Source organism: Neovison vison, chromosome 1, assembly GCF_020171115.1.
Source record: "Neovison vison isolate M4711 chromosome 1, ASM_NN_V1, whole genome shotgun sequence".
Taxonomy (NCBI): domain Eukaryota; kingdom Metazoa; phylum Chordata; class Mammalia; order Carnivora; family Mustelidae; genus Neogale; species Neogale vison.
This window is the reverse complement of record NC_058091.1, coordinates 295,175,180-295,247,268: the sequence shown is the minus strand read 5'-3', so window position 1 is coordinate 295,247,268 and position 72,089 is coordinate 295,175,180.

The following is a 72,089-nucleotide window of genomic DNA, read 5'->3' as shown; positions in this document are numbered from 1 at the left end:
AGGTGAACCATGAGAGACTATGGACTCTGAAAAACAATCTGAGGAGTTTAAAGAGGTGGGGGGTGGGAGGTTGGGGGAACCAGGTGGTGGGTATTAGAGAGGGCACAGATTGCATGGAGCACTGTGGTACAAAAACAATGAATACTGTTATGCTGAAAATAAATAAATTAAAAATATATATATACCAGTTAGAGTGATGCCTGGGTGGCTCAATCAATTAAGCATCTGCCTTTGGTGATCCATCCCTGCGATCCTGGCATCAACCCCTGCATCTGGCTCCCTGCTCAGCAGGGAGCCAGCTTCTCCCTCTTTCTGCCCTTCCCAGCTTGTGCTTTCACTTTCTCTCCCTCTGACCAATAAACAAAATCTTTTTAAAAAATAAAATAAAATATTAAGGAAGTAAAAGAAAACCTAAACTATGAGAGAAGATTCTTACTTATATATCTGACAAGGAACTTGTACCCAGAATATATTAAAACTCTTACAACTCAATAGTAAAAAATATAAATGGCATAATTTTTTTTTAATGGGTAAAGGATTTGAGAGACATTTCTTCATGGAAAATAATAGGCAAGTTAGAAGTCCAATAAGACATGTAAAAAAGCTCAACATAGTCACCAGGGGAAGGCAAATCAAAGCCATATTGAGATATCACTTCATATCCAATAGGTAGTCATAAGCAAAAATATAGAAAATAATCATTAGAGAAGATATGAACAATTTAGAACTCTCAAGTATTACTCGTGGAATTGAAAAACAATGCATTTATTTTGGAAAATAGTTTGGCTGTACCTCGCAATGTTACACAAAGACTTACCATGTTACCCATTTATTCTACCACTAGGTATACACTCAAAATTCAAAACATGCACATGTACAAATATACAAACACACAAAAATACAAGAATATTTATAGCATCATCATTCATTGCAGTAAAAAAGTTTAAACAACCCAAAATGCCTATTGATGAAAAAAAAAGTGGCGTATACTTACAATGCAAGACTATTCAGCCATAAAAAGGAATGAAGTACTAATACATGCTATAATATGAATGAATCTTGAAAACATCAGCTTTAATGTTCTTATTGCTTGTTTTTATTTATTTATTTTACTTTTTACTTTTCTTATATCTTTTATTATTTTAGTACTTTTTTGGACCTCTTCATAGGTTTATGGTTGTAATGAAACTAAAACAGTGTTCATGAACTCCAAGTGTTAAGAATCCGAAGTATCACACACCTAGGTGGCTCAGTCGGTTATGCATCTGTCTTTGGCTCTCCGTCCTCTATTGTGTTCCTTGTTCAGTGGGAAGCCTGTCTTTCCTTCTGTCTGCCACTCCCATACTTATGCTCTCTAGTTCTCTATCTGACAGATAAACAAATAAAAATCTTTAAATTAAAAAAAGAGAAAAAAATCATCCAATGTATCACTAAGATATTATTTAGTCAAATCCATTTCACTTTGAAGGAAACTAAACCAGTTCAACTTACTACAGAGATAAACCATTTTTTTTGGTATCTGAATTCTAGATCTAAATACTTATTTTAAAGGCTATAATGAATGCCTGGATCAGAAGGAGAAAAGAACTCTTCTAAGAGAAGGCTAAAAGACCCCAACTTTATCCCATCAGCAATTCAATGGGGGAATAAGAATTTGAGAGGGCAATATAATTTTATATGAATGATCCAGTTTAGGAGTTATTAAACAAATACATAATATGTATGCATGTGATATCTATCTATCTATCTATCTATCTATAGATAGATACCTATCTATCTATCACATGCATACATATTATATATATTTACATTATATATAACTATATATTATATACATTATATAAATCTATCACATGCATACATATAATATATATATATTTACATTATATATAAATATATATTATATACATTATATATATATATAAGATAATAACTTTGGTTACTATGTGACAGATTTGTGGCAGATTAAGAAATATGGCAAAGAAGGGAATTTTTTAATCACATGTCCTGCTTGACCTCTTTCCAGTATATTTTATTCAACTACAAGGTGCTCAGTGTGGCAAATTTGCTTATCTTTGGTAAGATTTTATGCTAGATATCAACATGTCTTTAGTGAGAGAAGAATATGTAAATGTAATAGGGAATGAACTTCCTAAAATCATATTTGATCATGTCAATCCCAGTACTAAAAGGATAAAATTTAAACTATTGCAATGTACAAGTTCTTCAAAATCTTATCCCAATCTTTCCAGTAATCATATATATGTTCATATAAATAACATACACATATACATCACACATATAATTATACTCACACATATAATGATTTAAAAACATAATTTGGGGGCACCTGGTTGGCTCAGTGGGTTAAGCCTCTGCCTTCAGCTCGGGTCATGATCCCAGGGTACTGGGATTGAGCCCCACATTGGGCTCTCTGCTCAGCGGGGAGCCTGTTTCCTCCACTCTCTGCCTGCCTGTCTGCCTACTTGTGATCTCTGTCAAACAAATAAATAAAGTATTTTTAAAAAAAACATAATTTGTATCATTTTCAGAAAACATTATATATTTTCTTATATCATTTCATTTGATTGGTCAATTGTTATTATCATCACTTTTGGTCAGTTTACAAGCAGTCACTTCCCTTAAAATCCATTAAAATCTGTGACCTACAATAATTTACATTTTAATTATTAGTAGTATTTCTTTTATAGCACATACTATATCTTTAGGAAAAGTAGGATGTTTCTAATATTTATCCTATAGCACCAAGAGATAATAAACTGCTCATTTACTTCTATCTTCCTTGAATGACTAACTGATTGAATTATTCATTGGTATGTGCATTCTAACTATATTTATTGAATTATTTAATTTCTCTCTCTCTGTTTTAAAGATACAGATGTAGTGAAAAGAAGGGGCACATGCACCCCAATGTCCATAGCAGTAATGTCCACAATAGCCAAATTGTGGAAGGAGCCAAGATGTCCTTCAACAGATGACTGGATAAAGAAGATGTGGCTCAAATATACAATGGAATATTATGCAGATGAATACCTACCACTTACATTGACATGGATTGAACAGGAGGGGATTATGCTAAGTGAAATAAGTCAAGCAGGGAAAGACAATTTTCATAGGGTTTCATTCATATGTATAATATAAGGAACAGTTTGGAGGAACACTAGGGAAGGTAGGGGAAACTGAATGGAAAGATATCAGAGAGGGAGAAAAACCATGAGAGACTCTGGACTCTGGGAACCAAACTGAGGGTTACAGAAGGGAGGAGGGTTGAGGTTGGGATAACTGGGTGATGGGTATTAAGGAGGGCATGTGTTGTGATGAACACTGGGTGATACATGCAACTAATGAATCGTTGAACACCACATCAAAAACTAATGATGTACTATATGTGGTTAACTGAACATAATTTAAAAAAATAAAAATAAAGATTTTATTTATTTATTTGAGAGAGAGGGTGAGAGAGAGAGTACAAGCAGGGAGAGGGGAAGGAGAGAGAGCGAGAGGGAGAAACAGGCTCCCCACTGAGCAGGAAGCCCAAAAAGGGGCTCGATCCCAGGACCCCAAGATCATGACCTGAGCTGAAGGTGGCCCCCTAACTTACTGAGCCACCCAGGCGCTCCTTAATTTCTCTTTTCTGATGTGTGACATACTGATGGATCAAAAAGGAAAAACTGACATTTAAATAGATTGATACTAAAAAAAGGAAAAATTAATTGAATCTTCTTTTTTATTAGCTTAATTTTTAGGTTTCCATGAGTCAATTTTCTTATTTCTATTTCAATTCTGTTTGGCATTTTGTTAGATAAAGTATTTTACACTTTTAGTCTATATATTGTAGAAAATAGAAAGGTACTCGCTGCAACAAATTTTGTCTTGTCAACTTAATCCCCAGAAACATTCTGGTCCATGTTTGGTTCCTCTGATACTTTTAATAGCTTCTTATAACTCCTGAATTTAATTTTAACGGCTTTTCTGTTGTATAGTAGTTCTCTTAACTAGCTGTAATTTATTACTTGAAATTTGCTTCAGTAATTGCTCTTTATCTTTGCCATCTTATTTTTAACTGTAACATATAGTTTTTGAGGTGTGTAGAATCCAAACAATAAGCAAAATTTTATATTTGCCCCTTTATTCAGAATACCTTCAGTTTGGAAGTTAGTTGGCTCCCCTCAGTTTTAAATTTGTTACACTTTGGACACAAACAAAGGCATATAGTTAGGCTCGTCTGAACCTGCTTCTTTCAGAAAATATATTGTGAATAGTAGCAGATGAATAATGTGATATGACATTTTAAAGATAACTGAAAAGGAAAAATCAAGTTTTGGTTGCTTTATTCCAATGTTGAAAACCTCGTATTTGAGTTCCATGCCAAATATGTGTGGACTTTCCAGGTGCTTTAGAGTGGACCGTATATTTTCAGGGTTATTTAAGTAAAAATAATTGTTAGCTTAAAAATCAGTCCCTTTGATAAATACTAAAAATTCTTTTTTGCTTTTAAAACTATGGATGTTTATAATAAACTATCACCAATTTTATCAAGTATTTTTAAATATTTTGGAGAAGTACTCTAATCAAACATGAATAACTTATTTTTCCCCTTTGGCCAATGCCTATGGCATATTTATCTACTTTACATTTCATTTTGTTTTTCAGTTTGCCCTTTCCACTGTCTGAAGCTCACTTAGGATGAATTGACATCTTTATAAATAATCTGTAGAAAACTTGCAAGTGCAAGGAAAGCCAAAATAAAATCTAATAAACAATCAAAGCCCAGCTGTACTTCACTTCTAAACTGCTTTACATCACTCAACACGCTTTCGTGCCATTCTGATGGAATCCTTCGTCACCCTCATCAATTTTACTCACTTTTTTCCCCAGATCACAGATATAGATTAGATAGAAGTTTGTTGGAAGCCAAATGAGTAAAATATGCCTGGCTGTGGTTGGTTCATTTCCTTTCTTCTCATATCTTTTACAATTCATGAAGTGCCTTTTGAATTTTGTAAAGCAGTTCTCCGATCAGTTGGAAGTCAGCAAAAATTTAGCATTAATGAGTTCATTTCCACAAAAATTGGCTTATTACCATGCAGACTTCCAGTGTTATATGGTGGTTTTATAGTTTTTTTTTATTCTTTTATAAAGATATTCTTTTACCTGCTACATGTGGAAATAACACGACTGGTAAGATTCTCTTTCTACAAGTAATTGAAAGCAATAAAGACATCATTTCAATAACTTTTGGTAAATTCACTAAATAAAATAAAATTTTTATACAAAGAAATTACTACATATAATAGCTGAGAAATTTTATTAACCCTATTGTTCTTTAAAATAAATATCATATAATGATTTGTTAATAATTAAATCTCAAATAATAAGGATTTTTAAATAAAGGGAGCTCTAGATAATTATGAATATAAAGTCCTTCAGATAGTATTATACAAGACTGTTATGTACTCAACAGATTTAAAAATACTTAAAACCGGCATCTGAACACAAACTCAGGTACATAAATGATTTACAATAGCAACTGATCAATATTATTTAATTTACATTTTTATTTTCTGGTATAAATGTTTGTAATAATTTATTAAAGTGAATACTAACTAATAAATGTTCTTTCCTTTCTTTCACCCTAGCTCATTATCTCTCCTTGACAGATTTAAAAGCAATGTAAAATAAATAAATAAAAGTCCTATAGACTCATAACTTTTTAATTGGTGTTTAATTTTTTCTTATGTAAGAATCGAAGTAAAAATTTATATACTCACCCATGCTTAATATTATTTTGTCTACTGTCTGAGAGAGTAGTCAATAAAACACACTGTGCACAATATAATTTTTATATGAATTTAGACTTAAATTCGGTGACTCTAACTGTATTTAATCTAAAAAATAGTTATTCTTGAATTCCATTAAAATACAGACATGGAATACTCACTTTTTACATTTTATTTTACTTTTTATAAACTCATAATATTTGTTATACTGTAATTTATCACTCCAAGTGAGTAATAGTTAAGAAAAATTGATTTTTCTTAAACAATAGTCAACTATGTTCTTTAGTTGAATCTATATGTTTTTCAAAGCTAGGTTAAACATTTATATAGATGATTTTTGAGTGTTTTTATAAAACTGTATGCAAGTATCAATGGTCTTTTAAGGAGGATATTCCATGCTTAATGAGTTTTACTTCTTTAATTTTTGCATATTTATTTTTGAATACTGAATCCTTTTTGTGTAGAATCAAAGGATTATATATAGTGATTGGTAGGGTTTTTTTCCTTGACCTTATGAAAATATATGTAGTATATAAGTATATGTGTAGCAGTTTGTGAGTTTTTTTTCCCTTTATACCAAATGATACCAATCTTCACATATTTTATTATTTTTTTAAAGATGTATTTATTTAGAGAGAAAGTGTGTCGGGGGGGGGGAGGTGAGAGGCAGAGTTAGAGGGAGGGAGAGAATGTCTTAAGCAGACTGCCTGCTGAGTGAGGAACCTGATAGAGGGTTCGATCAAATGACCTTGAAATCATGACCTGAACTGAAAACAAAAGTTGGATACTTAACTGACTGAGCCACTTATGAGCCCCTATATGTTTTTTTAACTTTTTTTTTTTTTAATCTTTTGGTTATCAGTTGCAAATTATTTTGGTTTGTCATTGTTACCCTGTTGAGATGTAAGCTCAGTTTCCCATATTGCTCCTTTTAGTATAGTCTGGGCCTGGCAAATGATTAGTAAGACTGGAAAACTGTATTTTCTCTAGAGGATAAATGAAGCTCTTAATTGAGGTATGCATGATCAACTTTATAGAAGGAAGAGCTGGACAAGTATTCCATTATGTATGTACATTTAAGCTTTAATAATTGCAATATTTTTAAAAATCTGCATATTTAAGTACAACATAAACTTTAGGCTCCTTTCATATTAAAATGATTAGCTAAGTCGATAACTGTGATAATTTAGTCAAACTTCTAAAGATCCATTTGTCCCTTTATAATCCCTAGCCTTCTTTGCATATAAATTGAAGTCTTGTGATTGGGTTAATGGCCAGCTGGATGAGTGGGAATGCTGGAAGACACTTCCAGAATAGGTCATTAAAAGTATTTTGTGGGGGACGCCTGAGTGGCTCAGTTGGTTGGGCAACTGCCTTCGGCTCAGGTCATGATCCCAGAGTCTCAGGATCGAGTCCTACATTGGGTTCCCAGCTCCCTGGGGAGTCTACTTCTCCCTCTGACCTTCTCCCCTCTCATGCTCTCTCACTCTCTCTCTCAAATAAATAAAGAAAAACTTAAAAAAAAAAAAGTATTTTGTGGGATACTTACCCTGATTCAGCAACTTTGGAAGCTACATACTTCTAATAAAAACAGTGCTTTCTAAACTTAATGTTCATATAGACATCCAGGGTTCTGGTTGAAAGGCAAATTCTGATAGAGTATGTTTGTGGTGGAGTGTGAGATTGTACGTTTCTAACCAGCTCTCAGATACTATTGCTGCTGGCTCATAGAGTCCACTTTGAGTAGCAAGATTGTATTTTGCATAACTACAAGATAGACTGGGGGTCACCTAAACTGTATTTTTTTTTGAATGAGTGAGCAGTAAAACTTCATTCTTTCAAGTCAATGACATACTGAAATTTTATTGTTATAGCTCATTACTTTCATTAAAAAGCTCAATTTTTGTTTGTGTATTTGGTTTTTACTAAATCAACAGAGTAGAGAGTTTGGGTTTGTATAAATTAATGTGTCTGTGCTTACATAATCTGAGGTATAGCTGAGTACACCCTTAAAGCTATGCCTTGTCATCTCTGGACAAAATGGGCTAATGGGGGCGAGATTCATCCCACCATTTTAAACAATTACTAAATAGACAAAATAGCTAAGACCATGCTATTCAAGACACTGAACATCAGGCATTTAATCGCCATGATCATTTAGAGATGGAAAGCAAGTAAAGTGATCCCTACTTTTGCCCAAGTTTACTGCCTTGAGAGAACCTCCAAGCCTTGGGCAGGGAGGGGAAGCTCAGATAGAGTTCTGGGGAACTCACAGAGTTGAGAATTGAGCTGAAAGTTCAGGGATGGCCAAGGGAGAATAAGGCCCACAATGTATGAGAATAAGGCCTAAAATTTGATGAGAACTATAAATTCAGATTAAAATGTTCAATGAATCTAACACACAAGCAACATCAAAATTACTCCTAGTCACATAACAGTCAAATTGCTCAATACCAGTAATAAAAAAATTCTTAAATGTAGTACAAAAGGAAAAAAAAAAGATACTTATTAGGAGATTTCTCATCAGAAATAATTCTGGAAGATAGTAGAAAAACATTTTTAAAAGTGTTAAAAAACAAAAAAGTATGTTCACCAAGAATTCTATACCACTGAATGTGAAGACCTTTTTAGACAAATTAAACAAGTAATAATTCATCATTAGCAAAATACATAATCAATACATTGGTAATAAGATTTTATATCTATCTATCTATCTATATCTTTATAAAATTATATTGTATATAAAGAATAATATATCATGACCAAGTGGGTATTATTCTGTGTATGTAAAATTAATCAAGACAGTTCACCATATTAGCACACTAAAAAAAGGAAAACTGTGTGATCATTTCAAAAAACACAGAAAACGCATTGACGAACTCCAACATTCCTTCCTGATGAAAATGCTTAGCAAAATAGAAATAGAAGGAAACTTTCTTTATCTTTCTTTTCTTTCTTTTTTTGACCTGATAAATTACATCTATGAAAAATCCATAGCTGACTTCAGACAATTTGGGAAGACTGAATGCTTCTCCCTAAGATCTGGAAGAGCATAACAATGTCACTTATTCAACACTGAGTTGCAGGTTCTATCCATGGTAATCAGGTAAGAAATGAAGTAAAAGGCATACAGGTGGAAAAATAAGAAGTAAAAATATTTTTATATGTAGAAGACCTGTTAGTCTATACAGAAAATGTGATGGGATTAAAGAACTAGCAGAACTGAAGTATTTTGCAAAGTATTTTGGGATGCAGGATTAACACAAAAATCAAATGTATTACTATATAATTAAAATTAATAATCAGAAAGTGAGATTTATAAAATAATACTAAATAAAATGCCACTTAAAAACATGAAATAACTTGGGATAAATCTAACAAAGGTTGTGAAAGATCTACACCTTGAAAATAATACTTCTGATAAAAACTGAAGATCTCATATATAAATGGAGACCTCTACCAGGTGTATCGGTCAGAAGCTTGATATCATCAAGATATCAATTCTCCCTAAACTAATCTATAATTCAAAATTATCTCAATCAAAATCCCATCATTCTATTTTCAGAAAGTTGGAAAACTTATTCAAAACTCATATGGAAATGGAAAAGATCTAAGACTTTTAAAAGAACAAAGTCAGAAGACTAACAATATCTTTATTACAAAATGTAGTATACCCAATTTGGGTGTTTTTGTCATAAAAGGATATTGTATTTTGTCAAATTTTTATGGATTTATTAAGATATCATGTGATTTTTACCTTTTATTTGTTTGTGTATGTTGAAACATCCTTGCATCCCAAGGATAAATCTCACTTGATCAAAGTATATGATCCTTTTTCTATTAAGATACATTTAATTATTTGAGGGAGAGAGAGAGCAAGTATGGGGGGTGTTGCGCAGAAGAAGGAAAGTGAGAGTCCTAAGCAGGCTCTGAGTTGAGCACGTAACCAGATATGGGGCTTGATCTCAAGACCCTGAGATCACAACCTGAGCTAGAATCAGACGTTTAACTGACGGCACCACCCAGGCCCCCGTACATAATCCTTTCTAATATGTTGTTGAATTTGTTTTTTTAACATCTTTTTGTGATAATGATCTTCAACAAATTTTATATAGGAAAAAAATGTCTCAATATAATAAAGGTTATATATGATAAAACCATAGCTAATATCATACTTAATAGTCAAATACCGAAAGCTTTTCCTCTAAGATCAGGAACAAGAAAAAAGTGTCTATTGTCAACATTCATTCATCATAGTATAAGAAGTCCTAATCAGAACAATCAGATAAGAAAAAAAAAATACATCAAATCAGAAAGGAAAAAAATAAAATTGTCCATTTGCAGATGATATTATTTTGTTTTGATTGAAGTATAATTAACCTACAATGTTGTATTGGTTTCAGATGTACAACATATTAATTCAGCAAAGCTATACATTACGAAGTGCTCACCATAACTGTAGTAATTATCTGTCACCATTACAATTTTATTGACTGTATTCCTTATGCTGTACTTTTCATCTCCTTTACTTATTATTTTGTCACTAGAAGTTTGTACCTCTTAATTCCCTTGATCTTTTTTCCTCATCTTCCACCTAACTCCGCTTTTGCTTTTATATAGAAAACCATAAAGACTCAACCAAAAATATTTTTGGAGCTAATCAACAGATTCGATAGAGCTGTAGGACATTCAATCAGCATCCAGAAATCAGGTGCAGTTTTATACACTAACAACAAAATAGATTAAAAAAAAAAGAAAAAAAAAAAAAAAGCACAGTCTGTCAGTGCCTTGCTGACACAATATGTTAAGCCTCTGACTCTTGGTTTTGGCACAGGTTGTGATCTCAAGATCATGAGATCAAGCCCTGCTTTAGGCTCCAAGCTTGAGCCTGTTCTCTGTCATGGTGATATATTTGAGAGGGGGTCCGAGTTATTAGGATTGTTCTTCCTTCTTCTGAAAAGAAGGCCCATCAAACTTTCTCAAACTATTAAAACTTATCAAACATTTTTGGATCCATTGGTCATTAATTTTTGTTCAAATTTAAAGACATAAATATTAGCTAAGTTGCTCACCCTAACAGTGTGTTCTTATCTAGGGAGATCTTTGGTTTTTACTCTGAGTAAGACACTTCATAATTTCCGATTTGGAAACAGGCAGAAAAACTTGCTATCTGACAAAAGAAAGACAAAGAAGACATAAGCAGAGTCAGTGGGGTGTCATACATTTGGAATTCATAAATCTAAATTCTTCACATTGGGGTGTAGACACAGTGAAGGAATAAATGATAATAGGAATTTGGGGCCTCACACAAAACCTGACAGTAGGTCAACTGCGGAGCATCATTCCACAGGCTTTGAAGTCATGGGCCAACTTACAGATCTTGGATGAGTTCCTCAACTCTGAACCTCATGTGTCTCATTTGGGAAGTATGGAATACCATTATGTTAAGGGTTATCATAAACTTCATCTGGGAAAACTGTTACACAATCCATGGCATAGAAAAACTACTAAATAAATGTTAATTAATGTTAAAATCAAGTGCACCCTATGTTGGATATTTTAAAAGAAATATTATAAAATTATTAATTTATTTTTATACTTATTAGGTAAAATATACATTTTAAAAATGTCATAGTGGTATACCTCATGCATTTAATTTGTACTTTCAACAAATAATTGATTTTGATGGAAATAAACCCATTTCAGTGAGAAATAAGGACTTAAATATTTAATATATTTATAACCAGTATGAAAGTTCTAATTTGTCTAATGCTAATTTCATTAAAATAATATGACCCAATTTATTTGAGTCATAAATGTTAGTTTTAAATGAAACCTACACCTGTAACTTATAAAAGTTGAGTTTCTGTGTTCTGATAAAGGTTAAGTGCAAACTGTTTTGGAAGGAAAATGTCTCATAGTATATTTCACTAAACATAAAATAGCCAACTTTTTTGAAAAGTATTTGTTACTTTGATATTTTGTAACTTCATAATAATTATGAAATTATTTTGTCAGCATTATGCTAGATTACAGTGAATTGTTTAGATAATATATTAAGATTTAATGTCCACATGTTATTTCAGATGGTTGTTATTTGATGGGCCTGGAGGAGATTATCATCAAAGCTCTACTCACTTGTTTGATAATCGTCTGTTTTGCTTATATACCCCTCTTATGTTGCAAAATATTTTATGGTAGCAGCAGGCCAACTTGCTGTGTTTTCCAGGGATTATGTATGGCAATTCAGACAAGATCCTTCAGAGCTATTTACTGAAGAGAATTTGCTTAAAAATACATCTTCAATAGCCAGTTCTTGTTTCTGAGTGAATTCATCCGGGTTCCAGCATATCACAACAGAAAACAGAAGAAAAATAGATTCTCCTAATTATTTTCTAGGAAACTATTTCCACATTTTATTGTAATTTCAGGTATAAAATCAATCAATAAAAAATTTTTAAAATCATGTTTCCTATTCTCCACATAAATTCTCATAAATAATCCATTTTTTATGTTTCATCTTTTAGCACATATTTAATAACATCTTTTTCCGTGAAAATACTTAACCTGTTTTTCTCCACTTGTTTATTTTTTCATTATTTTTAAAAATTTTTAAATTAAGGCATATTTTGCAGGAAAAAAAACACATTTTAATATCTCATTAGATTAGCTTGGACAATGTATACATGTATGTAACAGCCACACTAATAAAAATAGAGTACAAAGCTGTACCCTTGAGTGCATTATTTTGTAGTCAAAGCAGCATTCAGCACCACTGATCTGCTTTCTGTCATTATCCACATACTGTCACCTGTCTTAGGACTTCAAATAAATAAAATCACATTATATCTGTTCTCTTATGCATTACTTTTTTACTCAGTATAGTATTTCAAAGATTTATTCTTTTGTTTACATATTTTGATTGTTTTTTTAACCACTAAGTGTTCTTCAAATGGGCAAATGTATGAAAGGATGTTTAGCCAGTTACCTGTTAATGGACTTGGGTTTTTACGTTTTTGACTATTACGATTAACACTGCTATCCTGTACAAGTATTTACTGTGAATATATGCTTTCATTTATCTTCCAATAATACTCTGAGTGGAATAGTTGGTAATATGATGTGTGTGTTTAACTTTATAAGAAAGTGCCGAGCTGTTCTACAAAGTAGTTATAGCATTTACACTCCCAACAGCAAAATGAGAGTCCAAATTGATTCCTATGCCTGAAATTCGACATTGTTATTCCATTTAAGTTAGCCATTCCAGCAGATGTTTATTAGGAGTTCGTTGTGCTTTTACTTTCCATTTCCTTGATAAATAATGATAATAAACTTTTTATGCACATAATAGCCATATATCATATTTTATGAAATACTTGCTTAAATCATTTGTCCATTTGTAGTGGGCTATCTTCTTTACATAAATTTTTGTTAAATATTTTGGATCAAGTCATATATAAGAAAGATGTATGGCAAATGTTTTCTTCCAAAGGGTGGTATGTGATATTATATTTAAATGACACAAATACATTTATAAATAAATTTGATGATATAATATGAAAACATTTTACTTTTTTTTTTTTCCAATTTATTTATTTTCAGAAAAACAGTATTCATTATTTTTTCACCACACCCAGTGCTCCATGCAAGCTGTGCCCTCTATAATACCCACCACCTGGTACCCCAACCTCCCACGCCCCCGCCACTTCAAACCCCTCAGATTGTTTTTCAGAGTCCATAGTCTCTCATGGTTCATCTCCCCTTCCAATTTACCCAAAAGCACATACCCTCCCCAATGTCCATAACCCTACCCCCCTTCTCCCAACCCCCCTCCCCCCAGCAACCCACAGTTTGTTTCGTGAGATTAAGAGTCACTTATGGTTTGTCTCCCTCCCTATCCCATCTTGTTTCATGGATTCTTCTCCTACCCACTTAAGCCCCCATGTTGCATCACCACTCCCTCATATCAGGGAGATCATATGATAGTTGTCTTTCTCCGCTTGACTTATTTCGCTAAGCATGATACGCTCTAGTTCCATCCATGTTGTCGCAAATGGCAAGATTTCGTTTCTTTTGATGGCTGCATAGTATTCCATTGTGTATATATACCACATCTTCTTGATCCATTCATCTGTTGATGGACATCTAGGTTCTTTCCATAGTTTGGCTATTGTGGACATTGCTGCTATAAACATTCGGGTGCATGTGCCCCTTTGGATCACTATGTTTGTATCTTTAGGGTAAATTCCCAGTAGTGCAATTGCTGGGTCATAGGGCAGTTCTATTTTCAACATTTTGAGGAACCTCCATGCTGTTTTCCAGAGCGGTTGCACCAGCTTGCATTCCCACCAACAGTGTAGGAGGGTTCCCCTTTCTCCGCATCCTCGCCAGCATCTGTCATTTCCTGACTTGTTGATTTTAGCCATTCTGACTGGTATGAGGTGATATCTCATTGTGGTTTTGATTTGTATTTCCCTGATACCGAGTGATATGGAGCACTTTTTCATGTGTCTGTTGGCCATCTGGATGTCTTCTTTGCAGAAACGTCTGTTCATGTCCTCTGCCCATTTCTTGATTGGATTATTTGTTCTTTGGGTGTTGAGTTTGTTAAGTTCTTTATAGATTTTGGACACTAGTCCTTTATCTGATATGTCGTTTGTAAATATCTTCTCCCATTCTGTCAGTTGTCTTTTGGTTTTGTTAACTGTTTCCTTTGCTGTGCAAAAGCTTTTGATTTTGATGAAATCCCAAAAGTTCATTTTTGCCCTTGCTTCCCTTGCCTTTGGCGATGTTCCTAGGAAGATGTTGCTGCGGCTGAGGTCGAAGAGGTTGCTGCCTGTGTTCTCCTCAAGGATTTTGACACATCAATAAAAGAAAGAACAAGAACCATATGATACTCTCAATAGATGCTGAAAAAGCATTTGACAAAGTACAGCATCCCTTCCTGATCAAAACCCTTCAAAGTGTAGGGATAGAGGGCACATACCTCAATATCATCAAAGCCATCTATGAAAAACCCACTGCAAATATCATTCTCAATGGAGAAAAACTGAAAGCTTTTCCACTAAGGTCAGGAACACGGCAGGGATGTCCATTATCACCACTGCTATTCAACATAGTACTAGAAGTCCTAGCCTCAGCAATCAGAAAACAAAAGGAAATTAAAGGCATCCAAATCGGCAAAGAAGAAGTCAAATTATCACTCTTCGCAGATGATATGATACTCTATGTGGAAAACCCAAAAGACTCCACTCCAAAACTGCTAAAACTTGTACAGGAATTCAGTAAAGTGTCAGGATATAAGATCAATGCACAGAAATCAGTTGCATTTCTCTACACCAACAACAAGACAGAAGAAAGAGAAATTAAGGAGTCAATCCCATTTACAATTGCACCCCAAACCATAAGATACCTAGGAACAAACCTAACCAAAGAGGCTAAGAATCTATACTCAGAAAACTATAAAGTACTCATGAAAGAAATTGAGGAAGACACAAAGAAATGGAAAAATGTTCCATGCTCCTGGATTGGAAGAATAAATATTGTGAAAATGTCTATGCTACCTAAAGCAATCTACACATTTAATGCAATTCCTATCAAAGTACCATCCATCTTCTTCAAAGAAATGGAACAAATAATTTTAAAATTTATATGGAACCAGAAAAGACCTCGAATAGCCAAAGGGATATTGAAAAACAAAGCCAAAGTTGGTGGCATCACAATTCCGGACTTCAAGCTTTATTACAAAGCTGTCATCATCAAGACAGCATGGTACTGGCACAAAAACAGACACATAGACCAATGGAACAGAATAGAGAGCCCAGAAATAGACCCTCAACTCTATGGTCAACTAATCTTCGACAAAGCAGGAAAGAATGTCCAATGGAAAAAAGACAGCCTCTTCAATAAATGGTGTTGGGGAAATTGGACAGCCACGTGCAGAAAAATGAAATTGGACCATTTCCTTACACCACACACAAAAATAGATTCAAAATGGATTAAGGACCTCAATGTGAGAAAGAAAACATTTTACTTTTTTAATCATTTTCAATTCATATTTTTCTTATATTTTTTTGTCTTATTTGTTATCTATACAGGTGTAAAGATTTCCTTTGATTTCTGCTACAATATTTTTGTGTGTATTTTCTTGTTGTTTTCTAAGTGTCAAAATACATTTATTTTTAAAGTTCAGTGGTGGTAGCTAGTTGTCATTATCTACTATAAAACAAAATAATATTCAGTGTATAGTTTGTAAGTATGTAAATCCATGTATCTACCCAAAACCAAGATGTAGAACTGTTTGTTGTCCCGAAGAGTTATCTTGGTCCCTTTGGCAAATCATTGGATCCAGCACCATCTGTCTCAGGCAAGCATGATCTGCTTTCTATTACCCTAGATTTAAAAAACATTTTCTAAATGTCATATGAACAGAATTATGGAAAATGTATTTACATCTGGGTTCTGCATCTCAGTGTTATTGTCCATGTCATTATTTGTATCAATAGTGCATTATTTTTTATTGCTGAGTAGTATCCCACTGTGTGGCTCGATCACCACTTTTTGTCCACTTACATTCTGATGTAAGTTTTCCAAGGTTTTTGGCTATCACGAATAAAGCTCCTGTGAAGTCTTTGCACATATTCTTACATGCACGTAGGTTTTCATCTCTTGTGGATAAATTCCAAGGATGAAATTCTCAGCTGCATGGTAAGTGTGTATATAAATTTATCAGAAACTGATGAACAGTTTTTTGTGGAGGTTAGATGATGCATGGGTACATAGATCTGACGCAGATAGTGGAGGAATGTCCACCTGGTGCATATATGTTTGCCTCTCTATGTTCTGCTTTTGCACTTACATTCCACTGTCCATTTTATTTACCTCTTATATTTGTAGCACCTAGATCTCTTTTTTCTTCATCTTCCATAGAAGCTTAATAGTTTTAATAGTCATTGGTGTTTGATTGACACAGAGAGCTTTTGTGAAACGATCTTCCATTTTAATTGTATGTCTGGAAGGATTTTAAAGGATATTCATTTTTACCGGTGAAAAATTTCTCATCAGTTTCCATAAGAGAAATCATTTATTTCCCTCCTTCTCTATTTTCTAAAAATGTTTGTGTAAGATTTGCAACATTTCTTTCTCAGATATTTTATAGAATTTACCAGTGTAGGCATCTGGGCCTGAAGTTTCCTTTGTGTGAAAGTTTCTAATTATGAATTCATTTTTCAGAATGGTTATAGGGTCTTCAGGCTTCCTATTTCTCAGGTCAATCTTGCATTAAAATTGTTTATTGCAGTCTTTATTACCCATTTAAAATCTAGAGTATTATAATACCTATGTACTTGGCTGAACCTAATGAAGAAGTAGTTTAAAATACAATGGAATTTTTAGATTATGCCTGCACTGACTAGAGAAATATCCAGGTAAGTTGTTGCAACCTACACTCAGATTAACAGCACCAGATTTTTAGTTCCAAGGACAAAACCAGACGAATCACCACACACTGCATCTCTCTCTCTCTGTTTTTCCTTATTACCATCAGCTTGTGGAAGGGTAAGAAGCAAACATCATATTGAGGAGATAAAAGGAATTATTTATGTATGCTTTCTGTCAACCTCCTTTGTGGTTTATAGAGAGATCAAGACAATTACTCTTTACTTTTCTACTTCATGCTTTATTCTATAAGCAATATAAATCCAAGTCATTTGCCTAGAGTGTCTTTTAAAAACAAACACATCATTGTGCACCAATTAATGACTCTTTTCCATATAATTTACATAACTGAATTTTTAAGTAGTAAATATTTCAACTTGATTGTGAGTTCAAAAGTTGAAATAACAAAATCTGTAGCAAATCTTTCAGTTTTATGGAGTGTTCTCTCAGGTAAAGTAGAAGAATGTTAGTGGATTATTTGAGAAACTAATACAAACATTATTCTTACCTCACTCAACTAGTGAATATTGAGCTCTGCTGCACTGCTTTCCAAATAATGTAAATATAATTTATATCATGCATAATTCTTAAAACAATGTTTGTTATTACTGATTTTTGTCATTACTTAGAAAAGTTACAATAAGACTTCATGAATTCAGGATCTGCTGAGAAAATTTGTCATAAATTAATACTTTAAAACATATACACAATGATAAAAAAGATATATACACACATGCTTGTTTTATAAATCTGAGACATACTAACACCCCTTCTTTCACCCACCTGGACAAGAATCATTTTCTCATTATAAATCTATTTTTGATATAAAAGTATTTTTAATAAAGGCCTTCAGAAACACAAATAAATTAATTATGGTTATTAATATCCAATGTATTCTGTTATGTGATAAATTAGTTATTTGTTGTTATTTGTATGAACCCTACAACCAACCAGGTGGAACATAGAATTCACAAATATTAGTTTCCTACAAAATTCTTCCATTTTGTATGATAAAATATTAATATTTCAATTTCTATTGGCTTGTGTAAATAAATGTCTGAACTTGTCATATTTAATATTTATGACAGCCTTACAATCTATGATAAAATTTGTCTATAAAATACATAGAGCATCTTCTAAATCTAGGATGACAAGAAATGCATAGCAGAATTCTGATTTTGTTTGCCTTTCTCCTAATAGTCCTTTTGTAAATTCTACATCTCTGTCCTACTCCAGGTGAAGAGTCTTATTGTAAATCAGTTATCTAAGAGTCATTCACTTGAAATAGCAGCACTGGGCATGGCCATCATTAATGCAATGTACAAGGAAGTTTTCTGGAGCTCTGGGAAGTTATTTGTTAAAACCTCTGAAGGAAGACAAAATAAAAGCATTCCTTTTTTTGAAATATTTCAAACTGGTAGACGCAGATATTAGCATATAATGTCTCTAGCAAATATGGTTACTTTTTTTTTTAAGACTTTATTTATTTATTTGACAGACAGGGTTTGCAAGTAGGCAGAGAGGCAGGCAGAGAGAGGGGGAGGAAGCAGGCTCCCTGTTGAGCAGAGAGCCTGATGAGGGGCTCCATCTCAGGACCCTGAGATCATGACTTGAGCCAAAGGCAGAGGCTTTAACCCACTGAGCCACCCAGGTGCCCTGTGGTTACTTTTCTAATCTGAAGGTTAAAACAGATAAGGCACAGAAGGTTTGCCATGGCACTGCTGAATTACAGAATTAACCACTGTAACTGTACTGCCTTTGCCCTCATCGTTTTAGACTATTTAATGAGTTTTCTGTCACTCACTTGTTATCAGTTATATAAATGTTAACATATGGTACTAATAGGCACACTCTAATAAATTTCCAGCAATAATATAATCTTCAATCAGGCATTATTTATTTATTGCATGGAATAATAGAAAACCATTGAAATATTGATACCTAAAATTTTTAATGTCAAAATATTTAGTGAGAGATCACGCAAATCAGAAACTAGGAAAGATGTATGCTCTATGTTTATAATTATGTAGTTCCAGATTCTTTCTCTCTCTCGTCAGTCTCCCTGTCTTATAAGATTTTTTCATCAAGCATTCTATAACATCTTACAACCTGAGTTTATATAAATTTAATTTTTCTCTAAAATAAGACTGTGTAACAAAATTGAGTGTTTTGAAGTATAGCCACATTGTCTGAGTTAAATTGCACTGAATTAAAATGTTTATAAAAGAGTGCATTTGGAATAAAAGAACACATTAAATAATGTGTATTTTTAAAATCATTTATAATTACTGTGAAATCCTGGACGGCAACATGTAAGAAAAAAAATCAATTCTATGAAAAATAGTTACATAAAAAATAATTGGGCTTCTGTACATTATTAATGATGGATTTTCCTTATTTAAATATTGAAATTATTTTTGAAATCTTTAAAATTTTATTCGGAACACAATGCATATTTTCCCATGGAATAAAATATTTGAGGTTATTCATTCTTACAATCTCCTAGGTAAAATGTGAAAAGTGATATTTTGGTTGGCTAGTTAAACTGCATTCCGTTTATTCTTCTTGTTAGAGATTATACAACCATCTTTATATTTAAGTTCAAGTGAAATGATAAGCAAAGTTGTATTCATATGCGATCAGTTAATCATCATCATAATAAAGACCACCTCAAATCTACTTACTATGTTAAAACAGAATTCAGGCCTTTTCTGTTATTATTTTCATTAATTTTCACTAGGCTCAGCAGTACTGGTGTTGATTTGCATTCCAAAAGAGAGTTTCAAATGGCATCATGGATTTAACTTGAAACATAAAAGCCAACAAATTCAAAGTTAAGCTCCTATTCGATTTTGTTATAATCCTTGTTAAAACTGGGCTATTTTTAAACATTTGCATATTTTTCATTTATAATGCTCTCTAATAGGGTTGGCCTTACTGCTCAAAGTAACAGAATAAATGTTTAAACACTCACAGTTTAAGGGACTTTGGAGATCCCTTTGTCCGTCTCTGATTCTCCTTACACTAACTGCCTTTAAACTATTTAATGGGAAAGAATTATGTCTCGTGTTCAGCTGTCATTATTATGGACCTACTAAGTGTGACACTTAGCTTGTTGCTGAGGATTCAGAGATAAAAAATCACAGTACCTTGCCCTAAAAATGTTCACAGTTGACGGAAAGACAAAATTGACCTCCAAAATTGGATTTCTAGTATAAGTACTTTGAAAGAAATACTGCTAGATTGCTTGGAACACAGAGAAAAGACATTGAAGTCAAATAGGAGAAGAGTAAAGGGAGTGTTTCAAAGGTTTCTTGGAGAAGAAAAACTATTTGACTCACAAAAGAGAAGCATTGGAGGAAAAGGACTTTAAGGCTTAGGCATCCAACATGTCTTCAAATGGATTCACTTTCCCTCTGGCTTTCTCTGAGCAGACACAGTATGTAAATGAAGCTGGTGCGTTCCTCTATCTTATTTTGACTAAGATGGCCTTGATGTTTCCCTCAGTTTGACAAACCTTTAGACAGGCTTCTTTCTGACCTGGTCTCCTGACCTCCCCTTCCTTAGAACATTTACTTAAGAAAACTTTTGATTATAAATTCTTTCTTTGCCCCTCTGAGATGTGAATCTTCTCTCACCCTCTGTACCCACTAATGTCTCTTTCAAGAACCTGGGAGCCAACACTTTGAAATGTAATCATCAGGAAAGATATTCCATCCCACTCTCTGTGAGAGACCAGGAGACTAGTTTAAGACCCAATTAGCACACACAGAGCAGATGACCTAATCATAATGACCAGTCTCTCTCTCTTTTAAGATTCTCTAGTATTTTTCCATTAGCTCACGGGACTTAAAAATTCTCGTTTTTTTTGTTTGTTTGTTTCAATGCTGTTTGGATCAATCTCTCTTCCCTATTATAATAGTCCTGAAAAAGTCTTCCTTGACCTTTTAACTCCATTAGGTATAATTTTTCTTTGACTGTTCCAAGGCACAATTTCCTCATGAACTGACTTTGGAGTGATCACATGGAGTTAGTCAAATCAGACAGAAATAACACTATTTTATAAAATGAATTTTGTAGTTTATTTTCTTTTGATTCAAAATAGTTGGTGAATATCTCTGTAGGAAAAAGTCAAAAGTGAAATATAAAATATGTATTAAGATTTTTCAGAAAATTTTTAGAACTTTTAAGCTAATAATACGGCATTAATATTCATCTTATTGACATACAAGACTAGTGTGTCATGAAAATTATTAAAAGTGCCATTGATCTTATTTTTTTGTTTTTCATTTTTTGGTTTTCTTTTCCTTTCTTTCTTTCTTTCTTTTTTTGTTAAGACAAAGCAGAATTCCCCATAGAAGAGTAAATTTTGCTCAGTGTAGTAAAGACAATGTAGATATATGAGATTCTCTCATGACATGAAAAGAAGAAAAGTATCGTGTAACAGAAAGTTAAAACGTAAAATTTTAAGACTTAAGTGCTTTTCTGTGTGTATATGTTTGTACATGTGTGTGTGTACATTATACAGTGTAAGGAGATTCCCATTTATGGACCATCAACAAAGGCAAAGTTCTAAAAAAATGACTTTGGCATTCACTTCAGTTTGAAATTATATTTAATCAGTTTCCTACAGGTGCCAAAAACTATACTTGTTTAAATTTAATAATGTTTACTTATGTCCTAATATCATTTTTCTTATGTCTGTGGGCTTGTTCTTTTAATAATTCTGCTAAATAAGCACAAGTAGAAATGGCACGATTTATTTAAACATTGACTATTTTTTAGCTGTCCTACTTTATAAATCAAGAACATAGCAAGCTTAAAAAGAGTTTTCCCTTTAATATCATGGCTTTTATGTATTTCTGAGCAATTTTCAATGGTTAGAAAGCTGTCTGAACCAATTCGGAGCTAATATGTTACTCTTGCATAATCTTGACTTGAGAAGATATTCTTGTCCTTGAAGTTGATCAGGAAAATAAGAGAGAAATATGGTACGAAGCAAACTTCCACTCAGAAAATGTAGACCAAAGACACTTTATTTCCCACCCAACCCCCGCCTTGGTTTTCATTTCTCTCCTTGACTTTTCACATGAAATTGAGGGAAATAAAAGTTGTCTATGTTAATTTAAAGCTTCTGAATTATAGGAGGTCTTTCATTTCTGCCCAAACATGGCACAGATGCAGTAAATATGTTTTTACCTATAAAATTTTAAATAGCAAAATATGGAGATAGGTGAAGAAAAAGATTAAAATTTTTATTTAAAGAATGACAAATTTACATTGAAATTACTTATGATTATGTTTTCTCCAAAATGTGATGGCAATGCAATTTCTTATTAAAATATTTCAATGGTATATGTAAATAATAAAGACTATCTAGGTGGGAGGAACCTGAGTTGCTCAGTCTGTTAAGTAGCTGCCTTTGGCTCAGGTCATGATCCGAGGGTCCTGGGTTAGAGTCCTGCATCAGGAACCCTTCTCACTGCGGAGTGTGCTTCCTTTCTCCTTTTGCCCTCCCCCCCTACCTGTGTACTCTCTCTTTCTCTTACCTTGTTTTCTCTATCTCTCAAATAAATTTTAAAAGTTCTTTAAAAAATAAAGATTATCTAGGTAATTAAACAAAAACCAATTGAGGGTGAGTAAAGAAAATTAGGGTTATTTGTCATTTTTTATAACAAAAATTTACAAATAAGTTTTAACAATTCAGATACTATCTTATAGTTAAGCAAACATGTAACTAATTAAGACAATTTTAATTTTTAATTTGTTTTTCAATATACCACGTTATTTTTCTTTAAGAGATACACATACTTAATTGTTTTTTTATGTGTTCAAGTTAACACATAACTCCTTGCTAATAAGTCCACTCATAACTTTGTTGCTGATATTCAGTTTTAAGCAATAAATCCATAACACTTTTCTGTAATATATGAATACAACTTTGCTAATAACAAACTGGAACACATATAATTATTGTTAATTGCTTTCTAATAAAATTCTAGTGTTGTAAATGACTTTACATTAACAAAATACATAGGCTATGACCCTGGGTAAAAAAAAAAAAAAAAAAAAAAAAAAAAAAGACATAAAAAACATATAAATCTTTCTGAATAAACCAATAATTTATGCCAGGATATTTAACCTTAACTTTATATTCTTTAAGGGAAGGGAAACATAACATTGCATCAAATATCTCAATAACATATAGACTTAATATTATCTAGCCCTCTGTTCTGGAGTTAAGCAGTCATTGATCATTCATAACACCATTGATCTATAGCCACTTTAAATAAACATTCTCATAAGAAAGCATTATAACTGCAAGTGCTTCCTCTGTATACTTATCAGGAAGTTCCTATTGTATGATTGAAATTATGGTGTAACATCCTATGTTCATCTTATTTTTTGGCTTATTTTTGTTTTCTTTCCCATTAAACAGGTTTTTTCCAAACTCTACTGTGCACAGAACTTGCTGGAAAGCTTGTTAAAAATAAAGGCTTCTGGTTCTCATACACAGATTTTGTGATTCAGTGGGTTTGGGTCTCAGCCAAAGAATCTTCATTTTTAACAAGCATGCCAGGTAATTATTATGGATATGATTCCCAGATCACATTTTTAGAAATATTATTTATCTTGATTGCTCATGCCTATCCTTTTTAACATTTAGCTTAATTTCAGACCTTTTCTTTCCTTCTATCTCTCTCTATGTCTGCCTCTGTATAATAAACCAAATGTTATAAATATGTGGCAAAGAAGGTAGACTATTGAAGTAATTGTGTATGTAAACCTTTTCTAAATCTCCCGATCCTCATGCTTTAAAGCCATAGTGGGAACTGAACAAATGCTATTTTAAGCACCATAATTATATTTGCCGTTCCCCTGACCTTATTGTTTTAATTTTGATCTAATATTTATTACCTCTAACTCTTTCATTTTGCTGTCCTGGATCAGGGTTTTGAAAAAGGACATTTTGTAATTTTATCTCCTGTGTGTAAAATGGTATTCACTATGACATAATATCATTGCTATAATTTATCATATCGATGATGCCCCTGTTTGTGTGTATTATTAAGATGGAAGCAAAGGCTACATTTTAATTATAATCCAATGTGTTTTAATTATTGTATATGAATTTTAGAGGCATGAAAATTTAAAAGGTTGATCTTAGAATCATGAAAATATGGCAGTTTAGTAAATAATCATTTTACTGTTCATTAACAAAACTGTCATTCAGCTTGCAAGAATAGCCATTAAATACCTCAGCATCAGTTTCATGGGGGCTCAGATCATGTGCAATTCTTTTGGAATCATTCTCCCAAAGCCTCTAAAATGTGCATATACTCATTGAATCTCCTGTTGACTTCCTATTCTATAGCCAATCTCCAGTAAATTATACTTGTTTAAGCAACTTTTCTACAGTAATCAAGATCATTTTATTTAAAATACTTAAGACTACAAATGATAGAGTGGTTGAAAGAGACTGGGTTACTCATCCATCATCATTTAGTTCCAATTTTTTCTTTGCAGTTAACTAGATATGCAACTAAATCTCTGTGAAACTCAGTTGCTTAAACAGCCATGCATACAAAAGCTCTTCTATAATATCATTTAAAAATTGTCTTAAATATTTCCTCAATGCCATCTTTTTTTGACCAATATGTATATCCTCAAGATACATAATTTTAAAACAATGAATTTTAACACTGGGTGAATCAGAATCACCAGCTAAGCATTTTCAACCTACAAAAATTAAATTCAGTTTCTTTTCCAAGTATGCTTATGTGAGTAGTCCAGAACAGAAGTATGTGGATGTTTACTTTCAGACACTATCTAGCCCTCTAAGTATGTGGAAATCTGAAAGCCAGGGAAGCATCAACATTTGTGCATTCCTTCTTTCTTGCACTCAGTACATTTTTGTGAGTTATATGCTATGGTTTGAGCAGTGTACCATCCACCGGAAATAAAAAAAGTGAGAAGGAAGAGATGGATCTTGATAACATGAGACCTTTACTTTGACACTGCACTGAGCATCCTGACAGAAAATGTGGGACTCCACAGAAAGTGTGGTGCTGGAGCTGGTATGCAACAGCTCATGAGGTCAGGTTGTATTGTTCATTTTGGAGGGCAGGAATTTTGCTGATCAGTTGATGTTATGTTACTTGGAAACCATGGCTGGGTTATTTAAACCATAAAAATCAACAAATGCTAAAATAAAAATCTGTTTGCTTAGATTTTGGTTTTGTTCTCCTACCCACCCATCCCCCCCAGCTGGTTTTAAGTATTTTTCATCACACCACTCTTTGAAACGCAAAGTAAGGGTAATCTGCGTGACCAAAAATTGGAGGAGGTATCATTCATTGAAAGTCTCCTAAATGGAATGATGCTTAATCTGAGCAGGAAAGACAGACAAAATAGATCTTGATGTAGAGAGAAGGTGGCTTGTCTTTTTTGTTTGTTTGTTTGTTTTGTTTTTGTAAATGAAATTGCATAATGACAAAAACAAAGATACATAGAAAACAATGTGATACCTTAAAAGCAATGAAATAAGTTTAATATAGTTTACATTAGAAAATACAGAGAGAGGAGAACGACAGAAATTTATGGTTTAGAAATGAACAGGGAAATTCTCAGGTAAAAACTTCCCAATCATATGAATATGATGGTTTGTTTAGTTCAAATACAGTGGGAATATAATGCAGTATTATTTAATCGTGTCTGCATTTGAAATATTAATTTTGCTATGGTTTGCATAGTAGATTGAAGAGGAAATAAGAGCTCTATGCAGATTGGATAGGCAGAACTTTTTTTTTTTTTTTTTTTATTCTTCCCAGTCATAGAGAGAGAGAGAGATGATCTTTGTCTTGGATGATGTTGTTGGGTGAACTGGGGAAATTCTGGGTCCTGTAGCCTTGACCCAGCCAGATGTGAAGGAGATGGTGAAGGTTCTTGGTCTAGCTACAAGATTGAATTTAAGGACAGACATGCAGCACAGTGGTAAGAAACATAAGCAGGAAAGTTTATTAAAGGGAAAAGTACACTCTTGAGAGATGATAATGGAAGAGCTCAAGAAAGAGAAAGAGAGTGCATGCTGTGTTGACACAGGGGTTTGGGTTTCTATCTTTAAATATCATTTGTTACCTAGGGGCAGAATATCCATTACTTGGAGTACAGAAACAGGGTTTCAGGCTTCTTCTTACTAATTTGGTTGGGGGTTTCATGTTACGGCACCCTCCATCTTGGGCCTGGCTGGTTTGGTCTGGCTTCCTGTGGAGTGCTGCCAGAAAAGACTTCTGACGGTTCCAATAGCTGATCGTAACTTCCTAGTTGCTGACCTCAGTGTCCTCCTAGAACCTGACTAATTGCTGATCCTAACAATGTAGTGGCAATGGGGTTGCAGACAACTGGATATTAAAGAGCTCTTTCACGAAAAATTGATAGAACATGGCGATTTGGAAGTGTGAAACAACACCACAGAGGAAGTTATGACCTACAGATTTATTTCATCTATTCATTGAGATATTGGGATAAGAGGTATACAGGGGCAGAAGTAGGAGCTAAGGCAAATTTAGGAATACCCATAAGGGAGATTATGTTATATATTTAGTTTAAAGTCCCTGTATAGGTAACATTCTCATAGAGGTATTAGGAAGGGAGTTGGAAATGAGGGTCTAGGGAGTAGAAAAGTTTGATGATAGCCATTTGAGAGTGATGGAAAAATATAGCCATATAATAGAAGAACATAAAAGACACTTATAGAAATCTGTATCATTTATCCATGTAATAAACCACCCCAAACTAAGTAACTTTAAAATTAACAGTTTTACTTGTTTACATTCACCTGTGTTGGTAATTTAGATTGAGTTCAGCTGGTTTCAACTGGTATCACTCAGCAAGCACTTTGTCTTGCTCTGAATATTTTTAAATAGTCTCGCTCATCCAACTGGCAGTTGGTTCTAGCCGTTTCCCAGGCCACACCTTTTCCTCAGGCTACCCTGGGATTTTTTTATATGGGGAATTGTTTCCAAAAACAGCAAAAGAAAAGGCAATCCTCAATGATCATTATTTTTCAAACCCATGCTCAGATGGTATTTGCTAATATCTCACAGGTCAAAACAAATTCACATGGTCAATCCCAGTTAACGTGGGAAGAAACTATACATGACTATAGACACAAGGACGCATGATGCATTAAGGATTATTTTTGTAAGAGTCTACCATAAACTTCAAGGTCAAGCAGAAGACAAAAAGCAAAGAAAATGGGAAAGGGACAGCTAGAATTTTGCTAAGAGAAAACTAGCAAAAACAAGCATTACAGGGGCGCCTTGGTGGCTCAGTGGGTTAAAGCCTCTGCCTTCAGCTCAGGTCATGATCTCAGGATCCTGGGATCAAGCCCCACACTGGGCTCTCTGCTCAGCGGGGAAGCCTGCTTTCTCCTCTCTCTCTCTCTGCCTGTCTCTCTGCCTACTTGTGACCTTTGTCTGCCAAATAAATAAATAAAATCTTAAAAAAAAAAAAAAAACAAAAACAAAAAGACAAGCATTGCAATGACAAAGGAACATAGTAAGAAGAGCAGAGTCCTGTTAATGAGAAAAGGTTATATTTTTGGTTTGCATGGGGAATCTTTGGACTTTTTCTATTTCCTTCATCCATCAATTTTGTGTCAGTCAAGATTATGTTAAACTATACATAATGAAAAGGAGTTCTTTCAGTGGCTTAATCACAGAGGTGAATACTTTACCAACACGAAATGAAGTCCAGGTATGAATAGTTCAGTCCTGGTGATGTGGCTCAAACCTGTTTCTGATTCTATCTTCCCTTCACTGTTTGAATTGTCATCTTCCATCTTCATGCATGTTGATTCACTCCTTATAAGGAATACAGGCTTCAACGTTTTAGAAGATTCTTGAATGACATAGTTTTATAAATCCTAGATTATTCGAATCTCCAGTAAATTTTTTTTATATACAATAATGTGAGGGTTTAAATTATTAAGCAATAGAACCCTCTTGAAGCCATGACTACTATCTGTTAATAGTCGAAGGTGTATTTATATCACATCTACCAAAGAAAAGAAGTTAATAATATCTTTTTATTGTGTCTTTCTTTCCAAAATGTACTTTAACTAAGATCCTGAGACAGTCTCTCATGATAGAAAGCCTGAATATAATGAGAGAGTCAACCCAGGCAACTATCCTACATTTATTCAAACTATAAAATTGCTAGTACCTAGAAAACCTGTGCTGAATCAACTTTATTTAAATGGAATATTGCAGCACATTCACAATAGAAGCTCAGACCTTTTCCTCTGCATGATAATATGTCTTTATGTTTTTCAGAAAGAAAATTCTCAGAACATTAAAGAAAGTAGAATTCTTATTATTCAAGAAGTTGGGTAGAAGAAATGTGATGACTCTGACTTCAATAAAAGGCAAGTTTTATTCTAAACAGTGCATTCGTTTTTATTAGGCACTCTGTGTTTTTATGGTAATTGCCAGTATAGTTTATGCATGGAAATCTGAACTATGAGCTAACATAGATTCCATTATTTTGTGTAGAAAAGAAAGGAAGGTAAGGCTACTTCATATCAAAGACTGATATTCTGATTTTTAAAATTTCATTTTCTCAGAATATCCAGTAAACTTAAAAATTGAGTCTTTTAGAAAAACTCAAAGTTTAATGATGTTCACTTTAGGCTTATATGACATTACATAACAAATATATTTCAATTTAAAAAACCTTAAGCTTAATGAATTTGCTGTGTTAACTACATTTATGGAGTCTTTAAAAAATTCTCATTATCACTTTCTAAAATTTTTCTAAATCATTTTTTCCACATTTCTAATTTTGAGGTTAAATATTTTATATATCCATCCATATGCTTGTTAATACCTACAAAAAACATTCTTTAAAAATTCTATTCCATTGAAGTCAATTACATTTCTTTGAGTCAGTGTTGAACACCTACCTTGTGCCAGGCACTTTTCATGACTGAGAAGATAAAATGACATTTGGTGGAACTCTTGCTTTTGATGGACTCATTTAATCAATTTATCTTTTAAAATTAGGTGTTAAACATTAAATAACTACAATTTTCAACAGCTATATTTGTTTTTCATTATAACACAATTAATTTAATTGAAAATAAACTTTTCTGGTAATGCTTTTCCATTTTAGTTATGTGACTGACATGACCACTTAGGAGCATCAGGAGAGAAGGAAACATGATGAGAAAAGAGGATGTGCATGTAGCAATGGCTTGATTGCAACTGTACTTTTAGTAGAGTTGTATGTTTCAGACTAAGTTCAATGGGAAGCTTTGGAGAGTTTAAAGATGGGAAATAACATTATACTATGATTCAAACGATCATGTTTCAAAATCATTTAAAAAGAAGAAGTAGAAGACTTGGAGCATGTATTGGAAACTCTGGATGGTGAGTCTACAGATGAAAAATATCAAAAAGCAATATTTCAAGAAATAATAAGGCTAAGAAAATGTCGTTGGTTTGGGGAAAGGTAAGTAAATATAAATTAATATTAACAAGTCAATTAGACAGAAAAGTAACTGTAGGCAGCCATGAACCCAGCTAGAGGCGAGGAATCTGGCCAGGCCCTGACTCGTGCCTCCTGAGTATCAGTTGAGCTGCGCTTGAGAAAGAGCCTGACCTATGGACCCTAAGACTCACTGACCTGACGACTGCCTGCATGTATTAAGAGGCAAAACTGGGTCGTACATTTAACTGTTACAAGATTACCCTGTACTTGCATGGATTATAAATTGTACCATTGTAAACTCGTGAATTGCTAGTTAAAGATTAGCTAAGTAGACAAAAGTTACTGGCGTTACAAGATCTGCTACCAGTGCTTGGGAAATGGGTTTCATAAAAGCTTAAGGGGTTTCATGTGAATGTTACCTGTGTATGCGCAATCAACCGAGAATAGACACTTCCTTATAATTGTTTCTGTTAGCTATATAATGCCTCACAGCCTTGAATAAAATTGGCACTGCTTGGACATCATCCACTGTGTCCCTCCTGTCCTCATTTCTTTACAAGTCTTATTCTTTCTCCATTCTCTGACCCTCTCGACCCTGCTCCTGTCGTGGCACCAGCCGCGACAAATAACTTTAAAAAGCTGCTCCAAAGAAAATGCAGATTACCGCCTGGGTGGCTCAGTTGGTTAAGCAGCTGCCTTCGGCTCAGGTCATGATCCCAGCATCCTGGGATCGAGTCCCACATTGGGCTCCTTGCTTGGCAGGGAGCCTGCTTCTCCCTCTGCCTCTGCCTGCCACTCTGTCTGCCTATGCTTGCTCTCGCTTCTCTCTCTATGACAAATAAATAAAAAGTAAAAAAAAAAAAAAAAAAAAAAAAAAAAATGCAGATTACTAGAATGACAGCATGCTCCTTAAGAACAAAAATGGAAGCCAGAAAGTGATTAAAAAATTTCTTTAAAGGGCTGAAATAAAATATTATTAACACAGAACCTAACATACCTACATAAACTGTTACTTGACTTAAACATACACAAAATATTTTCAGTAATAAATAGCACTAACACAAATGAACCACAAAAAAGATGGCATTTCAAAAGGAGCAACACTGAATCCAGACAGAAGGAATACAATGTAAGAAGACATCTGGTGAAAACAAATTGCTCAACATATAAGAATTTTAAAAGATGCTAACTCTGAAGGCAGAATATGTTGACATTACAATAATGAACCTAAATATTATGTAACACAGGAAGATTTTTAAGAACCTTATATTATTTAGCTGAAGGGGGGAGATACTACATTTTTACCTTTAAAAAAAGTATTCATGATGTTTTTAAAAGATAAACACTCAATGAAACATGATAGTATGGAGATACTCCAAAGTTTTAGAGTTGGGAGTCAGGGGAGGGGCATGTAACTAAAGGAAAAGAAACAGAAAATTTGATCAATTTAGTAGCAGAAAAGAAGAAAAACAGAAAATGAGGGGTAATAGTATAAATAAAATAGTAGAAATGATAAAATTACAGTAATGATAATAAAGACAAACTCACTAAAAGACTGAGTTAAAAATATAAATGAACTAATATTCACATATTAAAGATACATCCAAATCAAAATGATATAGAAAAGTTAAAAGATGGGATGGAAGATAGGTAGGTGGGTAGGTAGATAGATAAATATCTGCAAGTATCTCATGTAAATGTAAATCAAATAATACTGGGTTAGTCCTATTAATATTAGATAAAATCATCTTGTATAAAATTCCATTGATATTGATAAAATAAATCACTAAAATGGAATAAAATATTAAGTTATTGGGAAGTTATAATAATTCTAATGTAATATGCAGCTAATAAAACCTCAAAAATATACAAAGCAAAAAAATCAACATAATTACAAAAACTATTACACAATCAGAATATGAGATTTTAATACATTTCTCATGATAATAGATCAGGCAGAAAAATATGATAAAGATTTAGATAACTGGAACAACACAATTAATAACAATGATTAAAGATACATATAGAAACCACTACAACCAAGGTATAGAAACATGGATGATTTTCAATCATGTAGAACATACTATTTTAGCATGGGTGAGACTAAGGAAAATCTCAAAAATCTTTAAAAAATGGCAAGCATAAGAATTTGTTCTTTGACAAAACTGCAATTAAATTAAAATAATTGACAACACATTTAAATCTTAGTACTTAAACTTCAAAATAATGCTGCATTCAAAGAATGAATCAGAATATAAAAGTGGATGTATTTATAATTGAACATTAATTAAAGTGTTCCTTATGAAATGTCTCAGTATGTAACTTAATTTAATTTTTAATAAAATATTTCTTTAAGGATATATATATAGTTTAATCATCACAGATAGGAGTTATCTACAGCATCACAGACTGATAACCCTGTAGATAGGGCTGTTGCTGCTGGAGTCAAACAAGAGTTACTCTCTTTTTAGGGACATAGACGGGATGTGTAGTTTCTACTCCAATGGGACAAAAGCATCCCTCCCTTTTTGTCATGCTGTCTACCAATAGTGCTTTGAAAAAATGTTTAATAGCTTAACATTGTCATAAACAGTGTACTGGAAGGAAAATGTAGAAATATAAGTTTAGGTCTTCAGCTTGGGCATATTTTGTGATGCTAGACATGTATTTCAGGCCATAAACTATTCAATTCTTATGCATCTACTAGGACAAGTCACTGGATTAACCCTCTAGGGTCTGGATATTAATAAATGTTAGTCTTGCAGAGTAAGGAGAAAAGCTTAGTCAGGTAAAGAAGTGAGAATAATAGTCAATATTTCTGAATAACTAGTTTTATTAGATGTAGAAATGGGAATGATGAGAAATATTTTGAAGGTAGAGCTATTAGAACTTGAAAGTGGAATGGTGAAAAAAATGGAATGGTGTGTGAAAGGGGGAGAGAGAGAGACGGGGAATGTCTTCTCTGTTTCTTAATTTTTGATATGGGCATTTCATATCTCCATTTAATACCATGGTTTCCAAATTAAGTACAAAGTTGCCTCCAAGACACCCAGAAAACTCACAGGGAGTATTTTAAATTTAAAGGGAGATGCAGCAATACTTCTGATTTGCCAGACATCATATGAATTACCAGCTAGAAACCATTGTTTTAAGATTAGACTGCACTACACTTATCTCAATGATGAATTTTGGGGAAGCTGGGTGTTTAGAGGTCTATATATAAAAGGCAAGTACAGTGCAAAAATCAGTATAGAAGAGGAAATGAGAATGGTGGTGTCAAATCGGAGTCCAGTATTTTAGGTGAATAGTATATAGTAAGCACTGGTATTTTTTTTTTTTTTGTAATGCAACAAGCAATATACTGAATAAAAGAAAATATTTGCTATTGTTACTGATTCTACATAATAGAAAAACTATTTAAGAATTAAATAATATTTCTCTTTTAATTTGGGGAGTTCATTTATTTAAATGACATTATGTCAAGACATAAATATTCTGTTAACAGAATGCACTACTTAGTAAATGGAACTGATATTAGGTATTTCTTTTGATCTACTTGTGCCAGGACAAAAGAGTGGTAGCTAAGGACACTCTGAACTGTGAAAGTCTGAAAATCTCTGATTAGCTGACAAGTCAAAAAGATACCCCGAGGTTAAGTAAGTTTTCTAAAGCTGCTCATCTTGAAAAAGGCTGATTGAAGGTTGAGGCTCAAGCTCTTTGACTCCTGAGCCTGTGTTCTTGGTTAGCATACGGTAAAATATGTAAAAGTATATAAATATGTAAATCACACAGACAAAATCTTATGAATTCATAATTGGACACTAGAATATCTTGAAAAATAATAATGAAAGTTTAATACTATGGATATATTTATAAATTCATAGACTGCAAACATTCTATAACTGTGACAACATCAAAGACAATAACATCTTTGTATATGTTTGTTATAAGTCATACTTGGTGACAAAATGACACTCCCAGCAAATTTCACTTTTTGGTCTTTTGTTTTCCCAATGAAATAATTCCAAGATATGTGTCTTCATTTCAGAAGGCAGAATTTTCATACATTTGGGAAATCTTGACAGAAAATGCTGTTAAATTGTATTTCATCAAAATTAGAAACTTTTGCTTTGAAGGACCCTTGTTAAAAAACTGAAAAATTAAGTCTACACACACACACACACACACACACACACACACACACACATAATGCGTATATACATTTAATATATATCCAATATATGTATATTCAATATACAAAGAAAATAATAATAATTTGACACAAATTTGAATAGACATTTTACTAAAGAAGACATATTGATTGCAAATGAACAGGAAGAGATGGTCAACATCATTAGTTACTAAGTAAATGACAATTAAAACCACAATGTGATATCACTAAACACTACCAGAATGGATAAAATCAACAAAATGAAATAAAATACTGATCAAAATGTGCTCTGATATTCTCATATGTTGCTGATGGAGGTCTGAAATAATCTCTACTTGGAAAAACTGTCAATTTCTTATAAATTAAACATATATTTATCCAATTACACTCTAATCTTATATCTAATTATTTCCCCAAGAGACCTGAAAATTTGTATCCTCTATTTGAATGTATAGTAACATTTTTCATAATTACCAGACTGCCAAAAAGTTAAATGTTTCTCAACTGACAAATGAATAAATAAACTTTAATGTATCCATACAACAGAATATTATTTGATAGTAAGAGAGACCAAATTACTAATAATATGCAGCCATAGGTGGGTCTCAAAAATAATGAAATAGGGGCACCCGGGTGGCTTGGTCCTTTAAGTGACCAACTGTTGCTTTTGGCTCAGGTCATGATCTCAGGGTCCTTGGATTGAGCCCTGCGTGGGGAGAGTGTGCTGGAGATTCTCTTCTCTCCCTCCTTCTATTCTCCTTCCCCCACTCCAGCCCCACTTGGGTGCATAAACTCATTCTAAATAAAAAGTAAATAAATAAATAAATGAAATCTTTAGAAAACCAGTGAAATAATCTCAGCAAAAAAGGCTAGCTGACAGGGTTTTGTTAGAGGGAGAGAGTGCCTAAAAAGAGGCCCAAGGGAACAATTGTGATGCGGTGGTTATTACAAAAATTTCAATTAAATTTAAATTTTACTGTTTATGAAATACATTTCACTACTGACTTTGTAAAAATCTAATTTTACTTTAAAAACTTATATTGTATCCAAAACACAATCAGATATATGTTTTTTTCCACAGCTTTTCAAATAATGACTCCAACATACTGTATTATAATTTATAGATTAATGATCACTCAAATCTGTCATTTAAGAAATTTAAAATATAAACCAGATAACTGGCTTTTTATATTATCATATTTGTGACATAGAAATGTTTAAGATACACATATTTATATTACATAGAATGCAATGGAATACCAATTTAATTTTAATTTTAAGCTAAAGTCTGATAATCTATACTTTATGACCTTCCAAGCACATTTGGATGCAGTAATAGTTAGCCTAAGGCTTTTTCCCACTCTCTATTCTCTTCTGGAGCAACACATACTTGGCCAAAGATGAAAAATGTCACCAGTCTCCCAGCTGTTGAGGTTTTATATTTTCTTTCAGCTTAATACAATTAATCAGCTGCCAAATTTAAAATATCACTTTCACCACTTTTATTATACTCTAATCTGTCCCCACCTTCTTCTTGTAATTAGTGTTTAGTTGTACATAATTTTATGTGTAATTCCCATGAAGCGTTCTAGCACACATCTGGTACATAATATGGTCTCAAAACTTACAGCTATAATAATTATAACTACTATTATTATTTTATCTTCATAAGATATTTTTTATTTTATGTGATTAAATATAGTTATTTTTAAATGTTAATTCTAATATGGTCAACTTACAGTGTTATGTTAGTTTCAGGTGCACAATATAGTGATGCAACAATTCTATACATTACTAAGTGTCCGTCATGATAAGTCTACTCTTCATCTCTATCGCCCATTTGATCCATCCCTCTACCTACCTCCCCTCTCCAACCATCCGTTTGTTCTCTATAGTTAAGAGTCTGTTTTTCGGGTTGCCTTTTGTTTGTTTGTTTTGTTTCTAAAAGGTAGTTAATTTACTTTTCTTTGTAGAAATTTATTTTGGAATCTGCCAAGTTTCACGGGCAATAATTTCTCACAGTATATTTTATTTCTAGGTAAAGTTTAAAACGTGTCTTCCTAGTTCCTGTTTTGACAGTTTTTTAGATATTAGATATACAATTTCAGTGTTCAAAAGTAAATATATTAAAAGTTCATCCTATGCTAGACATTATGCTAATGTTTGGAATTCAATAATGTATAAAAAGAGATATATTCCTTGCACTCACAAAACACTATGTAGCAAATATTAAAAAAGTGTTGATTTTTTAGAAAAAAAATGTTAGCTTTATTTAAGTAAAGTAAAATACCAGATAACATAAATAATCTTCCAAAGGGGAAAAATAGTTCTTTTGGTAAAGGTTCAAGAATTTAAGTAGAAGTAATATTGGAAAAAAGTCACACTTAGGTTTTAGGTTCATATTTTTACCATCTGAAGTGGAATCATGTTAATATTATAATGCTTTAGTAGGGGGCACCTGGGTGGCTCTATGGGTAAAGCCTCTGCCTTTGGCTCAGGTCTTGATCTCAGGGTCCTGGGATCAAGCCCCACATTGGGGATCTGCTCAACCTGCTTTCCCCCCTCCCCTGCCTGCCTCTCTGCCTACTTGTGATCTCTGTCTGTCAAATAAATAAATAAAATCTTAAAAAAAATGCTTTAGTAGGAAAATTTTATGGAGTATATGTAAACTTTAGGAAATGGTAATCTTCTTTTCTAATTCTTGGATACCTAAAAAAATTTTTTTTTGTTTAATTCTTTATCCTGGATTTCTATATAGTAATATGATTCTTTTTTTTTTTTTTTTTCAGTTCAGTTTTAAAACCATTGAGTACTTTTTTTATTACTATAATTCTGAAACTCTTGTTTTGGTGGAATATTTATTTTTTTGTAATGCTTATAGCTGCCAAGACTATCTGCAGGTTTTCTTGAATCTGTCTTCCATTTAGATAGACCTCAGGGGTCAAGCCAGTGATCCACAGGACCCATGGTGAAGAGCCCACAGATAAACAGAATATAAGGAAAATAATTTATCAACTGAACAGAAATATTCAACAGTTATAAAGAGACCTGGATTTATCAAATATATTAAAAATTATCTTCTGAACATCACAAATCCAAAATGGGTGAGTTTGGTCCTCTGCTTTGCAAGGGGTCTTGAAAGAAAAGGCTTCTCCAGTTTCACCAACACTTCTGGAAGGAAATTCTGGTATTTCATTGCCTGGAGAATCCTCCATTTGACTACTAAGTCTGGGATATAGAATAGTACAAGAAATTCTTCCTAGTAGTACCATAGATCACTAATCATGTTGAAATCACTGCTTCTAAAACCATTCCTGGGACCGTTACTCCTTAGAGTCTTCATCTTCCAGGTTACAGGGGGACAAACTTGAGGAAGCAGTAGAAATTTCTTGTTCACTTAAGGAATCCACCAACCAAAAAGAAAAGTAAGCAAAACAGTCATCTCCAAATGAAAAATAAAGGATGGAGGAGAAGGACTATATAAAATCAAACAAGCAATTAAACCAATACCAAAATAAATTACAATATTAAACACAAAACTATCTTTGGGGAAGATAAAAATTATTTTTAAAATACAAATTCAACAGATGAATCGAAGACCTGCCACTTCCAGTTAAATCTTCCAAAATTAAAAGTAAGTAATAAACAACAAAAATATGGCAAATCAGTTAATAAAATTATACAAGAAGTATTCATAAAATGCAATGAATAAAAGTAAGTGTATTGGAAAACAAAAAATACAATAAAAACCAAAACAGTTTAATTTTAACTTTGAAAGGTAGAAAAGATCAATCAACACTTTGTGGTTTTTTTACTCTTTTCATTGGAGTTTTGCTTTTAAATTTTTTCTCTAGTTTTATTGAGAAATAGTTGACACATATTGATGTATAAATATAAGCATATAGCATGATGGTTTGGAAGGCAGCTATGCTCACCACTATACCACCAACGCAGCATGATGGTTTGGATGTGTTTGATTAAACCAAAATAGAAAAAACAAAAAATATATGTTTGAGAAACTAGGATGGATGCAACAAAGATTAAAGAAGTCAAATGAGGGTACTGATTAAAATTCTATTGAAGTATAAAATGATGAATAGTCCTAATGTATAAAATTACCATGGACCCCTACACAAACAACTTTAATTTGAAGAGATTTTATTTTATTTTATTTTGAATTTTTGTTTTTTTAATTTTTTATTTGATTATTTATTTATTTAAAAATTTATTTATTTATTTGAGAGAAACAGTGAATGAGAGAGAGAGAGAGAGAGAACGAGAATGGGGAGGGTCAGAGGGAGAAGCAGACTCTCTGCCAAGCAGGGAGCCTGATGCAGGACTCGATCCTGGGACTCCAGGATCGTGACCTGAGCCAAAGGCAGTCACTTAACCAACTGAGCCACCCAGACACACCTATTTTATTTTATTTTAAAAGATTTTGTTTTGGGGGGTGCCTGGGTGGCTCAGTGGGCTCAGTGGGTTGAGCTTCTGCCTTTGGCTCAGGTCCAGATCTCAGGATCCTGGGATCGAGCCCTGCATGGGGCTCTCTGTTCAGGGGGGAATTCTGCTTCCCCCCTTTCTCTCTGCTTGCCTCTCTGCATGCTTGTTATCTCTGTCAAATAAATAAATAAAATCTTAAAAAAAAAACATTTTGTGTATTTAATTGAGAGAGACACAGTAAGAGAACAAGGGAACACTAGCAGGGGGAGTGGGAAAGGGAGAGGCAGGCTTCCCACTGAGCAGGGAGCTGGATACCGGGCTTGATCTCAGGGGCATGACCTGAGCTGAAGGTAGATGCTTAATCACTGAGCCAGGCAGGCACCCCTGAAGAGATTTTTAAAGTGAGACACAAGGTTCAAGTTTTTCATGGGTGATTTCCATCTAACTTTTAAACAAGTATTTCTAATGACATTTAAAGAATTTTTGCCTTGAAATGATTAGAATAATAGAACAACATAAACAATATGTTTAAAGTGTCATAGTTCACTTATGAAGTCAGTGTTAATCATAAGAGTAAGCTACTGGTAAAAGGATAGACAAATATTTGAGTGGAATAAAATAGAGGGTCCACAAATTTATCATAGTTTTATATAGGATTTGAATAGATGATAAATTGTTATTTCATAAGCTAAGTGAAAATGAAGTTGGACACAAAACCCATAACTATCAAAAAATATCAGTGAATTAAAAGTTTTGTTTTTATTAAATTATAATCCTTTTTTCTGCCCAGATCTGGTGAGCTTTTTTTTTTTTTTAAAGTTTTTATTTATTCCTTTGAGAGAGAGAGCGAGAGAGCGAGAGCATAAACAGGGGGAGAGGTAGAGAGAGAAGCAGGCTCCCCGCTGAGCAGGGAGTCAGATGCAGGACTGGATCCCAGGACCTCATTGTGATAATGACCTGACCCTGACCGGAAGGCGGATGCCCAACCATCTGAGTTGCCCAGCACCTCAGTGGTGAGATATTTTTAACCAGACAGAAAAGAGCAGCTCTGGAGGAAATGAATGAACTATTAAAAACTAAAACTTTCGTATTTCAAAAGTTCCGTAGACAGAAAAGAGCAGCTCTGGAGGAAATGAATGAACTATTAAAAACTAAAACTTTCGTATTTCAAAAGTTCCGTCAATAGAAAACATTATTAAGAAAATATTTTCGAGGGCGCCTGGGTGGCTCAGTGGGTTGGGCCGCTGCCTTCGGCTCGGGTCATGATCTCAGGGTCCTGGGATCGAGTCCCGCATCGGGCTCTCTGCTAGGCAGGGAGCCTGCTTCCTCCTCTGTCTCTCTCTCTCTCTGCCTGCCTCTCTGCCTGCTTGTGATTTCTCTCTGTCAAATAAATAAATAAATAGTCTTTAAAAAAAAAAGAAAATATTTTCGGGGCACCTGGATGGCTCAGTGGGTTAAAGCCTCTGCTTTTGGCTCAGGTCATGATCCCAGGGTCCTGGGATCAAGTCCTGCATCAGGCTCTCTGCTCGGCAGGGAGCCTGCTTCCTCCTCTCTCTCTGTCTGCCTCTCTGCCTACTTGTGATCGCTGTCTTTCAAATAAATAAATAAAATCTTAAAAAAAAAAAAAAGAAAAGAAAATACTTGCAATCAAGATAAGAGATGATTATAATTTAATGACAAAAACCCTTGACATTATATAAATATTGGTGAAGGAAATAGGTAAGGAAGTGACAGAAACCAAATTTAAAAAGCCAAATATATATTTATAAAGCTACTGGAAACAAACAGTCATCAGAGTTGTACATTTCCATTAAAGTATTACATATCACCAATTTGTAGGAGTTTGTAAACTTTTTCTATAAAGGGCCAGATAATAAACACTTTGTGCTTTGTCGGCCACATTATCTCTTTGACATGTATTCGATTCTGTCATTGTAGCACAAAAAAACCATCAATGCTAGTCAGCAAATGGGTGTGGCCACGTTGCAATAAAACTTCATTTACAAAAATATGTGGTTTGTTTGATTTGCCCATTTGCTGGCCCCTGCCCTGTCAGATTTACAATTCTAAAAGAAAGAAAACCATCTTTCATCATTTTGGTAGAAAAAAAAAGAGTGCATCCACATGCTGTTGGTAAACTTGTTAGTTATAACAACCTTCTTGAAAAGCAATATTGAACATATAAATGTCTTTGATCCAGCAATTGCACTTTGGGAAATCTATCTCATTGCAATGATGGAAGAAATAATTGCACACATGGATATTGATGTGCACATACACACACATGGTGTTTTGTGGTGGAAGAAAAATGAAAGTAAAGAAAATGCTTATCAGTCAAGAAATGATTTTATGTTATGTCATGTAAATAACATATTAGGCAACCATTAGATAAACCAGTAACAGATACAGTACTATCTATATCAGTTGGACAATACTACACCTGTCCAAGAAAATACTTTTACTCAGAGCAAATGATGTAAAGAGATAAGCACCAACATAATGTAACATCAAATTGTAAAAAAAAAAAAAAAAAAAAGTACCCTGAAAGTATCTAGGCAAAGAAGTCTACTACCAAAGAGGAAAAAAATCCCCAAACAACCTCTACCTAAGAGTCGTTAGGAAATTTAGAGAAAAAAATTCAAATGAAAAATTGCAATCTTAAAATCATGGCCTTTCTTTCTCTTGCCTTCGTTTATTTCCCTTCCAACTTGGATTTCATAATGCAAAATTTTAACCATTTTTTATATTACCAGGATGCTTGCAGTATATTAGATAACATATGCAAGTTCAGAAAGAGAATGAAGACAAAGCGGGTGGAAAAGGAAAAACAAAAGCAAATGGAGAGGTCAAGGGACTGAAATCCCATGATTTCCATGGAGTGTTAAGTGTCTTTGATGAAATTTGTTTTGTTGTTTGTTTTTTTGTTTTTCCAAAGAAACCCCGACCTGGGATGATAAGATTTGTGCCTTGGGAAAAATTATTTAGAATCATACATAAAAGTGTTCACTGGGGGACGCCTGGGTGGCTCAGTTTGTTAAGCAGCTGCCTTCGGCTCAGGTCATGATCTCAGCGTCCTGGGATCGAGTCCCACATCGGGCTCCTTGCTCGGCAGGGAGCCTGCTTCTCCCTCTGCCTCTGCCTGCCTCTCTGTCTGCCTGTGCTCGCTCTCTCTCCCTCTCTCTCTGACAAATAAATAAATTTAAAAAAATCTTTAAAAAAAAAAAAAGTGTTCACTGGTCAAAATTATTTTAAGGGGCAATTTAGTGGCATAAGTGTTCTTTAATGATAGGAAGTGCAGGGGATACATATTTGTGTATGCATTTAGATTTAAAAATATAAATTTTCTTTATGACCTATATATTTTGAAGTGGATGAAATAATATTATTCATTCTAATAATATAGTTTATTTGTTAGGTCATGGATTAAGCTTCACTTCATTTTCTGATTCGTTCTCTCCCCTGCTATCTAAATTCTTGGTGAGTTAGTCCTTTTGTTTACTTGCCCATGTCCAAAAATATTTCCCACCTCTATGCGTTCATATGTCTCTATCATGCAGTAAGCTAGAAATCATTTGGAGAAATAATATATTTCTTGTTTTTTCAAACCACAGCTGGTACACAAAATAGGCTCTTTGAATGAGTGAATGAATGAATGAATGATGATCTTCCTTTCTAGCATTTTATAGTAGTTGGTGTTTTTTTGTTCTTGGTGAACTCATGTCTCCATAGCAAGAGAAGAATCTTTTTTTTTTTTTTTTTTTTTGTATCCAACTTATTTATTTTGATTTTTGACAAAGAAATAAAATATTTTTGGCATTATTATGAATGTTCATTTTACCCAAGCTAAATGTATCATTGCCAGTTTTGCTCCAAGTGCAAATCAGATATAAGCAATGTGTTACAAAGGGAAACCTGGCTCAGTCCATTAAGTGTCTGCCTTAGGCTCAAGTCATGATCCTAGGGTCCTGGTATAGAGTTCTGTGTCAGGCTCCTTGCTCAGGGAGGAGCCTACTTCTCTCTCTGCCTGCTGCTCCCCCTTCTTGTGCTCTCTCTCGCTCTCTTTCCGACAAAAAATAAATAAAATCTTTTTAAAAAGTAACAATTAAATCGAACTATAAGGAAATAGTCATTGCTCAAAAAATATTTATTGAATGGTTTTGATATGGGAACTGCTGTTACAGACATTAGTTTATAACAATGAATGAAAGAGAAAAAAGTAAAATTCCTGTCATCATGAGTTTATTTTACATTACTGAATGCAGATATTCTCTTGAAAATTGACTACTCTATATTATCTCATACCATTTTATCACACCATTATACCTATGAACTACTATAAATATATTATTTCACATATTTTAAATAAATTACACTGTGCTTCATGTAATGATATTTAATCTTATCCACTGTTTCTTTTTTCTTTGAAATTGTAGCAATAATGTACATGTTCCCAATGCTCTTACATTTCTGTCCTTATTACAAAAAAATAATTTATTTCTTCACATTTTTACCCCTGTAGATTTCATCTGATACATCTCCGTTCCCAACAAGAACAGATACTCCACAGACAGCAAAATGTATTAACATCTTATTTTTTAGCACTTATCTGAACCAAAATCATTGTGCAAAAATTTGTTTTCGATAAAAATGAAAACTCCACTTTGAATTTTATTTTCAAAGTAATCTCTATGTCTAATGTGGGGTTTGAACTCACAAACCCCAAGATTAAGAGTCTCATGCGAGCCAGGCACCTCCGTTTGTATTTTAAAGCCATAGTAGATGTTGTTGAAAGACACTTGAATATGCTCTTTTAACCAATGTGCTAAAAACACTGATTTCCCGGGGGTGAAAGTGACATTTTACACACACACACACACACACACACACACACAAATATAACTGTTCCTTATAAAAACCTATCATCTAATCCTTTGCCATAAGATCCACTTTGAAGTTGAATAGTATACATTTTTTTAAATTAAATACCTATGATAATTGGTTATTTAAAAACTAATTTGTAATTGAAAGGTACATGTTTTAAGCATCAGCTTCTAAAGATTAGACAGTTATAAAACTATGGGATGCCCCAGGCACTTTTACACTGTGACCTTTATTTTTCATTAAATGTGCTATGTAAAATTGAATTTTGATGTAGTCCCTGACTTATTTTAACCCTCAGTGACTTATAAAATCAAGCAATTAACATATTTTTAAAATCATTTTACTTCAGATTATCATAGCACATTTTGCCCATACCTTTGTGCCTGATTTGACCCATGGTACCTGACCCTATAAATGATTGCTTCACGGGATACTTAGAGCTCATCATACGACACGAACCCACATGGACATAGCATTTATCTCCCTTTTAACAAGCCATCTCAAAGTAAAGAGACCTAATTTTACACATTAGATGAAAAGAGATTCACTAATCAGGGATGAGGGAAAGCACATATGAAATGAGTGTGGGTTGGGTGAACTTTTTTCTAATTATCAGGCTATATACTGTAAGGAAAAGATGATAAAAAAACAGAATAAATAGCTTTTGCTTCATTCTTTTCTGGAAGAGAAAGACAATAATTATTAATAGGAGTGTTTACCTTTACCAATTTTCCACACAAAAATGTGGCAGAAAATGATTTTTTTTTTTATTTTCAGAAAATGATTTAATGTTCGTAGAGTGTGGCAAGTTATTTCTCAGACAGGAAAGTGATACAGTTCTTAAAATAAAGCAGGACGGTGACACAAAGAAGTGGTGGTCAGGGTGCAATTCTCTCAATTCACTTTAATAAGAGAAATTGGTTAAGTTCTATATACCACTATCAGAGAGAAAAATAGATTAAAATGGCTAAATTGGTAGAAGATAAGAACATGAGAAAGCCTGAAAAAAAGGAAATAAAACCAGGCCCATCTAGAAAATAATAATTAAAAAAGTTACCTTTTAAAACAAGCATGACATACGTGTCTTATTCTAAATGCTCATGTATGCACACACAGACTCACACACACAAACACTCACCAAGGATGGATCTGTCATCTACAATATGCATTTGAACCCTAGTTGCTCTTCCTTCCTATACTCAGCCCCATATGGATACATGTAACTAATAATTGCCACCTGTAACAAATTAATATTATCCCCTTGGTTTTCCATTACAAAGCAACAGACAAAGTATTCATTAAAATGTGGTATTTGGGGAGGCTGAGTGACTCAGCTGGTTAAGTGTCTGCCTTCAGCGTGGGTCATGATCTCAGAGTCCTGGGATTGAGTCCCGTGTTGGGCTCCCTGGTCAGTGGAGTCCCTGGAGTCTGCTTTTCCCTCTCCCTTTGCCTGCTGCTTGCACTCTCTCTCACTCAAATAAATAAATAAAATCTTTTTTTAAAAAAAGTGTGATATTATTCTTAACGTTTTTGCTATCTCCTATAATACTTTTTATAGGTTAATAGTTTTTTTTTTTTAAAGATTTTATTTGTTTATTTGACAGACAGAGATCACAAGTAGAGAGAGAGGCAGGCAGAGCGAGAGAGAGAGAGGGAAGCAGGCTCCCCGCTGAGCAGAGAGCCCAATGCGGGACTCGATCCCAGGACCCTGAGATCATGACCTGAGCCAAAGGCAGCGGCTTAACCCACTGAGCCACCAATAGTTAGTCTGTACTTACAAACTAACCAGTGTAGATGTTGCATATACCAGTGTAGATGTTGCACTTTTTAGATGTGATTAACATTTAAACCCAATGAGTTTGAGTAAAACCGTTTATCCTCCATGATATATGTGTGGGTTACATTTAATAAATTAAAGGTCTTAGGAGCAGAGACTGAGGACTTGGTTAAAAAACAGCAATTAAAAAAAATTACTTATTTATTATAGAAAGAGAGTGTGAGTGCATGGCCTGGGGAAGTGGCGGGGGCAGAGGGAGAGAGACAGAATCTCAAGTAGACCCCCCACTGAGTGTGAACCCAGTGAAGAGCTCAATCATAGGACCCTGAGATCATGACCTGAGCTGAAACTAAGAGTTGTTTGCTCAACTGACTGAGCCACCCAGGTGCCCCAAGAAGAAGCCATTTTGCCTGAAGATTGTAACATGGGACCTTGTGTGAGTTTTTAGCCTGCAGATTTTGGACTCAAGCTACAACATCAACTTATCTGAATTTCCAGCATGCTGACCTGCTCTTCACATGTCAGATTTGCTAGTCACCAAAATCATGTAAGCCAATTCCTTAAAATAAATCTTTCTGTATATGTCCTATTTTCTGTTTTTCTGTAGAACCTTAACTCATATAATGATGATGATTATGATAATAATAATTCTAACATATATTAGAGTTTCAGAAAGAGAAGAATATGGTGCAAAAAAAAATCTTTAGAGAAAAAATAGCTAAAAATATAGCTAAAACATTTCCAAATTAAGCAAAAGATATAAATGTATAGATTTGAGCAGCTTAGTAAACTGCAACTGGATATACCCAAATAAATCTACACACAGATGCAGAATAATCAAACTGCTAAAAAGTATCACACCAAGTATACATAAAAAAAAAGAAAATTACTGTGGGAAGAGAACAATATCACATTATTATAAAATAATCAGCTCCCTAAAATGATGTTAAAATCCTAAATGCATATGCACCAAGCAATAGAGCTTCAAAATACACAAGAAATGATTGAAAAAGCTTAATTATAGAGGGACATTTCAATACCCTTTTCTGTAATTTTTTATCACTTGGAGAAAGAAAATCAACAAGGTTACAGAGAACTGAAAAGCACTATAAACACACTAGATCTAATTTATACCCTTTAGACACCTAACCCTGAAACAGGAGAATACAAGTTCATTTCAAATATACATGGAACATTCAGCAAGTTTACCACATCCTGTGTCAAAAAACCAAACTTATCAAACCTGCTGGAATAACTAGGAAAATTTTAAAAAAAATACATTTTGACCCAAATTTTGTCATACAAAATTGTTATACAAATTTAATTCAAAATAGGTCATTGATCTAAATATAAAACACAAAATTATATAATCTTTAGTGAAAATTTTAAGAGAAAATCATTATGATCTGTGTTTTACATACAATTTTAGTCATGACACCAAAAGGATGACCATAAAAAAAAAAAAATAACACATGAGACTTTGTTGAAATGAGAAACACAAACTATGAAATAAAAATAGGAAAAAATAACAAGCATTTAATCAAAGAAAATAGGTATACAAATGGTAAATAAAAAATATATAGCTATTAGGGAAATGCAAATTAAAGCCACAAAATGAAATGGAACCGCATACCTATTTGAATGGAAAACAACAACATCATTTAAAGCACATAGTGTTGATGTTTATATTGAAAAACTGAAACCCTAATACATACCTTACATGTGGAAATGAAAAACGGTATAGTTAAGTCTGGAAGATAGTTTGGTAGTTGTTTATAGAGCTATATACATGTGCTCACCATATGGCCCAACAGTTCTTCTCGGGAATTTACTCGAGAGAATTGAAAATTATGTTCACACAGAAACATATACACAAATGTTTTGTAGTAGCTGTATTCACAACGTCTCTGAACTGGAAACAACCCAAATGTTCCACATAGGTAAATGGAAAAACAAATTGTGGTAGAGACACCCAATGGAAAACTATTGCACAAGATGAAGTTGCAAACTTGATACAGGCAACTACTTGGGTGAATATCAAAGGAATTAGTCTGAGTGAAAAAAGCCATCATCAAAAAGTCATACACTGTGTATTTCTTTCTTTCTTTCTTTTTAAAAAGATTTATGTATTGATTTGAGAGATAAAGAGAACACTGGGGAGTGGAGGGGCAGAGGTAGAGGGAGAAAGGAAATCTCAAGAAGATTCTCTGCTAGGGGCACCTGGGTGGCTCAGTAGGTTAAGCCTCTGCCTTTGGCTCAGGTCATGATCTCAGGGTCCTGGGATCCAGCCCTGCGTCGGGCTCTCTGCTCAGCAGGGAGCCTGCTTTCCCCAATTCTCTCTCTCTCTCTGCCTGCCTCTCTGCCTACTTGTGATATCTATCAAATAAATAAATAAATAAATATCTTTAAGAAAAAAAAAAAAGAAAAGAAGAAGAAGAAGAAGAAGAAGAAGAAGAAGAAGAAGAAGAAGAAGAAGAAGAAGGAGGAGGATTCTCTGCTAAGCTCAGAGCCTGATGCAGGACTCGATGTGATGGGGAAGGGGTTGGGGGTCCTGATTACACGACCCATGAGATCATGACCTGAGCTGAAATCACAAGTGAGATGCTTAATGGACTGAGCCACCCAGGAGCCCTTTGTTTATTTACTTCTACATTACATTCTTAGCAAATTTTACAGTTTTGGAGAAGAAAGTGGTAGTTAATGGGACTTGGTGACTGAGGTAGGCTGTGGCTGCAAAGATAGCTTAAGGGAGCTTTTATGGACTGCTGGAATGGTGGAAGTTGTATATGTAATGTGTAGTAAACATACATGGATTAAAATTCATATAACTGTACACAAAACAGTCAACTATACTCTGTCTTAATAAAATTAAGAAAAATTAAAGCACAGGGTGCCTGGTGGCTCAGTGGGTTAAGCCGCTACCTTCGGCTCAGGTCATGATCTCAGGGTCCTGGGATCGAGTCCAGCATCGGGCTCTCTGCTCAGCAGGGAGCCTGCTTTCCCCCCTCTCTCTCTGCCTGCCTCTCTGCCTGCTTGTGATTTCTCTCTGTCAAATTAATAAATAAAATCTTTAAAAAAAAAAAGAAAGATTAAAGCACAAATGAGGGACGCCTGGGTGGCGCAGTTGGTTAAACGACTGCCTCCGGCTCAGGGCGTGATCCTGGAGTCCCGGGATCGAGTCCCACATCAGGCTCCCAGCTCCATGGGGAGTCTGCTTCGCTCTCTGACCTTCTCCTCGCTCATTCTCTCTCTCACTGTCTCTCTCTCTCAAATAAATAAAATAAAATCTTAAAAAAAAAAAAAAACACAAATGAATATAATTTATGCATTTTAATTAGGCATTTGTGCAACAATATATTTTTTGTGGTCAAATCTTTCCATATATCATGGATATTGTGGTTGAAGTTAGGTGTTTCTTGTATTTGTGAAAGCACAATCATAGTGATTCATATACTATTTCTAATTCATTTTATCTAAAGTGGAATGGTGTATTCCAAACACTTGGGAACAAATCTGAGAGTAAAAATCCAACAACAACAAAAAAAAGTAGAGCGAATAATTATATAAGTGCAAGGGAAAATTACTACATCATTTTATGTTTCCACACAGTTACTTGACTCCCTATTAGACAAATTTGGCCTTGGAACTGAAACACAAAATCTGTATTTATATTTCTATAGAGTTTGTCAGAATTTAAATGCCTAGAAGTTCCTGGGATGAATTTTATATTATATAAGAATTATTTTGCTAATGAGACTAAAGAGAGTTAGGAAATTAGTAGTGTTTTATTATGTATCCAGATGCTATATCCATTTTATTTCATTTAAGTCATGTAATTTTATGAATTAATTTCTATTAACTTGAATTTGCACATGTGGAAATTAAAGATCAAATAGCTTTGATATGTTCCCCAGTTTTAGATAACTGAGGGGAAAACCAAGTGGAATAGAAACTAAGTACTCTTTATTATATTAGTATTACTTGAATCCCAACTGCAGCTATGTTGGTGAAAATGTAGAATAAAGACAAATTAGAGTGATGGGCTCTTAGGTGAAACATAGAAAGGGATAGCTTTCATCCATATGATTGAGTAATACACATTTCTAACTTAGGATCTTGGTATGGCAGATGACTAGGTCATCCCACATTCTGTCTTTCTTAATCCCAAGAGTTTATGCTGGGTATATGACCATGTAATCAGAAACTGTGTTTCCTGCCTAGAAGTACCTAGGGAATTTTTGTCTTGCTAATGTGATCTGAGTGAAAGAGAAATGATAATAATGTATGAGATAAAGATAATATTGCTTGCCCACCTATTCTGCTTTTTGCCCATCCTGTCAGAATACGTAACCTACCTATATAACTATATAATTATATATATAGTTATGTATAGTTATGTGTGTGTATGTATGTATGTGTGTGTGTATGTGTATATATATATATATATATATATATATATATATATATATCTCCTAGTTTCAACCATGTGGACTAGGAAAATCCCCTGAAGTGTGGTGGAAGAAATTTGATCTCTGAGTGACACACTGCTGGCTTTTACTCCAGCCTATCACTAGAGTGCTATGTGAAGAGTAAAATGAGTAAGAAAAATGAAAAACGAAAACTTTATGTGGCTGTATTTTTTGAACTTTGTTACAATAGTTTTACCTATATTCTAGTGGATGCCTTTGGTAAGCCTATTATTTGTATGTATAGAAACATCATGAAAATGTTCCACAAGACAGGTGAGAGGAATAAATGTAATAAGGTGTAGTGGAAGAAGTAGCTGTGTCTTCATGTAGGTTTTTGGATAATTCTGTTGATTGAATGTGTTGTGATTGATCTGATTGTGATAACACTTTTCAAGAAAAATTTTTTATGTAAAGGAAAGTTCATATATTCATATTTATATTCTGATTGTGTATATTCTTATAAATAGTATTTCATCCATTAATAGACCCTTAACATTTTACATGATCATTATGACCCGACAGCTGTCTAGACATAAAGCAATTCACCATATATAGTTTATTATTATTCATTTAATTTCAGTTCATCAAGTTGTTGTGAATAATTTAAAATGCTACAGTAATAACTTGTACTGTATCGCCATCGAATGAAGAAATATGGAATAGTCTGCCAAGAAATAGTCTTTATTAAAAGTAAGAAAAAGACAAAAGTTTTTTAAGAATCCAAAAATGTAAAAAAGCAAATGAAAAATTTTTTCCTATAATAACAAGTACCTATTCATTGGAGTATACCCAGAGGTAAATTATATGAATAAGTTGATAAATCTTCTAGATCCACTGAGTAAAATAAAGGTTAAGGATTGAGAAGAAAATTGAAACATATTTTATTGGAATACATTTATATTTCAAGAGCAAGTGAGTTGTGTTCTAGAACTATGTTCCTGATCAGTTGTTTAAGGCTTAAAACACACACCCCTTTCACAAATATTATTGTCCACAAGGTCAGCTCCACAAATATCAGCTCCACAAATACATGATTAATCTAGGTCTCATCCATTGTGGGTATATACTCACTGATCAAAAGTATGACAGTATCATGATTTGTTTGTTTGTTTGTTTTTTCCTTCCCTAAACCCATTTCACCATGTGCAAAAGTGTAAAAATCTTCAAATACATCTAAGTAATTCTAAATGCTTCAAACACTTTTTTTTTTTTTTTTAAAACAAAGTATCTGTACTTGTTCCTTAGGGAAACCTATCTAATCTATTATGTCACCTCAACCACCATTCTTAATTTCTTTACTCTGTTGGGCTTCTTAAGCCATTATTGTACTTTTATACTTTTATTCTAGGAGTATAATCGCTATTGGGAAAAAAAAACCACTGCACTATGGTAACTATATATTCACTATCAAGTTTTTCTAATCTTTACTGGTGCAAAGCTACACTCTATTTGCCAACTTGATTTTTTTTCTCTTATTCTCTGCAAGGAAATATTGTTTCTTAAAAGTATTTAACTCCCCCTTTTTATGACAAAATTTGTTTCCTACGTTTCATATTGAAACTACTTCAAATTTCAGCCACTATAACTACACATGTGTTTGCACATTTTCAGTCAGGTTTGAGTCAAGGAAGCAAAAATTATTTGTTTGTTTGTTTGTTTTGTTTTTTTAACTTGATTTTTAAAAATTAACATAGAGTGTAATATTTGTTTCACGGGTACAGGTCTGTGAATCATCAGACTTACACAATTCACAGCACTCACCACAGCACATACCCTCCCCAATATCCATCATCCAGCCACCCCATTCCTCCCAGCCCCCTCCCCTCCAGCAACCCTCAGTTTTTTTCCTGAGATTAAGAGTCTGTTATGGCTTGTCTCCCTCCCTGGTCCCATCCTGTTTCATTTTTCCTCCCTTCCCCCCATAACCCTCCCACCCTGCCTCTCAAATTACTCGTATCAGAGAGATCTTATAATTGTATTTCTCTGGTTGACTTATTTCACTTAGCATAATGGCCTCTAATTCTATCTAAGTCTTGCAAATGGCAAGATTTTTTTGATGGCTGCATAGTATTCCATTGTGTGTGTGTGTGTGTGTGTGTGTGTGTGTGTGTGTGTGTATCATCTCTTCTTTATCCATTCATCTGTTGATGGACTTATAGGTTCTTTCCATAGTTTGACTATTGTGGACATTGGTGCTATAAATATTTGGGTACATGAGCCCCTTCGGATGACTACATTTGTATCTTTAGGGTAAATACTCAGTAGTGTGATTGCTGGGTCATAGGGCAGCTCTATTTTCAACTTTTTGAGGAACATCCATACCATTTTCCAGAGTGGCTACACCAGCTTGTATTCCCACCAACAGTGTAAGAGGGTTCCCCTTTCTCCACATTCTCATCAACACCTGTCATTTTCTGACTGGTTAATTTTAGCCATTCTGACTGGTGTGAGGTGATATCTCACTGTGGTTTTGATTTGTATTTCCCTGATGCTGAGTGATGTTGAGCACTTTTTCATGTGTCTATTGGCCATTTGGATGTCTTCTTTGGAGAAAAATGTCTGTTCATGTCTTCTGCCCATTTCTTGATTGGATTATTTGTTCTGTGGGTGTTGAGTTTGATGAGTTCTTTATAGGTTTTTGTATACTAGCCCTTTATCTGATATGTCATTTGAAAATATCCTCAGCAATCAGACAACAAAAACAAAACTGTTCTAGGCCTTTCAACTGGAGGGGATGATATATGGTGAATTATGTATCAACAAACCTATGGAAGAGCTAATAATGGGCATTACTCTGGCTTTCAGAAAATGAGGAAACCACACCAATGATAACACTCATAACACTAAAGTGGATTATGTTCAAGGATATCTCAGAATTAGGACACAATTTATATCATCTTTTTGTGCATGGTATTCCCATCCTGCTGGAAGACAATTGCAGCTTCCAATTTCTATGAATATGTAAATGCCTCTTGATGGAAGAATCTAACCTGGCCTTCTATTGGTAAGAATTCTGAGGTGCTCCTGGGATGGCTCAATCAGTTAAGTGTCTAGCTCTTGATTTTGGCAAGGGCCATGATCTCAGAGTCATGAGATTGAGCCCTGCATCTAGGTTTGCACTCAGTGGAGAGTCCGTTTCTCTGTTCCTCCCCCCACTCTCAGAGGTGTGCTCTCTCTCTCTCTCCCTAAAATAAATACATCTTTAAAAAAAAAAAAGAATTCTGAAAAAACTGTTCTCAGGTTTCCAGTGCTATATGATATCAGGGAGAGTTGAAAAAGTTGATAATATAGTAGTTTAATTGACGGCTGAAAATTTGGCTCCCATCCCTTTGCTTTTGCCAACAATTACAATGGATAACATGTCTTCCTCAAGGCTAGATATAAGTCTTCATTATGTTCACTGTATTCCATTAATTTCTGTGCTCCCTAGAGACATTTCTATCAATTATTCCTTCTATCACCAATGTCTTCCAGATATCCTTCATTGTTGGGTCCCATCAGTACTTAAACAAATTCAATTATTCTTCCATTTCAGGAAAAAAGAAATCATACGTAAAATTTTATAGAACACATTCTCTCATTCTCACTAACATGTTAGGGTTCTGTATAGTCAAATTTATTTTTAATAGCGGTTCTCTTGTTATGTTTCTAAAAATAATGTCTACACTTTATACTTAAAAATTGTCTTTACCATGCCTATCTTCTTGAATGCTTTTGATATTTAATGAAAATATGTTGAATGTTTTAAGTATATATAAAAATAATTAACTTGTCTTTACCACACTTTTAAATAATTTTCTTTAAGGCTGTTATTGATGAAAAGCCATCCATCAATTATGTCAAGGTTAATCAAGTAAATTTTACTTATCCCATAGAATACTGAAAAAATTTATCTCAATTAGAATAAAGAATAGATAAAATAGCTCCATGTTTTGTTATGGAAAGAAGTATAATCTACTCTCATTTAAATCTAAATAATTGTGGATAATAGCATCTGGGGAAGTAAATCTGTTAGATCTCCTGGAATCACAGAAATGTTTTATAAATTTCAGCCATACTGTAGAATTGGATTATGTGTTAGAGACCTCTTTTTCTTATTCAGTTTATCTGCTTAATGTCAAAGTTTTTCAGTAACAACATGGCATCCAAAATTAAGTATGTACTATATTTGTAAAGAAACAGGTTTTTGTCCTTCAGATGAAGTTTTTCTAGGGTAACAGAGCTGCATGTACTCCCAAATTTAAGGTTGTCAAAATCAAATAGAGGACAGTTTCTTAGAAGTCTCCATGAATCATGCTGTAAAGTCCTCAGATCCACTCTAAGGTTTATTCTGTACTTTCTATATAGCTAATAATACAAAGTACTATGTAATTTTATGGAAATGAAACTATTTTGGAACTTACTCTTCGCTTACATATTGATAATGTTAATGTCAATATCTTACTGTATTAGAAAAAATTGAACATAAAATTAAAAGAGAATAAATGATAAGAATTGCCACCACTGGTTATTAGTAATAAGAAGTTACATGAAAATTTGTTATAACAATAAGAAAGGTATTGATCTGAGAATTTCTCATTCAACATTCATTTACTAGGCAACAGCTGAGGACCTGGGAGGATAAAAGTTTATTAAGAACATTTCTCATCCTTTTAGGAGTGACATTTATACTGTATTATTCAGAGTTCCCTGGGGTACGGGGAGGGCAATAAAATATATATAAGGAATTGGCTCAGTGATTATGGAGGCGGAAACAGGTCCCCAGATTTGCAGGGTGAGTCAGCAAGCTGGAGACTCAGGAGTACTAATGGCACAGTTCTAGTCTGATGGCCAGCAATCTTGAGGTCCAGAAAGAACTAATGCTTCAGTTCAAGTCCAAAGTTAAAAAAATTTCTCCCTTGCTTGAGAGACAGTCAGGCTTTTCATTCTATTAAGGCCTTCAACTGATTGGGTGACCCAAGTCAATGAATAAAATTAACCATCATATACAAGTAGAGTCCCAATTTTGTAACTATAATTGCTCTTCATTTAATTTAGTATTTTTACTATAATCCAATTGACTAAGGCAGAAAGTTATGTAATTTTGTACATAATACTTTCAAATATATAGAAATTACTATTTTAATTTCTATAGTGACTTAAAATTTATAATATATTACAGTACTTTTATATATATATATTTTTTTTTTACAGTACTTTTTTATATTATTGGATCCTGACAATTGCATTTTTTGGTACATTCTATGAATTTGATTTTTCTATGAGAATTTTACTAATTTTGATTATCTCATGACTGTTATAGAGGATAGCATTTCCCCATTAGAGAAATGTATATAGAAATTATCTTTGCTAGTTAATTTTCATATATTTCATAATAATTTTTATGGGGTAATTTTCTGGTATATGTTAATAATGTGTTTAACTGGATCTGAGGGGTTTGAAGTGGCGGGGGGGTGGGAGGTTGGGGTACCAGGTGGTGGGTATTATAGAGGGCACGGCTTGCATGGAGCACTGGGTGTGGTGAAAAAATAATGAATACTGTTTTTCTGAAAATAAATAAATTGGAAAAAAAAATAATGTGTTTAACCAGAATCTAATGGATTTTTTAATGGTATTTGTTCAGAGAATGAACATATATGGTTGGTTATATGCTGGCCTATGATGTTCCAGTTTGAATGTACATCCAGATAAATGCATATCTCAATTGATAAATAAGTAATTAAGGAAAGATACAGTCTAATTATATACTAGAATAGGGTGTATAGTCAGCATTTGATATCATAGTTGATTTAGGTAGTAGTGATCACCAATAGAATTAGAGTGTTAATTATAAAATTAATCATGGCATTTTATTAAGATCTAAATTTATAATTTAAAATGGGGCATAATTACTGAAAAAATCAATGCTCAATTCTCTGATCATCAGAGGTTCATGTGTAGATGACCCTCACAACATAGTTTCTGGAGTCAAATATTTTGACATATATGTAAAGAAATTCTCTAAACCAAGGGAGCACTCTCCATAAAGAAGCCATAGTACCTGAGAATTTCTGCATTTTCACCCTAACCACTTGGATTGGAAGTTAACATGGAACTAGAGAAGGTATGGGCTTTGAAATCAAAGAATTGTTAATTTAAACATTAGATTAAATTTTAAACTTAAGCATTATAAATTTAGGCATTAACGCTTACCAGAGACATAATGTTAGCAATTTACTTCTTTTTAAAATTTTCATATGTTCATATATATGGTGGGAAATAATAACTGACACATATTTGTTTTAATAAAATAATGACTAATTTGACACATAATGGTTGCTAAATTAATATAAATTTACCTTTCCATCTCATTAAACTAAATGCTTATGTTGTCCCTTGGTTAGTGAAGAAGAAAAAGAAAGAGTGTTTCTGGAGAAAACCTAAATGTCTGTATTTAAATACTACTCCCTTTTTGGTTAGGATTAGGTTAAAAAGAAGTTACTCATTCTTGATTAAGATATTCAGAAATATATTTTGTAGTTAAACCATTTTAGTTGATGACTAAAATGGCAACAAATTTAATAACCATTCATAAATTTGTTTTACATAACGTATTATATATAATATATTACATATATATATGCTTTGATACTTTAATTCTACAAAAGAGGAAATTCAAGTATTATTTATTGATTGACATTAAACTGAGGCAACATAAACACTAAAGACCAAGTAGGATCTCTGTCTCCTTTATGCTTTTTCCTCTTAATTTATCCCTTTTTCTAGTAAAGCATAGGTAACGTCTCCTTATATCTATACTTTGAGATTAAAAACTATATTGGAATTTCTGCTTTACCAAACTAAGAGTGAAGGATCTCCTACAACATAAAAGCCCAATACTTGCCTATGCAATTCAATCATTTCTCATTCAGATTCAAATTATATTTCAGCTTAAGTCTTCAACTTGCTACTTGAGTAACATAAAACAAATCAGCTTATACTCATGATCATAACCAACTTATTGTAAAAATAGAGGATGATTGGTAATCAACCATGACAAAATTCTGAGCATAATACTGGCAATAGGAATAGGTGAGTGACAATTAAAATTCTGGGGTGGAAAAGAAATGTTAACATATATCACCTGATTGTTGTTTCTCCACTTTATTTCTTTTTAGCAGTATAAACATGGACAATTTTTATTTACTTGAATAGGCTTCAATGCATACATATTTGCAAGTTTGAATGGACAATATTTTTTTCTCAGAAGAGTAAAAAATATTCATTTTGATGCCAAAAATTATCTTTCTGAAGGCTTTTTCTGACTTTTTAAAAGAGTGCTTTGAAATAGATTCTGATTCACATTAAATTATTTGTTTTGTAATGACAAGCCCTATGACATTATGTCTTATAATATTATGTGTGATAATCTCCCAAGACCTCTTACTTAATAAATTGTCAACCAACTGGGAGATGATTTTCCTTCTTGACATTAAAAAAATCCCACTTCAAAGTAAAGTGCTGTCATAATGGGAAGCTTAATTCAAATTACAAAAAATAAAAAAGTCAGAGATTTCTAAGAGCAAAACAGAATCCAAACAACTTTTGTTATGTGAGTACTCTATAAAATCTAATTCTTTTAGTTTTTCTAAGTTCATATAACACTATGCTAAATATTCTTGATATTATTTTATACATAAGTATTTGATAATACTAGATATTATAGAATGAAAGCCCTTCTAAGACAAGACATTTTAAGATTTAAATAATATATGAACATAACTGAGAAATCTGAGAATGGTATTTCCAAGTAATGTTGTTATTCCTTAGTAATATTTACGAAATTAAATGAAAATAGTTAAAAAGGGATGTAGAGTTTTGTATTGTTGGTAGTTCTGTTCAGTTGGTTCCACATTTATTGAGGACCTATTATGTACCAGCCACTGTACTATACCCTGGAGACACAAAAATGAATAAGACATGGTCCCTGTCCCCAAGGAGCTTACAGTCTCTTGGAGGCAAACAGGTAGTACAAAAACATAGACTTCATTCTAAAGTGGACAAAAGTGTCAGTGATGTAATAATACTGGGCCTTTAAATACAATGGCATGTCCTTGTTTATAATGTCAAGGCAGACAATTAGAATGAAGAACATTTTCATGTGATAAAACAGTAAAATCATTAAGACCTAAGTTTTAAAGATTCACATGGTAAAGGTAGTTAATAGAAAAATTTACACCATAGTTTTTCAAGTATTTCATACTTAGAAATATTCTTGCTTCTATGAACTTGAGGTGCTGACTGAATCAAGTCAAAAGGTGGAGGTCTGTATCAGGGAAGGAAAGTCTCCTAACTTTCTCAATGTCTGCTAACGCATTGGTCAAGAACACATGAATTTGTCTTGGATACTTGTCAAAATGTTCATTGGTTTGCATGAGCATACATGATCAAACTATCACATATAAATTATTTTAAATCATAAACACTACTGCTACAATTATCTTTCATTCATTCAGAAGCAAACATATTGAATTCTAAGATATACTGTTAATCTTGATATATATATCCAGAATGTTGTTGATTGATATAATGTTGTCAATATTATTATTTTTCTAAGAGAAAAAAGTGTAAGTGACAGGTCTCTATCACTTGATAATTGTAAATGTATTTTTAAATTAATAGTTTTAAGTAGGAAAAGAAGCAAAACTAAAAATAATTTTTCAGAAAGTAATTTCAAATACCTTGTAATTAATTACCCCTCTAGGCAATAATGTATCTTATATTTACTAAAAATGTTGATCTATTTTATTTAGAGTGATATAATGAAATAAATTTAGTTTTTAAACACTAGATTCAAATCATTGCATAAATATCAGTGTCTCCAAGAAAAGTCATTTTAGCCACAGTAGAAATGCAAATAATGATAGTAAATGATAAAAAAAACACAAAAAACTCTTTTTTACAGAAAAATGAGAATCTGTTTTTAATGATATGTCACACATTTTAATTACTTATATACTTAAAATCACATATGCATTTGTTAATTTATAAACACTGATTAATATGTTAATATTTAAGTGATATTTTAGAAGTCATATCACGTTTGTAATGCAGAAATATGGCCTTTGCCCACTCACAATGCAATACTTTTAGACTTTTTTAAAATTTAAATTCAATTAATTAACACAGAGTGTATTACTAGTTTCAGAGGTAGCAGTCAGTGATTCATCAGTTGTATAGAGCACCCAGGGCTCATTACATCATGTGCCTTCTTTAATGCCCATTGCCAAGTCCTCCCCCGCCCCCAACAGTCCTCAGTTTGTTTCCTATGATTAGAAGGTTCTTATGGTTTGTTTCCCAATCTGATTTCATCTGTAATCAGTCAACTAACTGGTACTAGATATAAGTAATCAACATGCAAAGGAATAAAGATGTTTTCAACAAAAGTTGCACTACAATAATCCCTCTGCTCCTATGTGTGAAGCGGAGTTATCTCCAGAAGGAATTAAGAGTTAACTCAAAGTATAAAAAATAAAATGTAGTATTGATGAAGTTCTAGAACATAGGTGAGGTTCGGTGGGGTGAGGTCTGGAGCCGATGGCCAAGAAGGAATTCTTGAGACATCTCTGGAGCAAAATGGTGGTTTATTAAAGCATGGGGACAGGATCCGTGGGCAGGTAGGGCTGCTGCCCTAGGGGATGTGAGGAGCGATCTCTTATATACTTGTAAGTTAGGGAGGGGATTAGGGATGGCATAAGTCTCTAAGGAATTTTGAAAGCAAGGTTTCTAGGACCTTGAGGGGCTAGCTACTGTCTGGGGAAAAGGTTATTCATTACCAGTAATAAAACCTTCTCTAAGACCCTTTAGATGTATGTCAGTGGGCCATATGCTGGGGAGTGATTGTCGACACTATCTTGGAGGTTTAGAGATAAAGTTTCCTAAAGGAATTGTTAAAGTAGACTTACAGGATCCTGGTTGGGGATAGGGTTGGTCAGGCTAGGATTGTCCTCTGCACTTAGCAAAGCCTTAAGGTGGAGGTCACGCTGCCTGTTTCAAGGGCTTGTCAGTAGGTAAGGAAATTTAATGATTTTCTTCTGCCTCTGTTTCCACATCAGTATCATACCTAGAATACATTATCAACAAGGGAACCAAATCTCTTGTTAATATCATTAAGCTGACAATCAATGATAGAGTTATGTAGTCAGTTTTAAAATATTGGTAGATGGGGCACCTGGGTGGCTCAGTCAGTTAAGCATCTGTCTTCTGCTGAGGTCATGATCCTGGTATCCTGGGATTGAGTTCCACATTGGGCTCTCTGCTCAGAGGAGGGTCTGTTTCCCCCTCTCACTTTCCTGGTGTTCTCTCTCATGCTGTCAAATAAATAAATAAAATCTTTTAAAAAAATAATAAAATATTAGTAGGATCAAATTAAGCAAATCTGTGTTTCATATACAGATTTATCTGTATATCTGAACCCAGAGATATTATGGGTTCAGTTCCAAATACTAAAATAAAGTGAATATCCCAATAAAGCAAGTCAAATAAATTTTTTAGTTTCCTAGTGCATATAAAAGTTTTGCTTATACTAGACTATAGTCTAGTAAATGTGTACTAACATTAAATATTTAAAAAACATTGTACATGATTCAAAGTACAAATTAAAATTTGTCAAAAATGTGACAGAGACATGAAGAGAGCAAATTTAATGTATAAAAAGCAACATACATTAATTAAAGAATACTTTATGGCTAAGAAATGTTAACCATCATCTAGATTTTGAGTGCATTACAATCTTTTTGCTGATGGAGGATCTTGCCTCAGTGTCATTTCAGCTTCTCTGTTAGCACTTGCTGCTTCACCTTGTACTGACATGTTATGGAGAGAGCTTCTTTCCTTAGACCTCAAGAACCAACCTCTACTGGCTTCAAACTTGTCTTCTGCAGGAAGAGGGTTAGGGCCTTGCTCTGCATTGGGCTTTGGTTTAAGAGAGTGCTGTGGTTGGTATGGTCTTCTATCCAGATCACTAAAATTTTCTCCACATCATCAGTAAGGCTGTTGTGCTTTCTTACCATTCATGTGTTCGCTGGAGTAGCACTCTGTTTCCTTCAAGAACTTTTCCTTTGCGTTCACAGCTTGGCTAGCTGTTGGGCACAAGATGCCTTGCTTTTGGCCTATCTCAGCTTTTGACATGCCTTTCCTCACTTAGCTTAAACATTTCTGGTTTTTGATTTAAAGTGAGAGACATATGACCCTTCCTTTTACTTGAACACATAATGGCCATTTTAGGGTTATTAACTGGCCTAATCTAAGTATTGTTGTGCTTTAGGGAAGAGGAAGGCACAAAAAGAGGGAGAGAGATGGAGACTGGTTAGTCAGTGGAACACTCAGAACATACACATTTATCAATTAAGTTTGTTATCATATAGGGACACAGTTCATGATATCCTAAAATAGTAACATCAGAGATCACCAATCACACACCACTAATACAAATATAATAATAATGAAAACATTTTACCAAAGTGAGACAGAGACATAAAGTGAACATAAAGTGAACCCCACACAATTTTGGAAAGATGGCACTCACAGACTTGTTCAATGCAATGTTGTCACAAACCTTCAATCTGTAAAAAATGCAGTATCTGTTAATAATACAAATGATTGAACCCACACCAAACCTATTAATCAGAATCCTGAGGTGGGACCCAGCAATCTGTCTTACCAAAACAAGTAATACTGATACACTTAATGAAACAAATAGATATTTATAAAATCCTTAGCATGGTATCTTGAACATTTAAACTCTCAAATTTTCATATTGCTATTATTTTTTATTAATTGTACTTAAAATATATTAATACCCATTTTGAACAACTTGTTGATTTGAATTATTCAATATTTATAGATCTTTGTGGGGTTTTTTTGAATTTCCATTTTGATACACTGATTGGTCTATATACATGCATTATTATTAGGCTTATTTTAATATTAATAATTTGTATTATATCATATTGCCTTAGTGAGCGAGCAAATCTGATTATCTTTTATCACTCATTATTAACATGATGTATTTTAGCTTATTTTGTCTTGCTTTTAAACTTTCCATATACAAGTCATCATGCTAGACTCCAAAAAAAAAAAAACCAGTAATGGAAAGTACAAACTATCTATATTCACAGTATCTTCATTACAGTGGGAGAGACAGATCAGGTGGTTTCAATGACAAAAATACCAATTTAGTGAGTATCTCTTGGTCCTTAAATGAGATAGATGTAAGAATTTTGTCACTCAGCTTTCTTAAAAGTGTTGGGGTTAATGCAGAGCCTGAAATTAGCCATAATACTTGGCTTGCTAAAATGTTAACACAGAGGCCACTGAGGGCAAGGGAAGTTACAGGAGAAGAGCTCAGGTCTTTGGAATGCAGAAGCCTTCCTGACCACTCTGTGGTAAGAATACTGTGGGGAGTTGCCTTCCGCAAGCTTTCTTAGCCCAAATAGCTGCCCTGTGATTTAAAAGATGTATGCATTGTCCCTTAGACTATGTTTAGCAGAAATCATAGAATACACAGATTAGCATATTGTATCATTCCCATAAACAGAGCCTCCTGGTTCTAGTTAGACCCTTTTGTCAAACATCATGTGCTTGAGACACAGTGATAAGGATTTGTGATCATTCTCAAGGACAAATAAAAGTAGGAGCAAAGAAGGGCAAAGGGTCTTCATCTCTGAGGTTTGACCCATTCACCTTCTCCTCTCTTTCACAGCAAAGTTTGGAGTAATGTTTCATCCATCAGTATAGGGATTGCTGGCCATTCCTGATGTAAGAAGCTTTTTTAGAGTCCTTCAAACATTTGCTGCTCTAAGGATTCCTGGGGGGCTCAGTCAGTTAAAGTGACTAATTCTTGGTTTCAGCTTAGGTCATTACCTCGTAGGTGGTGAGATCAAGCCCCACGTTGGACTCCCCACTCAGAAGGGAGTTTGCTTAAAGATTCTCTCTATGCCCCTCCCCCTACTCTCTCTTTCCTTAAAATAAATAAATAAATAAATAAATAAATAAATAATTTAGAAAATGTAGATTTAATTTTTAAAAAATTGCTACTCAAATCACGACATATTTTAAAGAGAAATGTGCAGAAGAAAATGTGCTAAACTTCTCAGTCTAGAAAAGAAATGTAAAGCTCCATCAGATCTTTTTCCCTCATATTCTCATTCTGCTTCTCATTCTCTGTTATTTTGTGATTGTGTTTTCAATGGCTAATTTTATATACCGTCTTGGCTGACCCCTTATTCCTAGATATTTGGTCAAACATTATTCTAGATGTTCTATTGGGGTGTTTTTGGAGGAGATTTTTACATAAACCAGTTCACTTTGAAGAAAGCCTATTTCTCTCCATGATATGATAGACCTTTCCAGTCTACCGAAGGTCTGAATACACTAGAAGATGGACCTCCCCAAGCAAGAGGAAATTCTGCCTTTGGACTGGAACTGCAACTCTTTCTTGAGTATCCTGACTGTTGACCTCCCCTTCAGAATCTGGACTTGTCAACCCCACACAATCATATGAGTCAATTGCTTAAAATAAATCTCTTTCTATCTGTATACATATTTTATTGGTTCTATTTCTTTGGACCACCCTAATGCTATGATTGTGAGTATGTATGTTTGTGTACCTTGAAAGCTTCTGTGAATATTCTGATACCATTTTGAATATATGCAGGGGCTGCCTGATGATGACCAAGATTTAATCTAAGACTGTGAGTCAAGTTGCAATTGCTACTGTATTTTTTGCTGTATTTTCCTAGGAATGCAGTATCTCTCAAAGTTGGAGTTAGGATAATGAGTTTGATATAAAAAAATAATTGCACAGTATGAGGAACATAATTTATTGAACTTCATGCTACCTCTGCTCCTCAGGAAAAAAACAAAGCAAAACATTTTTTTATCTACAAAAACATAATAATAACTAAAATTAAATGCACCCATTTAACCATATTTATTTCTTTTATATAGTTGTTGAAGCTAAAGTAAAAATGGTGAACACAAATGATTTGGTCTTTGTCTCATAAATGTTAGTTTGGGAGAAGACTAGGTGAAGAATAAATAAGCATTAAGTAATTATTCATTTTGATCTGTGTATATTGAAATTCAACTAAGATTAATGAATAAAAGAGAAGAAGGTAATTAGGGTCTAGCTCTCTGAGAAGGTAATATGTAAACTAAGCATTAAATAATTCAAAGAAGACAATTTTGCAAAAAACATGGGCAATATTGATAGAAATCAAGAGAATAATAGCTTGGGCAAAGGCCCTGGGGCACATGATACTCAGATACTTAAAAAAAAAGTCATTGTAACCTTAAAGATGAGGTCATTTTTTAAGTGACTTTAATGTTCCATGGGCAACACTCCAACCAAACTTGCTAGCTACCTAACCCTTTATATGTATGTATATAGTATGTGTGTGTGTGAATATATATATATATATAATATATATATATATATATATATAAAAGTAAACAAAGCCTCAAAATTATGTTACTTTTTCAAGACCTCACAACTCAAATGTGAAGAGATGGATTTCAACTTACTTTTTACGAGTTAAAACATTTTCTGCTTCATCATTAACCTATCCCTCTCTCTCTTGCATTGAGATTCATTTTTGCTTTAGCCTACATTTCTAGTCATTTCTCAGTGTAAAGAACAGAAACATAGTTTTGTATGTTCTGCACTGAAATGGACTTTTGATGAATTGACTAACCCATCACCCTCTAAATTCAAGGGTCTTTTCCTCATCTCTAATATTATACTCATCTCTAATATTATACTCATTAATTTTAGAAATTTAGAAAATTAATTTTCTAAATTAATTTTAATTGCTCTAAATTCAAGAGCCTTTTCCTCATCTCTAATATTATATTCATTAATTTCTATTTCTACTTTACTTTGGTTTTCTAAAATGTATCCAGTCTCCACTTTCTAGTTTAGTACCTATCATATTAACTGTTCAGTCCAGCTAAAAAGAATCATGTTCTACTCTTTAACTCTTATGGCTAATATCTATAACATTTAGTTAACAATTAATCAAACATCATCTTTTATAAAATCTTTGACTTGTTCTGTCTATTGTTATTTATATATTTATGTATTTAAGCTTAATTCATTTTAAAACACTGTAAATTTGAGATCTAGAGAATGTCTTATTGTATTTTAAGTCTATATTATTTAGTAGGTCATTTTAAAATTTATTTTGAGGGGCACCTGTGTGGCTCAGTGGGTTAAAGCCTCTGCCTTCAGCTTGGGTCATGATCCCAGGTTCTGGGGTCGAGCTCCACATTGGGCTCTCTGCTCCGCAGGGAACCTGCTTCCTCCTCTCTCTCTCTCTGCCTGCCTCTCTGCCTATTTGTGATCTCTGTCTGTCAAATAAATAAATAAAATTCTTTAAAATTTTTTCTTAAAAAAATTTAAAAAAAATTAATTTTGGTCAGTGGGAAAGTATCCCTGAAAAAAAAAAAATCATGAATATTTTTCAAATTACTGGCTGTTAGCATTGCAGAAAGGTTTTTTCCTACTCAAAAAAAAAAAAAAAAAGTATTTGAAGTTACTTATTGGCAAAGATTATTGTTATAGGCCAAACTATGTCTCCAGAATGATTTATAAATTCTAGCCCCCTGCCTCCATACATGTGAATGTGAACTTTTTTGGAATTAAAATCTTTGCAGATGATCCTGTTCAGATAAGATTTTTAGGGTGGACTCTAATCCAATACAACTGCTGACGTTATAAAAAAGGAAACACCATCTACAAAGGGGAGGCTACTAGATGCTGTGAGAGACACATACCTTCACCTCTCACAGACCACAAGAAAGCAATCCTGCTGATACCTTGATCGAAGACTTCTAGCTATATAAGCCATCCAGGGTGTGGTTCTTTGTTGCAGAATCTATAGCAAACTAAGAGTGTTTTAGTACAGTATTCAATAAACTGAATTAAACCTATAGGTTTACAAAATATTATTTTACAAATACAAAGTAAACAATTACAGTTATTGTATCAGTATTAGTTATTATTATTAGAGTTTCACATACTAAAGAAGGGGAACTCAAAACATTCTCATGGGCATTTGTAATTAAGGTATGGTTAAAATTTAACAATATACACTCATGATACTGCCGATTTATCTTCTAATTGTATGCCTCAGTGACTCCTGAGATGGTTCATAAAGTCAAAGTTATACTCTTACCATCCTCTTTTTTTTGAAAAACAAAAAGAAAGCAAAAAAAAAAAAGGTTAACCTAAAGTTTAAGTAAATTATATAAAACAACACAGTAGTCATTGACCTAGAAAACTGTCTCTATTATGTGTGATTAACCCTTGTTAACAATGAAAAGACTAATAATTATAATAGAAGACACAGTACAATAGCTTATTTTTTGTCTTGAATCCTCTCTTATCATACTGATTAACTCATTCCTGCCCTAGGGTGAGATGCATATTATTTAGAAACTGCCCTCACTGTGCTATTTCCCTGATTTGTTATATGCTGGATTTTCTTTGATGTTAGGAACTTCAGAGCCTTTTATGCAACTAGGCATATTAGGTATAAAAGCTTTTAATCACACTAATTCCTTTAACTGTTCCTAATCTATATCTAAATCTCTCATTTGTTCCTATTCTGACACAGCTGCTGCTGGATGAAAAAAAAAAGAAAAAAAGAAGTTCTTACATTCTACTTTAACTGAACTGAAATCAGAATTTAACTACCATGATCATTGCTTTTTCCTTTCCATGGAAATGCTCTTATGACCATAGTGGGTATTAACATGTCTGTGATAAAGGGTATGTAGTAGATTCTCCCTACAAAGTTGCTATCATTGGGCAGCTTTAAGAGCCAATGGAAAATAATACAGAAAAATTGACAAAATATGTGTTTTTTCTTCTGCTAAACTTGAAAACAGTGAAACTTGGTTTTTTGACAGTTGCAAACAGCCTCTCAATAGACGTTTGTTTATTTTTGGCTGATTTGAAATCTCTCTCTTCACTGTGAAGATTTAAAATAATTTTGGAACTATGGAAATCTTAAACAACTACTTTTTTGAGTATCTTTGTGTCTCTTTCTTTTTAAATTCTCAAATTCTTCTTCTATCTATCCAAATGTTTTCCATTCTTTTTCTTCATAATTTGAGGTAGTCACTCTGTCTTCTCTCTTCTATCTACTTACTTTTTAAAAATAACTTGCCACTTACCCATTTTAAATATTCACCATAAGAAATAATTTACTTTTATTTGAAAAATATAGTTTAATTGTGCATTTTGAAAAATAACTGTAAATTTCAGGGAAATTACATTAAAAACAAAATAAAATACATATTTTTAATAGGTGAAATGTCCCCAAAAGATAAGTAATTGGTAGTTAAGAGGAAAGTATTGATGTTTGGGGACATAAGATATATGGTACAAATTAAAATAATAAGTCAAATTATTTATGGAGGTCACAATGGTCGTCCTGGAAGATAAAGAAGACATTTCTTTGTCTGAAGCATGATAGAAGAACATGCCAGACAGACCTGATACAATACAGAATAACAATTTTTAAATTTTTTCCAATGACTTAAAATATATATTTATTGACTGACTCAATATTAATGTTATTGTTAGCTATGAAGCACAGTTACTATAATGAATAACTGTCCTATACAGACAAAAGAAAAAAAAAAGGTTTTCTATCTTTAAAGGTTCTCAAGCAAAATCTATAAATATTCTAGAATGGTTGATTAATAGAGCTAGCTAAATTGATACTCATAATCTGAAGACTGGAAATTTTAAGAGAGATAGTGTTTACAATCTAATACTTAATTTAGCTAGTATATTTATTTGTTTAAATGTTCCTTTCCCTCCACAGATTATTTTGAATGCGAGTTTTCTGATTAACAACACCTTGCAAAATTTTATGAACCTATTTGAGGTTTTAAAAAAAAAAGTATGCAATTCCACTCCAGAAAAAATAGACAATTCTGATAATGATAGTAATGACAATATTGATAACATTAATAAAAGAGGTATTATTTATGAAATACTTTATTAGAATTGCATTATATTCTATGTACGACTTATTGTATAAAATCTCCCTAACAGATCTGTAATAAAAAGTTTACTAAATTTTAAAAAGAAGAAGGGGGTTAATGGTGAAAAACTGGATAGATGATTATCCAGTAAATTCTAAGTAGGGAAGTTTTTATATTTCAGAGACTAGCATTGTTTACCTTTAAACTATAGACTGTATTGTCATTCCAAATGATTTTTTATTACATTCTTTGTTTTTCCTTTTTTTTTTTTTTAGGCTTTTCACTTAACTTTATAACAACTATTTTTAGCTTGAATTTTGTTTATTTTGGCTCAGGTGCATAATGACATTCCTTTGAAATTGAGATTGTTTGAAAAGAGGACAGAGCAAAAAATAGTTCCTGGCAATCTGTGGAACAAGACGAACTTTACTGCACCTCTAATACTTTAATCCTTATAACAATGAAGAAGAATCCTAGGAGAACCTTATTAGTAACAAGTAAGTTGGTTTAAACAGTAACTAGCTAAGCTCACACAACTTAAAAATGGCAGACTAGAAATTCAGATTGATGTTATATTCACTCCAAAAATTGTATTATAAGACTCTACAATGTAATCTCTTTAAAAATAATCTGTTTAAAAAAAAAAAACTTGACTAATCAGAACAGAAATAATCTAAAATCATTATTAAACTGAATTTGCTTTAAGCACACAACAGACCTATGACTATAAAAGGGTTGATTTAAGAAATGTGTACAATTAACACTCCCTTTGTGTTTGGAGTAATATATTTTTATTCCTCATATATCATTTATGACTATGAACTAGAGCTATGGCACCATGAATTAATGTAGCATTTTTTAATTTATAAGGCACATTGATATATTTACTTAACTGCTCTTGGAAAATAACAAACTTTACAGTTAAAAAAATAGGTCTCAGAACTATAAGATAATTAACAGCAAAGTGGACCAATAAATTATTAAAACTTAGTGACTTTAAACTACATGTTAGGGAAATTATAAGATTAAAGTTAACTATTAGATTTCTAAGTCTTGAGTAAGATATAAGAATAAGGGGAGATTTACCAGAAAAAATACTTTATTTAAGAAAAGGAAAAGAGAAAAAAACAGGTTACAGAGAAATAAGTTGACCAGATTCTTCTTGTGAAGAGACAGATTGAGAGACAAAGATAATGTGACAGTGAATGGAAGAGAGACTATGAAAATCAAGACAAATTTAGATAAATGCAGAGAGAAATGTGCAATGCTTTGTTTTCTTTTAAAACACTACAATAGTAGGAACACTAATAGCAATTCAAAGCTTATGTAAGTCTTTTTGGTGTGATTGCATATATTTCAGTCAAGATTGGAGCAAAATTTGAACTGAGGAAATTACTCTAATGGGAAGGATCAAGTGATAAGTTTGTATCACAGACAATGAGGTTAAAACGTGGAATATTTTTATTTTTTATGAAAACCTTATCTTGAGTCCATGGGCTTGAGAGATCTCTGGTAACCTATAACCCATTGCTTCTTCCATCAACTCTCGTTATTTCTCTGTGGGTGATACAGTGTGACATTGCTTTTCCTTGTTTCTCGCCTAATGTTGTCATAAGCATGGCAGCAGAGAAGTCCAGGGTCTTCCAGGAGAGTCATGAGTCTTCAAGTTTCAATGCAAGTTGCTTCGGGATCTATTCAAGCCGGTTTCCTATTGTCTGAATTTCTTTCCTTGTCTTTAACATTATGTAAAATATTAAAATCAGTTTAAATGTGTAGAAGACTCAACATGGATTTAATTTAATAAAACAAAGTTTAGATTAAGGTTCTTCATTTTACTGATTACAAGTGGTTTCATTCCATCTTCTCTGCTTGCCTCCTTTTTTTATTATCTTACTAAATTTTGAAATTTTAATGACATACCTCATAGGTAATGAAAAAATGGATTTTGGGCGCCTGGGTGGCTCAGTGGGTTAAAGCCTCTGCCTTCGGCTCAGGTCATGATCCCAGGGTCCTGGGATCGAGGCCCGCATCGGGCTCTCTGCTCAGCAGGGAGCCTGCTTCCCTCTCTCTCTCTTTCTGCCTACTCTGTCAAATAAATAAACAAAATCTTTAAAAAAAAAAAAAAAAAAAAAAAAAAAAGAAAAAATGGATTTTAAAGTACCCAGGTGGCAAGCAGTATTACTATTAATTAGCTATTTGTATAGAATCCTTGTATGTTTTTAAAAATAACAACAAATTACATTAAATTGATTATGTAATGCATTTAATACATTAAAGTGATTATGATTTCCCCTATGGAAATTCAAAATTACAAATCTTAAAGTCCTGTGTAAATATATATTTGGATTTAATGAAACATCACTTCAATAGACTTTTTTTTCCCAAAGAAACAAAGTAGCTATCATTAACTATTTTACTATTTTGCTAGGGAATACCAACATGCTTATTTATTGAGTGTCCCAGGGCACAAAAAATCTTTTAGGTAAAAATGATAAAAAATATGTATATAATTTTTTATAATTATTAGAATATCCTGATTATTGATTGCATCAGCTAGGTAATCCAGAAAAGAGTCTCCAGTTCCTGGAGCAGGTAGCAAGTAACAGTTGATGAGTCATATGTAAATGGCCATTAAGGAAATTCACATATTGTCTAGTGAGCTGTAGCGTTTGATCTCCAGAGCACTATTACATTTTAAGGTCTTTAATTGCACATTGAAATCTAAATGGGTTTTCAAACAATACAATAACAAACATAGTAGTAGATGAACAGAGGTACAATCTAACTATAAAATGTTTTATTATAAATTGTTTTTATATTTTTACTGCAAATTCCTAAAATTAGAGTGTGAGAGAAATTAACTGGAACAATTTAAGTTTATGATCTTATTATTTATAAATTACCCATATCAAATTCAGAGAACTACATTTTCAACAGAAAGTGGCCTATCCATAGAGAATGGCATAATGGTTCACTCCATTTTCCATTATTTCTTCCAATCAAAGGAAGAAAAATGCGGCTTTATAAAAATAAGAAAAATAATAAGGGTTGCAAATATCTGATTAAAAATAGGCTTGAATTATTTGCCCTTCCCTATTCTCATTAACATATTTTTCTGTTAGTTTAATTCTTTAAACAAATATGGATGATGCTGAAGAGCAATATTAATAAAGTATTTACAAGTTTTAATGGTCTTACAATCCAAAACAAATCAGTTAGGAGTTAACCTTTTTAAGGTAGTTAAAGCATAATTAATAAGTAATTAATATGAACTTCCAAAAACATAAAATTAATTTTGCTGTCAAAATACAGTAGTAATAACAAACATATTCTTCTTGCAGAATAACAAGTAAAGCAGTGTAGTACTTATGATCATGGCACATAAGAATAAATTATTTAGGATATACTGAAATTTTTCAGTTGTACATTATCTTTAATTTATTAAACAAAATCCTTTCCTATATAAGAGAAATCTGACCTATGAAGGTAGACATTTGAAATTCATAGCTTTACAGTTTCCTCCTCAAACTAATATATATATATATATATATATATATATATATAATTTTATCCATAAAGAATAGAGATACATTCCAAATTCTATGATGAGGTGACGAGTTAACCATTACTGGAAGCATTTTGTTTGAAACCAGGTGATTAATTCTTGTGTAGGTTGTGGTTGAAAGTTAGTCTTCTTATACACTTTTACTTGTGTGATGTTAATTCTAAGACCTGCTGAATGGTAAATTGAATATGTCATAAATTTTGTTTATATACATGACTAGACTTCAACATATAAATGATGGATGATAAGTGCATTAAAATAGGAAAATATCAAAAAATGTAACATTGATTTTTTTAAAGATTTATTTGTTTTAGAGATAGAGAGAAAGACAGAGAGAGAGTAAGGGGAGGGGTAGAGGGGGAGGAAGAAAGAGAATCTCAAGCAAACTTCACACTGAGCAAAGAGCCTGACATGGGTCTGGTCTTATGACCTTGAGATCATGACCTGAGCCAAAACCAAGATTCAGGCACTTAACCAACTGAGCCACTCAGAGCAATCTACACCTTCAAAGCAATCTTTATCAAAATACCATTGACATTTTTCACAGAGCTGGAAAAAGTAATTCTAAAACTTATATGGAACCAGAAAAGACCCTGAATAGCCAGAGGGATGTTGAAAAAGAAAACTGATGGCTTCACAAAGCTGGACTTCAAGCTTTCTTACAAATAATCATCAAAACAGCATGATGCTGGCACAAAAAACAGACACATAGATCAATGGAACAGAATAGAGAGCCCAGAAATAGACTCTCAACTCTATGGTCAGCTAATCTTCAACAAAGCAGGAAGGAATATCCAATGGGAAAAGGATATTCAACAAATATCCTTCACCATTCAACAAATGGTGTTGGGAAAATTGAACAATCACATGCAGAAGAATGAAACTGTATCATTTTCTTACATCATACACAAAGATAAACTCAAAATGGATGAAAGACCTCAATGTAAGACAGGAATCCATCAAAATCCTAGAGGAAAACACAGTCAGCAATTTCTGTGATCTCAGCTGCTGCAGCTTC